The sequence below is a fragment of the Cololabis saira genome, chromosome 11 (assembly GCF_033807715.1).
Source record: "Cololabis saira isolate AMF1-May2022 chromosome 11, fColSai1.1, whole genome shotgun sequence".
NCBI lineage: Eukaryota > Metazoa > Chordata > Actinopteri > Beloniformes > Belonidae > Cololabis > Cololabis saira.
Window position 1 is genome coordinate 27,299,086 of NC_084597.1, and position 61,573 is coordinate 27,360,658.

The 61,573-nt window shown below is 40.4% G+C and overlaps 1 protein-coding gene across 1 annotated transcript; it reads right to left on the reverse strand.

Moving 5' to 3' along the window:
- Positions 1-11,375: 11,375 nt before the first annotated feature.
- Positions 11,376-48,867, reverse strand: sppl3 (signal peptide peptidase 3). The gene is made up of 11 exons (XM_061734264.1): positions 48,395-48,867; positions 28,299-28,376; positions 26,643-26,731; positions 26,368-26,487; positions 26,067-26,145; positions 22,618-22,730; positions 21,845-21,951; positions 20,483-20,646; positions 14,933-15,120; positions 14,662-14,771; positions 11,376-14,297 (listed from the first exon to the last, which is right to left on the reverse strand). The coding sequence occupies exons 1-11, from the start codon at positions 48,418-48,420 to the stop codon at positions 14,226-14,228; spliced, it is 1,146 nt and encodes a 381-aa protein (XP_061590248.1). The 5' UTR covers positions 48,421-48,867; the 3' UTR covers positions 11,376-14,225.
- Positions 48,868-61,573: the final 12,706 nt, after the last annotated feature.

Sequence of the window (61,573 nt, forward strand, 5' to 3'; positions counted from 1 at the left end):
CAAGCAAGATCTTTACACTTACAAAATAGAGCCACAGCAGTACACCTCCACAGCTTCTGTGCAGGTTAGGCAGTGAAGAGAGGCCTTGGTCTCTGTTTCATCAGCCAATGCCCTTTTAATATTGCACTGCTCATCTCAATGTCCAGTAGTGCAACAGAAAAAGGGCAGTGGACAACAACATGGAAACCATCAACCTCCACTGCACTTAGACTGTTCACCTATCCTTCCACAAAAAATGTGGAAAAAAAGATCAGGTAAACTAATGATATTACTAAGAAACGGAAAATGACCTCTTGCACTTTTATTGTGAAACTTTTAAAAGAAGAGAAATACTGAAACCAAGCAAAGATGTGACTTCTTGTAGTTTCTGCAAATAATGTGAGCAAATATGCATATTTGGGAGACAAAAGTTAAAATGTGACAGGTTAACAATATCACTTCTCACAAGTGGAGTTAAATGAGCTTCCTAAATTAAACAACACTGGTTACCCTCACCCTGGGAGAATGGGAATTTCCCAGCATGTGGGCCCATACTATTCTCTCCAGTGAATGACATGCATTCTAATTTTGGTGGAGAAACTGGAGGTTGGAGACAGGGAGGGGGGGGTGCAACATGCTCTCATGGCGTTAAGAGAGACACACCGATATATTTTAATGTGGAACCAACAACATTATTTCAGTACTCTATTCTGCGTCTTAAATCCTAGCAGAGACTAGCAAAAGAAAATATCAGACTTCTGAATCAGGAGGGAAAACTTTACCATAAAAAAAAAAGTTTCTTAACTTCTTTACTGTGACATTACATATTCAAAAACTAAAACAATCTCAGAAATAAGCCCAAACAACTACAACTTTGGCACGATTAATGGGTAGTTACACAACCTACAGAGTCCATAACATGACAGAGAAGAGACACAGGAATCCAGAACAGCATTACGTCTCAGTCTCGATCCACCCATAAATTCCTCCAATACGCCTCAAGGTGTTGTTCTGTTTGTTATTTTCATTTAATTTTATTTACCTGCTATACGTTTCATTCCCACACATCAGTGTGAGCGGCCTATCCGCCTTCTTGAGGGCTGAATGTGCTCCTTGGTAGCTCACAAACCCACACAGTACAATACTGGCGACTTGTTCGATTGCACAACAGCACACACAAACACGCGTACACGCCAGCGCCGTGGAAAATGTCCCCTCACCACCAAGCACCAGCACCAGCTCTCACAGGGCCATCGCAGCTCGGTAGGAGCCGCACGCTGCAAGGGTGCGTTTCTCCGTCCACGGACCGCGTCCTGGTCAAGTTTTTTCCAGATGCGGAGCGCACCGCCGCGCGGATCCACTCAACTCTACTCGCAGTTTTTTTTTTTTTTTTCCTGCGTCGCATACAAGAAGGCGATCTTCGCACCTTTGCAACTTCCAAGTTGTTGGCAATTTACGCAAAATTGGCAACACAAACTCACAGCGGACCGCCGCCACCCTCCCTCCCTCCCTCCCTCCTCCCTGCAGCCTTCTCCACCTCCTCCTCTTCCGAGAGAGGGGATCCTATCTAGCCAAGAGAGAGAGACGATCAGTTATGGGCAAAAGCAGAAAGGGAGAGAGAGGGAGGGAGGGAGAGGGGGAGAGAGAGAGAGCGAAGGCAAAAAAAAAAAAAGTTGTCCATAAAACAAAGAAAAGCAGTCCTCTCCACGGACGCGCACTCCCCGGTGCTGCTCCTCTCGGGGCCGCGGCGTCGATCCCAGACGCGGGGAACGCGCGCAGCGCGGATGCGCTCGGAGCGGCGGCTGGATGATGATGGCTCGGGAGCGGGCTCGCAGTCTCAGTCTGCTGCACGAGCACACGGCCTCGCAGATCCGGACTCCATCTTTGACTACTTGACATTCACAGCCTGCCGGAGCAAATTCCTCGTTTGCATGCCTCCCACTGATTGGCCTCTTCCTGCGCTAGTCTTTGCTGAGTGACGCGCCATTGGTTTGGTTTCGGCGTGGTCCACACTTGCAGCGGCCGCGCCATTGGCCGGGCCGGGGGACGCGTCACAGCACACGACGAATACCTGTTTAATATGTCCCATTCACAAATTTCTCATCATCTCCATGCACTCTATCTGGATTCTAATTACTTTATATACTTGGAAGCGCAAACATTTTGCGCTCTTAATAAAGTGTGTGCGTGGATGGGTCGGGGGGGTGTCGTACTAAGTCAATAAATGATCTCTGGAGTGGGAAGTGAGATAAGATAAGATAAGATAAGATAAGATAAGATAAGATAAGATAAGATAAACCTTTAATAGTCCCACAGAGGGGAAATTTGCAGTTTACAGCAGCAAAGGGGATAGTGCAAAAACAAGAGGCATCAATAGAAAAGTAATAACACAGTAATAATAATAACACAATATAAACAGTAAACTGGTATACAATAATAATAATAATAATAATAATAAGAAAGATAAATAATAAGAAATACTAGTATATAAAAAAGATAACTGACGGATATTTACAGATGGATATTTACATAATTGCACGTTGCAGTGAGTGAAAGATATAGCACATTATTTCCCTTATGTACATTTAGTTGCTCGTTTGTTCAAATATCGTATTTTGCTGCAAGGATCACACAGGTTTGACATCAAATTTCCAATTATGAACACGGTACAGCTAATTATGGACCGATTTCCTTACTAATTCCGATCACAAATTATAATTTTGAAGCAGCAAACGTGAAATGAGTAGTAAAGTACTCCGAACAATCCCTGCGAATAAGTTCAGAAAGGGAGGTGGTGGGGGGGATCGATTGGATGTGATCACACCGTGTGCGGGAGGAGGCCTCGGTCCCTCGCGCATGCAGCTTTTGATTGACGCGCAGAGAAGAGTAGCGGGCTGTGAAATTTGGCATTCCTGGTCAGAGGAGCTGAAATAATGGCATTATCCAGGGGGGAGAGGGCCCACTTTTCAACTCCCCCACACACCCACCCACCCGACTACAGCCCACTCTCAGAAGGGATGTGACTGTGCAGCCAGTCGGCAAAAAAAATGTTTGATGTAAGGCGGGGCGCGATGGATCCGGTGAAGGCTCGGAGCTGCTCTGCTGCCACCCCCTCCCCGACCTCCTCCTCCCCCGGAGCACAGAGCCTCTTTCCGGTGACTCTCCACAAACTGCACTCTGTCCTGTCAAAGTTTATGACACGAGGGTGAAGTTGCACATGAAACGGCTCGTGGAGACGCGTGAGACATAATGTCACTGATCTAATTATATCTCGCCGTCTTACAACTTGCTGCAACGAATAACTCTATTTATAAGCATATTTCTTCCCCAATTCACAAAACAGACAGAAGCTCCGGCGACTGAGTTGCTTCGTGAATTTACACCAACCATTTGGGTTTTTTTGACACACACTGTCCGTGCGTTTGGTTGAGCGTGAAACGCCCAAACGGTGAAAGTGATGCCACATAAAGTGAAAACCTGAGCTGTGCTGTTTGCCCATAATGTATTAGATTATTACAAATGTTTGCCACAATTACAAATAGTTAAAATGATTAATTTGAGGACTGATTTAGCTCAATAATTAGAGATCTGCTTGAACAGTTTAACTGTTACTAATTATGCAGCTAGAAATTGTCCTAATTTTTCCTAAAACCGTAAAGAAAGGATTAAAAAGCATTCCCTGAACTAAAATGACTTTAACCTATTTTTCGATTCACCAAAAACAATTTTTATTTTCTAAATCAACTCAAACTATTATGATATTAGTAATTTATCAATTTAAGGAAAGGTTACTGATATATTTTTTGGATATAAAGCATAATAAACTCCACAAATCTTAATTTGACATATTGTGGTATTTTATTGGTTTTACTTCATGAAAAAAAACTTTAAGAAACATTTAAAGATGCATTCCTCCACAGTTTGTGCTGTTAAACTGATAAACCAATTATTTATGTTAATCAAACGTTCAATAAAAAGAAATACAAATTGTTCTTTTTATAATTTGGCTTTTATTTTCCTTCAATAATTTTCATTGCCTCAAATTTGCATATTTTGTGTTCTTATACGGTGTTTTTCATATATTTAAACACACCAGGCAAATTTCAATTGTGCTGAATTAAGATAAAGAATATTAAACAGCTTGTGGATGAATAAAAATGAACAAACAAGAAAACTGAAAGCTGTTCTGAAATGTGCCTCCCCCCTGGAAAACTACACTTAAAAGATACAATTTAACATGATTACAGCACACACAATTAAGCTTGTTTTAATGTCCCAATCGACCTGGATTAATACACATTCTTTTAAAGAAATTTTACACTTGATAAATAACAGTCATTTTGTGATGTGAAGTGAATTTGTTTGACTGTCGTTGCAAATGTGACTTGAATGGAAACAAGGCTGAACAATCTCAAAACAGAGGTGAACAATAATAAAATTCTTCAAATAAATGAAAGTGAGTACAACTACATTTTTAGGCAATTTAACCTACTTAATTGAAACATGAGGAACTGATGTTGTCTCACTAAATTTGCTAACTTTCTTAGGTGTGACTGTAAAAATGTGTGGAAACATCAAATCTTTTTGTTTAATCTGTTTTCTCATGTTTTGTTCTCAATAGTTACATTTGTAATATTTGTTTTTATGACAACAAATTATTAGAAAGAGAGATGTATTATAATTCATATGCAAAAATGAGGTTAATAAAAAGGAGATAACAAAAGCTGTAAAAAAGCTACAAGAAAATCGAAATATGTGTCAAAGTTCCCCTGTTAAACAGAAAAAAGAGTAGCCAACAGTGCCCAAAATAAAAACAAGAATGGGTTTAATGTTTCGCAAAATGTTTCTCCTGAGCCCGAGGGGAAAGAGCCACAAAGTCCCTCCTGAAAGGCTTGACTCCAAGCTGCTGCCTGTGTGAGGTGTCATGGGGGCTGAGAAAAGCCTTTTAAACATGGGAGTTATTGTTCCCTCTTCTACCCCCAACCTCCCATCCTCCGAAAATGTACCTCCTTTCTTCCTCTGCCCTTTAACCTCTCCCAACCCCCCATCCCTCCATCTCACATCTCTCTCCACATTTCCTCTCGGCAGCTGAAGACCAAACAACCTTGATGGATCGTCATTGATAATTTCCCACCACTACCACCCAAGAAAAAAAAAGAGTTAATGGAGAGACTTTTGGTGAGTGGAGAGAAGGTTTTCTGCTTTTTCATGAAGTAGTAGTAGCAGTATTAGCAACAGACCCCACCTCGAGGACCGTGTTGCCTAGTCTCCTCCAAAGGAGGGTTTCTCACCTCACCTCCCCCTCTACCTCCCTCTTGAAACAGACTCTATGGACTGCATGCATGACATTCCAGCTGTGTGGGTGGCACAGCTTTTTACAGCTTCTCCAACAGTACACAGGCATCCTAAAGCACAACAGCAAAGGAGCCTGCTTCCATCTTCACATGAAGGTCTTCACTCAGGGGCTCGGCTTCGCTCTCAGTTATTTCACCTGAGAAATGTGATGAGAATGTTGAAGGCTTGTTATCTGATGACCTGAAGGTTCATAGGGCAGGATGTGTAAAACAATAAGTTACTGAAGAACACTCTTCCCTCCTTGTTTGTCATTAACTGCAGGGTTATGTTTAGGGTCTTGCAGGGGAAGTGTAGACATAGTCTCAGGATTGATATACCACTTTGATGCTTAAGGACATTTAAAAAATGATAGAGAATGTATTTTAAAAACCTATGACATGTTTCAGAAAGATGGAGTACTTTAATGTGGTGTCTTTGTTTCTGAATATGCAGCAATAACTGTTCCCCATCTCAACATTTCTTTGCATTTCTGATTTCAAAATTTGTTGACAATTTCTCCACAGGTTTTCTACAAGTTAGAGTTAATCCCCCTATAAATAACTCAACAGCTTGTAGATTTGAGTCAATTTCTTTCTTCCAGTTCTCCATTTTAAGCAGAAAGTGATATAATTCCTTGTAGATGAAGTCTCTGAACCTTTATGGTAATTTCTAGGTTTCTTCTTTCCGTTCAATGTTTAGGTTAGGTTATACTTGCATCAAACAATTAAAATCTAAAGAAATATGTCTGATTTTCCAAATACTATTACAATCTAACATCAAGGCACATGTTTTACATGTATATAAAAGATACATAAAAGTCTATATCAAGTTAACATTAAGTCTCAAGCGATTATAGCTTTTTGAAAATATGAACAATGATGAATAATCTGTCAAAGATTTATTAAAGGATATTTCTGTATAGATATTCTAAGAACAAAAATCAAGTAAAACAAGTACTTGCATGAGAAAATATGATATGATAGAAAAGCACTTTATAAATGTAACATATTTTTGTATGTTCTTAAATCTAGATTAATCTGGAGTAATAATGCATTTGTAAAATGTGTACATGTTGATCAATCTGTTTGTGTTACCTGTTTTAAGCTGTAACTAACCTCAGACTTAACATTATGTGTTTTTAGAGTGCTTTCAGAAAAAATCAATTTTAATAAAAGCTGTTTTAAGTTTTAGTGATGGGACAACCTTTTTCTTGTTTAAAGTTTTGTCTTATTTATACTTTCATGAACTTCCAGACACTCCAGAAAACTTCTCTTTGCTTCTAAATGAAATTAGTTTATGTTAAGTTATTGATTTTATATTTACACACCTACAGTAGTTTCAACATTTTTACAAAAAGAAGATTATGGTTATGGTGAAACTAACATTTAACCTGTGTACCATTTTTTCTCGTCTTAGTTCACCTTATTTAAATTAGTTTCTTGTGTGTCTTACTGTGACACATTAAAATCTCTCATGTTTACATCAAATTAGGAACATTTCTCACTCATATAGAAGTAGTAATTTCACGAGTATTATTAGCAGTATATACCGCCACCAGCAGAGCTGCAAAGTCAGTAGCCAAATGAAGAACCAAACAAGCTCCACTTCCTCAAACCTGCACGCTTCCTGTCCACAACACTCTCCATTAAATCCACAACTCATCATCCCCCGAGATCGCACTGCGAGTTTAAGCTCAGAATCTACTGGTGGGAGTCATTGATTTCTAACCACCAGCAACCAGCAACACACCTCATCCATAACTCATGGCTAAGGCTACGTCAAGCTTGTTTTTCCCCCTTCCACTGGGCAAGCGCACGGGCAGGGCCCAAAGGATGTAGAAGAAGGAACCCCCCCCCCCCAAAAACAACCCCATTAACTGAACTTCAGAGGAATTCCTCACTTTACATACAGAATGCACATTGGGTCAAAGGGCAAAGGGCCAGAGGGGAATCTACCCGCGCCCAGGCAGGCAGGCCTTATTTAAACAAGTCAGGAATGCCTGGCTGGTTGGAAGAGAGGAGGAGAAGAAGAAGAAGAAGAAAGGAGAAGGGGGAGGAACCTCTCAGCCATTAAAATGAGCAGGGGCCACCGCTAATAAATACCAGCACTTTTTAAATTACCTGCACTTCATGTGCTACTGAAATTTATTATGAGCTTTTCCTGCTCACATATTCACTACTTAGAGCAGAAATAGGTGCTTGATACCAGAAAAAAAAGAGGTGAAGTGTTAATGTGTGTGCTTATAATGTTTGTGTGAGTTGTGGAAGTGCAGGTAACCTCTAAGACATACACTTGTCCAATTATTCCAAAGTAAACTCTGACAATGGATATGGAATTGATAGTCAGAACCATGTGTGCAAGGTTGTTGCAGCTTTTAATAAAATTCACAATTCACAAATTCACAGGTGCCAGGTTTCTGCATTATCATATGTGGGATAATTAGAAATGTGGGTGTCATAGATTTCGGTACATATGTTTTGATAAGAGGGTCACTATATGATCAATCGCTGTTTCTGCCCCACTTCAACTTTTAAATTCTCTCCAAAATTTTGCAGCTTTTATCCATTGAGATTTTAAACCTAAACTTTATTTGCAGCTATTGGTTAATTGGGGCTGCACTGGCGCCTGCCTTTCTGTAATTTGATGATCAATCAGTCACACGGCCCTTCTGGATACAAAACTGTGCATTCCAGGCAAGGCCCAAGCTCTCAGTTTTAGGACCATCTCGCCAACATTTCTAACAAATGACATGCTACAATCCCCATGTCCTAGTGGAATTCTGTTCACTTCAGGGCATCAAAGCTGCTCGGAATTATCAGTTCTTCTGGCCAATGGGTGCGGAGGGGTGGATCCCTGCTGCCTTGACCTCACTGACCTTCCCCAACCTCCCCCAACCACCCAGTGTCCTGCTCCTCATCCCCCCATCAGCCTCCTCATCCATCCATCCAGAGAGCCAGTCACTCCGTGGGTCAAGCTGTTCATTTGTCTGCCGGTTTCAAGAGTCTTTAAGTAATGAGGAGCACTTAAAGGTGAAATTTTGAGTTAAAAAGAAAAAAATCCTGCGTACAAAGCCACAGTTTGCACCTTGAATTAAAGCATCACCATTAAAGCCTTTATGTGTCAGATGTAGGGTTGCCACCCGTCCCGTAAAATACGGAATTGTCCTTTATTTGAGAAAAAAATGTTGCGTCCCGTATTGAACTAATACGGGACAAGATTTGTACCGTATTTTCCTTAACTTTTACACCATATTCTAGTTGAATTATTGAAATAAATTAACTTTTACACCATATTCTAGTTGAATTATTGAAATAAATTAACTTTTACACCATATTCTAGTTGAATTATTGAAATAAGTTAACTTTTACACCATATTCTAGTTGAATTATTGAAATAAGTTAACTTTTACACCATATTCTAGTTGAATTATTTAAATAAATTAACTTTTACACCATATTCTAGTTGAATTATTGAAATAAGTTAACTTTTACACCATATTCTAGTTGAATTATTGAAATGAATTAACTTTTACACCATATTCTAGTTGAATTATTGAAATAAGTTAACTTTTACACCATATTCTAGTTGAATTATTGAAATAAATTAACTTTTACACCATATTCTTCACCTGTAGGCTATATTACATCTAGATGTGGACATACGTAGCATAGGAGGCTATTTCAGTTGCTATATGGTTGTCTGTCTGTACAGTCATGCAAGTTCAATGCTATTAAAGCACTTTAAACTTCAAATCAAAGCATTTTGTTTTTTCATATAAAATAAACACATTTTTATTCAGTTTAGAAGTTTTGGGGCTTTTTTTTGGCTCCTGTGCTGCTGAAATCAGGGCGTCCCTTATTTCTATTTCTGAAAGGTGGCAACCCTAGTCAGATGTCCCCATGAAACTGGCAAGTCAGAGAGGACGGGGAGCTCAGGGAGATCAATAGTTTTACAGAAATGTCTTCATGCTCGAGACACATGCATGTTCAGAGTGTGAACCTCAACATTCATGGCTCTCATTCCCCATCCCGCAGCAGCCTCTCTAAACTCTTGACTCAGCGTCTGGTGCCATTGAGGCAGCCATTTTCCCATTAAGGCTCATGAGATCTCTCCACAGCGCCCCGCAGGAACCAATTACACCACTTTGATGAGAGCACGCCTTTCATCTCAATTAACTGCTCGATCGAGGATCTGATTACTCATTCTTTATCGTTTTGATTCCTAAACGTTTCATGTCTCGCTGTGAAATAATAGTTGACATTGTCATCATAGTTCGTGTGCGTTTAGGTGTAAGGACACTTCGTTTTTGCTCAATGCCAGATAATATGGAAAATTAGCTCATGACCTCGGTTTAAAAACAGTAAATTGCTTTAAAAACATTGAAAACACCGTGTTTCCACTGAAACTACAGCAGGATTTTAGGTTTGTCGGAGTTCTCTTAGCGTTTGTGGATAATTATACTCTGGTGCCACCTGCTGGACGAAGTTGGTATTTGCACGGACTTCCTGTAATGGCCGCATCAAGAAGGCAGACCACATGGAAACACTATAATACATCCATGGAAACACAGTGAAACGTTTTTCAAATTCACTGCCTGGTGAAAAAAATGACTAAAGTGACTAAAAAAATTAGGTGCCTGAGAGAGTAATAATCTACATTATTTTTTTCTTGCAAAAACTACTCAAACATTGTTCCCAGCCTGTCAAATATTCAGACTCGTCACTTTTTTGTGGATCAGAATCAGAATCATCTTTATTGGTCAGGTTCGAACATTGTCCAACAAGGAATTTGACTTATTATTTCGCTCTTTAGGCAGTAAATAAACAAATGTGGTACTTGTTGACATATATACAAATACACAACTAAGGTGCAGCAGTTTGAGGTAGAGAAAAATAACAGCTCTGAATAAAATAACATAGGCTATATACAATTATACAAAACAAATTAGACCAAAAAGTGAGAGGTGCAGCAGAGTGAGGCAGACATGATTATTGCCGAAAGGTGCTTTTTACAGCATGTAACTGCTATTGTTAGCAGTTATTGCTATGATTATTGCACGTGATTGGTTGGTTTCTCTGAGACTATTAGTTGTGGGAGTTTATCAGAGCAACAGCTTGGGGGAAGAAACTGTTCTTGTGTCTGGAGGTTTTGGCTACAGAGCTCTGTAGCGCCGTCCAGAGGGGAGGAGTTCAGACAGACTGTGTCCTGGGTGTGAGGGATCTGCAGAGATGATACCTGCCCGTTTCCTGGTCCTGGACCGGTACAGGTCCTGGATAGATGGGAGGTTAGTCCCAACTATCCTCTCTGCAGACCTGATTGTCCGTTGCAGTCTGTGCCTGTCTAGTTTGGTGGCCTATCCGAACCAGACAGTGATGGAAGAGCAGAGGACGGACTGGATGATGGCAGAGTAAAATGTGACCAGCAGTTCCTGTGGCAGGTTAAACTTCTTTATGCGGTGCTGATGGTCCTGGTGCTGGATGTGATGCTCCCCAGCCTCACCTGCTGCATCCTGTCGCTCAGGAAGCTGGATGTCATTCAAATTAAAATTTGTGTGTGTTGGGACACCTGTTTACTTAAATCATATTGAATTAGGATAAATGAATTGATTGATTGTTGCGTTTTGTAACCTTTAGGAAAAGGCAGCTCACAGCTACTGAGAATAATAATAATAATAAAAAAAATGCATTCATTTATATGTAAACAGCTTTTTTTCCTGAGCTGGTAATTAACTTGTCAGTTGAAGGAAAGGCATTTTTATTGGACTCTCAAAAGAAAACTAAAATAAAAATAATTTGATATAATCTAATTTTATTTCTGTTCCTCCATTACTTCTTGTTTAAAATAAATAAAAATGTTATTTTTGTTATATTTAATTGGCCGTTTCGTCATCCAGACAAGCTTTTCTGTTAGTTTAAGCAACTACAGGTGTACATATGGACATTTCCCTCATTGTAAGGTACTAGAAATATGTCATATTGCATTTTACAAATCAGTGATACAACTATCCCAAAAAGGAGTAAATGTGTCACCTGGAGTCAACGTAGAAGGAATTGGTACAGAGGTTCATGCTTATAAACCATTTAATAAAATCAAAGAACAAGACGCAGTGTTGATACAGTTAGAGTCATGTTTATTTACAGCAGAATCCTGAATGAGGAGGAAGGGGGGGGGGGGGGGGGGGTTAAGAGAAGACAATGTGTTTTAGATCAAGCGCTTCAGGATTCATGTTTCACTACACAGTTCTTAATTTATTTATTCACCATTTTTCTATACAGAATCCATTCAGCTACAATTTCAATGCACCAACAGAACTTGAGTCCTCTGCTGGAAGGGATAGAAGAAAAAAAACAAATAAACTAAGCCTTAGAAGGGGAAGAAAATACAAAAAAGGGGCTGAAAAAAAAATCATCTGGTCTTTATATTTGTGGGTGTGCTTATATATATATATATATATATATATATATATATATATATATATATATATATATATATATATATATATATATATATATATATATATATATATATATATGTGTGGGCCATGTCCATGAGGGGGGTTTGGAGTTCCTCATCAGGGATTACTTGACTGCAGAGGGCAGGATGGTGGACGTCCCCAACCAGGCAGCATTCAGCTCATATTATTCAACCTTTGTGATTCAGATGGAGAAAGTCAGAGCTGAACAATTGCAGTCTTTCTGACTTGCAGCCGTTGTCTCACCTACTGACACAAGCTTTCAGGTCCAGTACATCTTTGTAGGCCAGCAGGGTTCAAGACTCTAGAAGCCCTGTTAATACAATCTGAGAAATTATACACTGTACACGTAACATGCACGGCCAGGTAGCATTAAAAAACCAGGAGGGGAAAAAAAAATAAAATAAAAAATAAGAGGAGGGAAGGAAAGCTTCATCCATCTCTCTCAGACTTCCTGTTATGTGATCACTGGAGCTTCCGGTATATTATTGAATATTAACTGACAGTAAACCACCCGGTGGGGTTATCTTAAACCTCTGATTTCTGTTTGATCTCTGAAAGACATGACTGCTCCACACCTCTCCTCCATACGCCCAGACTTTAAGATTTGATCAAGCATATACGCTGTCTGCGGCATCCTCACAGAGAACATCAGGTGGACCCAAACATGAAACAAACCACAGCATGTCTTCCTTTTCCCAACTGATCCACATATCCCAGTTTTGAGGTTGAACTCTCACAATGGTCAGGTTTTCATTGACTGAAGTGTAACACTGGTGTTGAAAAAGTTGAGGTCTAAAATGTGTTGCCATTTAAGCTTTCAGAGGCCAGATATTGGCTTTGTTTTTCTGTTCAAAAATCAGGATAATGTATGGTGACTTAAGCAAAATGGAAGACAGTCAAATTAATTAACATTCATTTATTTAGAAGAAAAAAAAAAACCGAACAACCTCTGTTTAGTTTCTAGAGATGTTTGAAGGGCAGACAAACAATTTTGATTCAGCTTGTCACGTGTTTGACACCTTTGAGCAAACATACGCAGTTCAATTCAAACCTGATTATTGTAGTAGTTTTAAACATGGTCATGATTTCAAATTAAAAACAGACTTAAACAGCTGTAAGCTCAAGTGTTCAAGTCTTTCTCCTCCTCTCTCTCTCTCTCTCTCTCTCTCTCTCTCACACACACACACACACACACACACACACGCGCACACACACACACACCCACACACTTTAACACTAGAGCAGGAAACTAACTTTATCATCTACCAGCAACCAACATGGAAGCCCCCCTCAAAAAAAAAAAAAAAAACAAAACAAAAGAAACCCCCCCAAAAAAAACAACCCACCATTGGTCATGTTTGTAGCTCGTGAGCAGAGAACCATTAGAGAACACCCTCTGGATGCTCACCAATAAACACAACTCGCAGTCAGATGGTCACTGAAACCCAGCTGCTGGCTGGCGTCAGTTTCCCACCCTATGCAACATGCTTCCAAACACAAATGCAAACTCAAGATACTGCAAATACATGTGTACACGTATATACAAATAGAATCTAACCCCTGTGACCTTTTTTTCTCCAGGAGGGGGTTAACCATTTATAATGCATCATTTCTGTATATGACAAGAATAAAACTTTTCTAAATAAAATACATAGTTTTCTGTGAGGGTGGGGAATGAGGACAGCAGATGAACAGAGAAGGAGGAGGGTGGGGCCCGCAGGGAGTGTCAGAGGAGGGCTGGAGTGCCAGGGAGCAGCCACCGTCAAGGGATGATGGAACAGAGGGAGGAATCGATGATGAAAGGGGAAAATAACGGATGGAGGGGAAGAATCCTCTCCTGCTCTGTGCCACTGCAACACTCCAGCTCGTCTCCATTTGTATAAATCGTTCCATAGTAATCATGATAATAATGACCACAACAATGCTAAAAAAATATATATAAACCCCATCCATGTCTCACAACCGTAAGTCCACAAAAAGAGGGGAGGTCTAGTCCTTGAGTTCATCCGAGAGAAAGAAATGCAGAAGAAATCAACAAAGAAAAAGAAAGGAAACGAAGAGAGAGAAGAGGCCTGATGTATGTGATGGGCCACGTGAAGGAAGTGGCAAAAAAGTACAGAAGTAGGGAGGGGGAGACAGGGTGGGGAGGTAGAACAAAAAAAAGCACATGCAGGATGTGCTATAATGAAGAGGAAACAAACAGCAAAGAGGAAGTCGAGATGAAACAGGGAGGATGTAGGGACCGAAGATGAGTCGTGGTGGGGGCGTTGTGATCCACACACTAGTGTCCTTCTGAGGGATTTCACAGAAGATTGGTGGAAAGCATGAACAAGTGATGACAACATGGCCTCACTGTGAGTGCGCCCTCTCTCCTTCCCTTAAACCAAGGGAAAAGATCAGCAGTCTTCTCCGTACTGGCAGCTCATCCCTGGGTACATCATACCTCCAGGAAGCGAGAGTTACTGGTCTTTGTATGGAAAGGCTCGGACCACATGCGCCGCAGATCCCCCTGTACGGACCACAATCACGGAATAAGACAGATCTACAAGAGTCCTTTATCAACCCTTCTTTACCTTACATAAAAACAGCTCTCCAACATTCTGCCACCAGGTATCTCAGAAATGATTCAGTATGGGAAAATTGCAAGGCTGTTGGTCTGATTTTTTTAAACTTTCCCTATTATTGTTCATTACATGACACTTTATCAAGATGTGTTATCTATGGATATTGTTTAGCATTTAGCTGCACACACAAAACATAGTTGTTAAACGTTTCTCTAACATTTACTTTTCACTCTGGAAGTGAATTGTAAAATTTGCTCTTTGCAATTCTCTACAAAGACTGACTGATTATGTTGTAACCAATGAGTGTACCTTCAGGTAGGCCATAGTGAGGAGAGGCAGCAGGGTGAAGGGAACCAGGTAAAGAAGAGCAGGCTGAGCAGCGCGATGGATCCTTGAGGCCACAGTTGCAGTCAAGAGACCTGAAGGGAGATAACATGTTCAAAGTCCTTGGAGCAAGAAAAGGAAACCTGGGATCACATTTTGAATAACTATAAAAACCATTGATCCTGGAAACAGTCTACAGAGAAATAAGAAAACCATGATTTTTTAACACCCATCCATTCATTGACTGGTTGCTTACCTACAAAGTATCCAATGAGAGTGCAGTGGAAATAAGAAACGCGCTGCATGCGCCCGGACATGTTAGGTCCTGGGACTTCCCCTGACGCTTGCTTCTTGTAGTTGTCATACCGCAGGACAAAGCATAACAGCAGACCTGGCATCACGATGTCCCCTATTCCCAGCATAGAGAAGTGACTCCCTGTGGAACTACACAAACACAAAGAGCGTGAAAACAAGGGTGAATGTTTAGAAAATCTATATTGGAAACTCAGTGACTAGATTAACGTTGCAGGTCTTGATGGTCAATTCCAAATGATTTCATCATTAGACAAAGTTAGGGAGGAGGAAAAGAAAAACTGCAGCTACTTTCAGTGAATGCAGATGAAAAAGTAGTGTAGTACATAAACCCATTTCCATGAATGGATTGACACAGCTCTACAGCTAGGGCTGTTCGATTAATCGTTTTTAAATCGTAATCGCGATTATGTAATTAGAACGATGTTAAAACGTTAAATTCGTAAAATCGATTTTTCCCTTTTTTTTTTTTTACCTTGTCTGCACACATATTAATGATTGATACCATATTAATGATTGATGGAAATACCTCTCAATACCTGCGATACACACCTCTACCTCCTTCATGGGTTGCATTATTATTTAGCATGCAAAGACCCAGTTTAGTTTAATTAGAAAATGTCTTGTTTTATTTAATTGGAAATATAACTTACTGTATGTTTGCAAGTGCTGATTTGCTGATTTTTTTTTTCAGAGATAAAACTTTATATTTTATTATATTTTTTAAAACTTTTTTTCAACTTATTTTACAGAGTTTTGCACTTTATTCATTCATTTTTGGTTTAATAAGAGCAAAGTTCGCACTTAAAGCCCAATGGGGCAAATGTTCAATAAAAAAACAGCATATTTGAAATCATCTCTTTGCCTTTTGTCAATTCACAAAATAATCGTAATCGAAAATCGGATTTTGAGAGAAAAAAATCGAGATTTTATTTTTGGGCAAAATCGAACAGCCCTATCTACAGCGCTCCAGAGTATGTCCACATTTATGCTAGCATGTTTTCAGTTGGTTCAGCAAAAGTAAATGGCTAAAACAGAAGTCATGAAAGACACAAGATATTGTGAAAGCCATTGCTTTCTGAAGCAGTCTTGGAGGTCGGCAAAGGTTTAGGTGTACAGAGAAGAAAGAGGAGAGTCTGTCCACCGGTTGTGTGTGTGTGTATCTCTTTCACGACGGTCAAGTTTTCAAGGACAAGTGGGGAGCATTAACAGGGAAAATCCTATTTGCCCCCTTTGTTGGTAGATGCAAATACACATGCAATTCATATTAGATATATTTGAATTTATCTGAATTTATTATTTATTAGAATAAGCCCTGAAACTGATAATATCTAAATCCCTGCATTTATATATGGAGAGGGAGGGATTTGGGTCTCTTGAACCCAGCAGCGTAAATGAAGCTATTATGACTAATGCTGGTTGTGCCAATCCACATGTCAGACAAGATTTTATCACCTCAGCTGTGATGTGTGACAAATTCAAATTCAAAAAAACGTCATTAATATTGAAGGGAAACTAACTGATGCAGTAGTTTTCATGATTCAAGTCTCTTCAAAGAGGTTTTATTGCGGTGGGCAGGAAGGATCTCCTGTAGCAGTCTGTGCTGCAGCAGATCTGAAGAAGCCTCTGACTGAAATCACGCTGTTGCTGAATCACTGTGAAGATGCTCAGCTGTTCATGATGTTTTTCAGTTTATGAAGTATCATAATATGTATATGCCGCAGATATTGCAAAAATATGCCATAACACATAGTAATATAATAATAATTTCCTCCATAACCACTGCATAACTTTCTAAAGTGCCAAAGGTCCTCAACTATCTTGAGCCATAGAAAAGCCAAATAAATTCAAGTTCTTATTTCAAAAATCCAAACAAAAAGAAAAAACAAACTTAGAGTTGAGGTGCGGGGTCAGTAATGTTTCCCTTATTAATGAATGCCAAAAAATGTCTCATACTTAAAAAAAAGCATTGCTGTGTAATTTTATTTAAAATAATTAAACCTGCCTCTTCACTAATACACGTGACTGCCATTTACATTGTCACATTTTCTATTCCAACGTCAACTCCCAAACACCCAAAAGCAACGCTACAGCATTAATTATCAGCTTGAACCTCTTTTGTAGCCAACATTTTGATTGCTGCTGTTCCCAACAGGCACCCAGCTCCCATGTAATGGAACGAATGCTAGGATGAAATGCTAAAATATTCTGTAATTTTAAATGACCGCTTAAGCACTACAAAAGGCTTACTGATGCTTACATGGTTACCACAAAACCCCCTGCATATAGCATGCAGAAGTCCACACATGCACATCTGGGTCATTAGCAAGGAATACTGTGACTAACAGACCTGATCTGAGAAATAATATAGATTGTTTTCTGTCATCTCAATATAGCTCCAGAAGGTTCCTCTGTTGCAGCGACAGTTTAAAAAACAAACCACACATAATAAATTAGTTTCACTTGTATAAAATTGTAGCTTTGCAGTTCTATATTTGGATGCACTTATTGGATTGTTTTGGTTCTTTTCTTCCTTTGTCAGTAAAGACTTGTTTCCACTGTTATAAAAAAAGACATTTAGTTCGTAGAGGCTGCAACAGTAGATTTACAACAAAAAGGTCACTGTTAAAACTCGATATTGTACCTGGAAAAAAAAAGTAAAATGGCAAAAATAAACTACTGCTGATTGCAGATAATTAACTTGATTCAGCATCAAACTGTACAAGTTTGTCCAGAGGGATATTTAGTTTCATTAAGAAAACTTGGAAAAATGTGTAGAAAAGTGTAGCTGTGATAGCTTTGATAGCTTCAGTGGGCCTCATTGCTACATGAGACAGGAGAAGCTGCAGCCAGATATGGCATCAAAATGTATTGTTTTAGAGGGGGGAAAAAAAAAAAAAAAACCCTACTGTCATTCACTTGCAATAAAATGAAAAAAACAAACAAACAAAAAAAGTATTTAAGTACATATATAAACACACACGGGTGTTTCAACACACACAAACTTGTAGCAATCGTTAAAAATGGGAAGAGAGACAAAAAAAAGCCTGGAACTCCCCCTTACAGAAATGATGAGACCGCGGAAGTGGGAATAACAGTCACGGCATGACTGAACACAGTAGCAGAAGAAGAAAGGGGAAGACTTTTCGTGCATCTTACATGCATCACGATCAGGCATAGTATGTAGGAAATGTCCAGAGCTGCGGCATCGCTGGCGTCCATATATTTACGTGTTGTTTTCCTCCTTCTATGTCTGCTTTCAATCTGCCGTATTTGTTTACTAATTGTTACAAGTAACCGGAAGATTACCAACGAGAAAGGCTGTGTAGCGCCACCTAGAGTCGCGCAGTCGAACGCACCTCACTCAATAATTTGATACTCTGATTTCTCAGAAACTCCAGTTCAATCCATAGCTTGTCAAAAGTAGGAGACAGAAATGTCTTTTACTGTTGTTAGGAAACCAAAATATTAAGACAAAGTGATATAAAGTAAAAAGCAGTACATGATGCTGATGAATATAATCCTAAAATAAGTGAAGACCCTCTGTCCAATACTTCTATCTCAGTGACTACAGTACTACTACTACTACTACTGTCATTTAGCAGACGCTTTTATCGAAAGGGACTTACATCCGTGAGAACAACACAAGCAAGAAGTCACATAGTTCAGGTCCAGCTGGATCAGTGCTGGTCAGACTGCTGAGTCCAGTTGTACACAGGGGCTGCCATGCTAGTGCTAGAATTTTTTATTTTTATTTCTTTCACCCAACCCAACAGTCCCTTTATACAAGAAAGCTACGTCTAAGAAGACACCATCATGCCATCATCTTTACATAAGTGCATGCAGCTTACTCAGTGCTGAGTCCTGCAAAGAACTGGACAAATCTTACTAATTCTGATGAGCAGAGGAATTTACTAGATGCAGAAGTGCTCCTTAAAGAAAACAGTACTGCTTTAAAATGTGTTAACTTTATAACTGTCTGTATTTCTCCATATAAAATAAATGACAACACATTTACGGATAAGCCATAAAAGCATATGAGGGGAACCTGATTAAACAACTATAAATTGTAATGCTTGGTTATTGATTTATTGAGGAAAATCATCCATGTTTGTGAGAAGTGTGTGTGAACTTCCTTGATTACCATTTTCTTTGAAAGGGAGATTACAGTCAATGGGTAAAAGGTTTTGGGTGAACCTAGGTGTAGTTATGTACAAAAGTATGCAAAGTAGACATGAAGTGAAACCAAAATTATCCATTTATCTATGCAGAGAAACCCCCACAGCTGGCATTTCCCTCATTTCTTCTTTTCTTCCTTTCTTGACATGTTTGGGACATTTTCAAGATTGCAATCTTTGGTATTGTGACACCAGTCAACAACAGGGATCATCATCATACACATACTGTTGTTGGGAACAATGTGTACCGGTACTTCCATATAGGATCAGACAAGGCAGCAGCTTCCCACTAGGTTGTGTGTGTTGAGTGGAGCTCGCTAGCTAGAATATAACCACTGAAAAACAAGAAACTGTGTTTTACTTCTCAGATTTTTTTTTTCTTATTTGACTAACTGTAGACGGTTTCTCACTTCCTTGACATCTACAGTATAGTACTATGTTGCACCAGAGGAGGAACCAACCAAGTTTGAAAGGCTATGTTTATAAGATAGGAGCCATTTTGTTAGATTTCAAAGGGCCAAAGAAAACGAGAAGTCACATCTGAAGGGTGGCATATGAGAATGCAAATGTCTGCACCATCTGTCTGGAAGATTGCAGAATTGAAAAAAAAAAAAAAGTGTAAAAATTGCAGGTTATCTTTCAAAGGATTTACTGCATGTGAACTGAACTGGTCAGTGGACTTGTATGTAGCTCTACAGTTGCTTAATTATGTCATAGTTGGATTCAAAAACCCAATACTGTGTCTATTATATTGACCATAATCGCAAAGATATATTACAGATGGATAAAACAGTTATCTAGGTACCTCATACACCATTTTTGATGTTCTGGAAGCAAAAGAGCCATTTCCACAGTGCACGTTTTGATTTGATCTTCTGAAGGCAGTTTGCAGCCATCCTCACACCTCATTCAGACCCTGGAGTGTTTATTTATTCAATAAGCTCTCAATTTGTTATTATTATGGCTCTGTTAAGACCTTCAAATGCAGATCAGGCCATAACAGAAGTTAAATAATATGAGACAACTCACATACAACTCACACATCCCAGCTGCATGGAAGCAAGGCACTAGAGAAGTGTAACAAATGTGTGAATGGGGCTAAATTGTAGTTCTCCAAGTAACAAATATACAATTTTTAACAAATTTTTTCAAAATAAAGATATTGCCCAAATTGATTTTTTCCCCCCTCATTTCCTTGGTTGGGATATCTTTTAGGATTGTTGTTAAAAATCAGATGATTTGATTAAGTTTCTGGTCAGAAATATCACATCAAGGGGTTCCCAAACCTCCAATCACCAATGTTATGCAAGCATTACCTGGGAAAGACGAGTTTGCCAGGTAAGGAAAGACGGGGAACATCCCGACCCATCCCCGGCCCCAAGTGAAGCTTCCTGGACAAAACATCTATAGGATTTTCAGCAGGCTGGGTGGCAACTTTGACCATCACGTTACTATTGAAGATGTAGGCTGAGAAAAACACCTGAAGGGAGAGAGGAGGCAGTTGTCAGTTGTGTTAACATATATACAGATAAGAAGAACCAAACAAGAATTTTGGTAGAATTATTACTAGTTTTCTCTCATAAAATGTAATAGAAAAACAAGTATTCAAAGAAAGGAAACTGTTATGCGGCAAGTGCTACATTAAATAGGGAAATCACCATGCTACAACTTCTTCACTGTGGAATGTAAGCAAAAAATTCATATTTTCTAAAGTCTTAAAGTTTGTTAGTTACTGACATGAGGTGCATGTAGTAGCTGCAAGTACACTGAAATGTACAAGGGACCGAGAAAAGCTGAGAAGAAAATAATTAGTAGGTCAATTAATTTATACAAGCAACAGTGCAGCCTCCTGCTATACTTTACTCTGAAGTTTCTGCAGAGTTCAGACCCAGTGGATTTATTCTTTCAATGCCCTTTCTTCTTACATGTAATTACTCAAAGTAATGTAGAGTATTTTCCCTCCCTCTCATGTTCAAAAAAACAATTTGAAAGAGCGATATTTTTTTCATGATGGCTCATATTCTAATCTAACAGTTTTAGAATATGAAAACCCCTGAGAAGGGGGGAAAGTGAAGGTTTCAGTAACATTTTTTAAAGAAGGGGGACTCTGGATAGCTCGGTTAGTTGATGGGCGCAGAGAGTATCACCCTTGAGCAAGGGGCACAGGTTTCACTCCTGGCCTATTGCACGTTACTGCGTGCTCCTTCCTAATGCTTGAAAATAATAAACAGATGGGAAAGTTGATTGATCTCTCAAGTAAACGAATTTTGTAAAAAGCTAAAACTCAGTTATCACTTTAGGAGAGAGCTGTTATCATTACAGACCTCACCTTCCCTTCTGTGTTATAGCTGGATCAAGGTCTGTAATTTTGTGCTGGGAGCGTTTCCAGGGATTTTTTCTCAAAAATCGCTCTGCATTGCTGATAATCTCTGCTATGAGCACTAACTACCTAATATCTTTACACTCACTGCAAATCAAAGTAAAATGGATTATTTCCACAGCAGCCACCTGCCTGGTGACGCGAGCGAATAAAGGCTTTCATCATTCTTTTCGTAATGTTTTAACTTACTTATTTATTATCATTATTGGTATTTATTTTCTTTCTTGTTTTTTAAACTACATGTGTGAGTAAAAAGTCTTTCAAAGCAGGTTAAGTTTGGGGTGAGAGTGTTACTTACCCAGAACACATCATAAATGAGAAGACCTGACAGCAGCAGGCAAGACACCTTCAGACTGGGAAGCCGAACGAAGGCTATCATGGCAACACACAAACCCATGGCTAGAGCTGCAGGGAGAGAAAACACATAATAAAACATTTTACCAAGTTTTAGATTAACTTAGCTGAAACAACTGATTTTAAGCTAATTTATTCAGGACACATTCATAATTAAATCATACTTATTAGAATCAAATCAAAACGACTGCAGCAGTTTACATCCCTGTATGTCTTTTTACTTCTGATGATACATTTTTCCCTTTTTTTTGTCCACAAGACAGATTTGTTGCCAGTCTTTCAGGACGTTAAATTTTATGAAGACCTGTCGGCTTAAATGCCAGTTATGTTTTATGGAGTTGCTAACAGAGTAGAACATTTGCCCCCAGTTAGAATTAATGCACTGCAGAAAATGCCTCAAAACAATGCTAATAAAATCTTTATCAAATAAATAAGTCACGTTGAATTCTCTTCTCCACAGAGGGATGACGAGGCTGTACCACAGCCTTGTTAGCAGCTAGTTTACAGACCATCAAACATTAAATGCAATTTCTACAAAGTCACTTTAAATATTGAGAAACCTGTCAGTGCTGATATATTGTTGCATAATTCTTGATACACAACACCATCTTCTGTATGGGTTTCCATGTAACACAACCTGCTGCAAAACTGTTGTCAATGAAACAAGTTTGTGATATGCAAACTATATTTCTTTGAATGAATGATTGAGCAACGTACCGTCCATGAGAAGCCAGTGTCCTGTCAGCACCCAGATGAGCACCAACATAACAGAGAGGGAGAATGACAGGAGCTCGGCCAGAGTGAAACGCCCACAGCAGCCAAATGATATCCTACATTAAAGAAAGTACACAAAGAAGACAGACACTATAATCACACAAAAGTATTCATGAACAAATGTGATAAACAGTTCATCACAGAGAAGTCTGTGTATCTTCAGCAGTGTGCAAAAGAGCAACTACAGTGAGAGGAAATTTAAAGAGGAAGTTGTAGAAAACGTTTTGACTTATATAGTTTGATTCTGTTGCCATCAGACTTTTTTTTTAGGAGTTCTCATTTTGGTTTGTTTTCTATTTACTTAAAACTAATAAGTAGATGTGTCTAAATATTTTAAACTTCTGTCAGGTATTGTATGTGGCTTAATGCATATATGACAGAATGTGGAGTTATTTCTGGACAGAAAGCAAACAAAAGACAGAAACTACTGCATATGCACTTATATTTTATGAAAGGGTATATATAATCCGAAATGTTAAACTAAAGAAAAATCGATGCATCGCAATTATCCCTGCCCTAATTCAATATCGATTAAGCAAAGCCTCTGAATCGATTCACCTCCTGGCCAGTGGGGGCGCTGTGCGCAACATTTTCTTATGATTCGCATTTTGTGGACAGTGGCTGCACGCGACCAAACAACAATAAAATGACGACGATGGCGAGCGGAACTTGGACTCATTTTGAATTCCCATTTAGAGAAGGAACACGAGAAAGGGACAAAAGTAGGGTGGTGTGTAAAGCCCCTTTCACAGAGAGGGCGCAAAACGCAGACCGCCCCCGGCGATCCCATTCATTGTGTATGTGCTACCACGGCACAAGAGCGGACTGCTCTGCGGCCGAGCTCGGCGGGCGCGAGAAGGCACCTGCCTGCGCCCGAATTGGACATTTTTTAAATTTCACAGTGCCGCGCTGTGAGGACATCTCGGTGCGTCCAATAGGAGAGAAGGTGGTGGAGGCTTTCCGACACTCTGCACCGATTCAGTACTGTAGTACAAAAGTTAAAATAAAAACAAAAAAAAAAACACGACAAAACATGACAGTGACATGACAGTTCTGTGTCAACATCATCCGCAGGAACAGCAACACGACAAACCTGCGGATCATGTGTTTTTTGTAATTTTAACTTTTGTACTACAGTACACATGCACAAGTGAGCCATTATGGTGCTGCTAAGTTTAATTGCTCAGTTAATTTCTATGTGTAACATGCCACGTGTTATAGGCATGAAAATAAAAATAATTAAAAATTTCCAACAGGTATTTGTGTATTTCTACGTCTTACTGAATCGATATCGAAGCATTTAAATCAATATCGAATCGAGACCTAAAGAATCTAAATCGAATCGTGAGGTTCTTAACAATACCCAGCCCAAATATTAAAAAAAATATCCCAAGAGCGCAGCAACGACTCATCCAAGAGGTCACAAAATACCCCAGAACAACAAAAACTGCAGGCCTCATTTGCCTCAATTAAGGTCAGCGTTCATGACTCCACCATAAGAAAGAGACAAGGGCAAAAATGGCCTTCATGGCAGAGTTCCAAGACGAAAACCATTGCTGAGCAAAAAGAACATAAAGGCTTGTCTCAGTTTTGCCAGAAAGCATCTTGATGTTCCCTGAGACTTTTGGGAAAATACTCTGGGGACTGATGTATGTTCCATTACATCTGGTGTAAAAGTACCACAGCATTTCAGAAGAGGAACTTCATACTAGAGCCCTGCGCGGGACTGTTTTCTTCATTCCGCTCCCGCCCACTCCCACTGAATTTCTGACCATTACCGCCCGCACCTGCAACGTGCTCCCGCAGTGTTTATATCCACCAATTTATCTCTTCTCCCGTCCCGCAAGAGAAATGTCCTAGACAAATCTATCTGATTTAATGTTAACATGATAATTGTGGGGCTTGATGGATAATTGACAGTTCATAGGCCACCTAACCGAAAGTTAGATGCAAATCCATCATTGTCATCATCACACAAGCTTTTTCGCCTTTCCCGCTGCATCAATTATGCGATTGAGGTTATAGCAACGAGAGTAGGCTGTGAGTGGCTCAAATAATAATAAATAACATAGAATAAACAAAGTTAATGAATAGAACGAATTAATTTAACAAATGAATCGCTTGGCCATTATATTGCTGTGGAGGAAAAGGAATGTTGCTGCCCGACTGAGGTCCCAATCCCTGCGTCTCTCTTCCAAGATGCGCCACAGACACTAAACGCAGTTTCTCCAAATATCTGACTTGCCTCGTCTTTGTTTTGTAAAGACCTTGTTTGAGGTTCTTTTCCACGTCATTGCTTTCCATCTTGTCGGTAGACTACATCCCGATCCCGCAGTGTTTTTTTTTGCCGCCCGCAGGAGAGTTCAAACCGCCCGCTCCCGCAAGATTTGCCCAATCCCAATGCAGCCCTCTACTGCATACCAAAAGTAAAATATGGTGGTGGTAGTGTCATGGTCTGGGGCTGTTTTGCTGCTCCAGGACCTGGAAGACTTGCTGTGGTAAATGGAACCATGAATTCTGCTGTCTACCAAAAAACCCTGAAGGAGAATGTCCGGCCATCTGTTCGTGACCTCAAGCTGAAGCCACTTGGGTTCTGCAGCAGGAGAATGATCCAAAACACACCAGCAAGTCCAACCTCTGAATGGCTGAAGGAAAAACAAAATGAAGACTTTGGAGTGGCCTAGTCAAAGTCCCGACCTGAATCCCATTGAGATGCTGTGGCATGACCTTAAAAAGACAGTTCATGCTCGAAAACTCTCCAATGTGGCTGAATTACAACAATTCTGCAAAGATGAGTGGGCCAAAATTCCTCCACAGCGCTGTAAAAGACTCAATGCCAGTTATTGCGAAGACTTGATTGCAGTTGTTGCTGCTAAAAGTGGCCTTACCAGTTATTAGGTTATTATGGGGCAATCACTTTTTCGCACAGGGCCATGTAGGTTTAGTTTTACCCCCCCCCCCCCCTTACGAATAAAAACCATTTATAAACTGCATTTTGTGTTATCTTTATTTAATATTTAAATGTGTTTGATCTAAAACATTTAAGTGTGACAAACATGCAAAAAAATAAATCAGGAAGGGGGCAAACACTTTTCACACAGCTCTATATATGAGGGTATAAATCTGTTCCTATGTTACTGAACTTTAAATATGATTATCATGCTCCAGGAGAATGGGAGAGAAATGTTTAACAGTTGCTCCACCTCAACAACACAGTAGCTGTTTGTACCAACTTGATAGTCGGATAATATGCAACATTTTACCAATATCAGGGTGTTGCAACATGGATGAAATGGCAATAGTATAGTATTACACTGACTTAAAAAAACTATACGAATATTTGTAAGCTTGGAGCATTTAACAGACTCATAAAATCCACTTGTTCCACTTACTTGTTCTGTGGAGAGCAGGGTCTGGTCAGATACTGGCACATTGGCAACAAGAGGAATGCAAATGCAATTGTAGCAAGAACTAAGGAGAGGAACAAAAGCACAGCAGTGAGACATTCAGTCTAACACACCTCGACTGCTCGCTGCAGTTGTTCCTGTTTGTTAAATGGACAAGCTAATAGCTTTCAGTTCCAATAATCATCGTTATAAAGAGGCCTTTCCCAGTGTGCAACAGCTGAAGGGAAATGTGAAAGCCTCAAGATAAATTTACAATTGTAGTACTGCACTTTAGAATAGCCGTTACCTGCAGTGCAGATGGTGAAGACCACTTGTACCGAGTCAAAGAAGAAGAACATGACTAGTAGAGAGACAGAGGCCCCTATTGGCAGAAACAGAGCCTGTGTCGAGTCTATAGTCTGAATGCCTGAGGGGAGAAAAATTAAAATAAAAAAAATAAGAAGGCATCAACACAACCAAAATAGGAACACAAACTTTAAAGACTTGAGCAAATCCAGAAGAGCTTATCAAACACTGGTAACACCAGGAAAACATTTTGTCTGCATAATTTAAAAAACTTACTGTTGTTTGTGTTGTTATTAAAAGACCCTGGATTTGTTGGGTTACCATCTTTATCCTTCTCCTGGTTCTCACAATCCATGTTTAATGACCTGCAAGTCATTGAAGGGTGGGAGGGAGGGAAATGTAGGCAGGAGTTGGTTAAGTTAAAATAACAATTAACAACCTAAAAAAAACAACAAAAAAACCCCATCTTCCTTTTAAGATGACTTTGTGGAATAATTAATTCAGGTTTTATATAAATAATACATGACTTTTAAAACTACAATGAGTGAACTGAATTGAAATGTGAAACATAAAAGTTCTTTAGTCAAAAACAAAAAAAAAAAAAAATCAAATTTGACTTTAAGAGGCAAAAGAAAGTTACAAACATTTATGACAACTTCCTGTGTAAAAATAGCCCCATGACTAAAGGTGAACAATTATATATCTGACACACACGTCTGTTGACATTTCATGTAAATATTTCTTATAAAGGGTAAGTTTGTATCACAAATCTGGTGCACATTTCTGTCTACTATTTTTATGCATTGTAGGCCCTTAAAATAAACAGCCCACAGGACTACTTTTACATTCATAAACAGACAAAAGGCAGTACAACACCCTGGACAGATTGTCAGTACCTCACAGAGCCACATACAGACAAACGATCACACTCACTCATAAGGTGAATTTAGAAATCAACCATTACTGTGGTATTTTAGCTCAACAAATAATTGTGGCAGGAAACCAGAGTACCAGGAAAAAAAACCCATGCAAGCACAGACATGCAAACTCCACACAGAAAGGCCAAAGCTGTGAGCCTGAAACCTTAACACCAGGTAACAGTGGTGACCACCATGTTGCCCCCATGTTTACACTTAACAGGCAGGATCCTGTTCTATTCAAAAGGTATACTACGATAAATAATAATAATATTGATATAAATAAAAAAATAATAATAATAAACTTTGAAACATTTTACAATCAAACAGCCCTTTAAATACTATTGAAATAAAGCTTGCCAACATTCAGAATAGGGATGCATAATATTAGAAAAACTTGCCGTAAGTGATGTCATTCAAAATTGCAATGATATGATTGCAATATATAAACTAATATATCAGCATTTCCAATTTGCAGATAAAACTAAGCCATCAGTAAAAATCCTATGGAGATGCTAAAAAAAAAAAAAGAAATGTAGTATTCCTATTTCAGCAACATTAAAAAATAAATACATAAATTAAACCAACAACTCAAATAACATCACTCAAGCATCTAAATTGGCTGTTTTAGTGGTACGGTTGCATCTAATTGGCTAAAGATAGGCATAGTACTTTGAAAATAAAAATATTTATTGCATTTTTATATATATTTTTTGCAATATTGATATGGTAAATGGCTTACACTTGTATAGTCCTTCCCAGCTGTACTCCTACAGCTCCAAAATGCTTCACACTGCGGAAATCCACCCATTCACACACCGGTTGTTGGCGGTAATTTATCGATATTGCATTGATTATATTTTATTCATTTATTTATTGTGTGGGGCCTGTTCAAATCCATGTGTTTCAACACTCCAAACTGGAACATCTTTTTTCTTATGTAGTCAGCTCCTCTCAGCTGTCTCTTCAGTATACTTTGTTCCTGACATCTGAATTAACAACTACTGACACTTACCTGAAGCTGCCATATACAATGAGCAGGATGGAGATGAGGAATGTTGACACCTGGCTGGAGTCAACTAGAGAGTATGCCCTATAAACAAAACAGAGACAACAATGTAATTAAAGTTTGGAAAAATGAAAATCACCTTCAAAACAATCTCTCCAGTAACCATCTTACTACCCTAATAACGGTAAGAACATGAACTCTCTAGTTTTCTATTTTCAGCCAAATATAAGACATCATTACCTTGAACATAAGATGGACAGAAGGAAGAGTAGCCTGACCACAGTATACAAGTAATAATTCAAATAGGCTTCAACACTTCAAAGTTTGTCTAAATCTCCTTCAATCGGTTCAGATGCAAATCTTTCACACACCCATACTATGTACCAGACAGACATTTTTACACAAGTTTCCGAGTGTGTTGGTGTCTTTTTAAGACAAATGCCACACCCATTATCTTTCTATATACTAGCTGAAATATCAAAACATGTATTATCACTTCCAAAACACCCATACAAAAATATAAATTGAAAAAAGGGGTCCAGCAAACAAAATTATTTAACTTTTTAAGACAGAAACACAATTATGATTGAGAATAGAAATAGTGTCAGGATGTACTTGACTGAAGACAAATTTATGTCATTAGGGAGTATGAAAGAGGAAACGTGAGTTTCAAAGCTGGTAAAAATGTAGTGCAGGCAGTCTGATCTTTGGAACTACTAATCTGTGCTCATACAAAGGCCTATGTAATGTGCAACTTTAGAGAGTTTGCCATCTCTAGCAGATGCCTGAACTTTGAATACACCCACTTTTGTCATGTAACTGTGTTTTAACAGAAATTATGGAAATGCTGGTGTGCTGCATAGAGATGAACACATCCCGGTCCCCTGAGATCAACATATCTAACAATAAGTACGACCTGCAAAGGAACTATTGAGAAACTACTCAATAGTAGAATTAGAATTGCAAATTTGCTGGATTTACTTAAAAGAACTGGGGAAAAGGTTATTGATTATGAAAAATCAATTAGGTAGATAGGACAGAGATGAAGACACACTAGAAACTGTGCACTCAGGAAAAGGGTTCTGTCTCACAACAATTGTAGTGCTGATTTATTAATTCACATTTAGATTTGATTGGGCATCATGGCATCTCTGTGTGCAAATCGGTCATCCAAAGCAGGTAAATAATTAGGAACGTACCACATTTATTGGCCAGATAAGTTATCGGTTGATATGGGGAACATTTTTACTTTTAATCAATCCAATAAATAAACTGCTGGTTATTTTTCTCAGTGGCAGCATATGACATCACCACTGCTGTTTACAGATCATGTTCAGCAAGGATTCTGAGATGAGGAAAGAAGACGGCATATTTCAACACAACCAGTCTTATATCTCACTCGAAAGAATGTCATGGAAAGGTATCTGTATAAAGTACAAAGTTTTAACAAAAAGGACACATAAACAAATAACTGGTCAACAGACTGTGTATTCTCAATTATGGCGATACTAATCTCAGCTCAAAACTCAAGGCTTTTTCGTTTGTTTTCCTGCCTTTGGAATTATACCCGTCCTCCCCTTGCAACAAAGAAGAAAACCCAGTCATGTACTGATTAACGCAGTGTAGTTTGCAGCATTTCAAGTGGAAATTGTGCGGCTTTACTAATTTGAATCTTAGTCTAAAACTTCATTATTTATCACAAACAATCTTAGTTAGATTTTATTTCAGCTAGGAAATATCTTTTTGCTACATAGCAATGTTTAACTATTTAATAGATATTTAAATGTTGAGATAGAGGAATTGAAATAAAGGAGAGACATAATTAATTTGTTTTAATTTTGGGTGTTTGTTATGTTGTTTAACAGAAATAGAAACAAAAACATATTGGTTGTTCACTACTGCTTCACGAACTGGAACCAGAAATGCGTTGCTACCAAGTAAACCAATCACAGCCCTCTCGGTCTAGGTTGGATCCGCGTCGCCTCGACGCGTAGTTACATTTTTTGGCAGGTGCATGTCAGGCTACGGCGTAAGCTACGGAGAGCCTCCCGCGTAGCCGCGTACCCTACGGCAGAGGTGGCAAATCCGGCTTCAGAAAGTAAAAGTCCTACCATGTATTTGTTCTGCACATTCACTCAACCAGCTGATTCTAATCAGCACAGCTCTTCAGCCAGGTAGATGAGCTAATTAGTGAACTCACCTGGTTTTAGTGAATGGACAGAACAAATATATGGCAGGACTTTTACTTTCTGAAGCCGGATTTGCCACCTCTGCCCTACGGCGTAGGTTTAACGCAGAACCATAATTCGGCCTTCATGAGTAAGTAAAGCATTTCAAACCATTTACAGCTATCCTAACTCCCAGTATTTTAATTTACAAACAATTACCAGCTGGTAGCAATGACAAGATGAAATAACCATGTATGCCAATTAGACAGTATTTTGACAATTTTTTCCCAAGTACTGTAAACGGGTTCATTCTTGACAACCTTTGCACTGCTGAGATGGAATTGCTTTGTAATTAGGTTATTAAATCATTTGACCTGTTAAATGGTATTCCTTTCTAGTCTAACTTATACAATAAAAATGGAAAGTAAAATAGTATTCACTCCCCCTTTTCTATGATGCAATCCTAATGACAGCGAATCCCTAATCCAGGCAGGGAGAGGGTAACATGTAGTTTACTGTGGAAACAGGAGACCAGGACAATGGTGCATCACCCTAACTATTATCAAGATTTGAGAAAAAAGCCAGTCCAGATTTGACAACCTATTCAGACAACTGTGTCTGTTTTTTAGGTTCTAACATAAAAGTGTTGCAGAAGTTTGTCTTCAAGCGTTAATACAATCATTAAGAAAGTGACCTTGTTACTCTGCAGACTGATACCAATTATGTCACTGCTTCACTGTTAGCACAACAAGCAGCTAGAAAGATAGTAGTTTAATCTACCAGAGACCTAATTCATATTCTGGTATTTAACGGGTTCCTCTAAATTCTGTGCACAGAAGCCTGTAGAACATGAGTGAGATAGATGAATGGAACATTTTAAAACAAAATACAATCCTAGACTGTTGAGAGCTGGCTTGCAGCCCAAAGTGCTATAAGCCATCCTTGTTCACCGACAGACTAGGTTTTCAATAACACAATTCTAATACCGTCCTCTATCAAACCAGTTGAATGCATGAATTCACGACTAAGACCTAAGTCAACAAGCAAAACACCTACAAATGATGCCACTTCAAAGTGTGGCTATTTAAGAATAAAGTGATTAACTGAGATCTATCCTGATACACAAAGCTCCACAATGTCTCATAGCCCTTTGTATACATTTGTCATTTGTATTCTCATAATAAAACACTGACCCCCGATAACACCCTCATTAGCAAAATCCTAGTTCTACAATATTACAATTTACTGGATAGAGCTATTTGTATTGATGAAATGCAAAAAAGAAAAGAAAAAAAAGTGTGAGGTGCAACTAATCACTCTATTAGTGATGCACCAGTTGCTTGGCTTTTGACCAGCACTGGCCAATTTTCAGCTTGATCAGGATGACTGTGACCTGCAGATCAGGATAAGATTTTTTTCTTTTTTGTTTTTCAAAACCACAAAGTGGCTCAGATCCTCACATCAGCATATTATAACACTGGTGTGGAAGTTTTTATTAAGTAAAGAACATTTGTGATATCTGTAAAGTTTTGAACAATACTGCACAGTAGAGGCCAGAGGAAGTATTTCAACATTAATAATGGATACAGGTTTCCAGCAGCCACCCTAACAGTTTAGACGACTACTTTATACAACCTATGGTGAATCAGGGGGATTTAATCATTCAGCATTTAAAATTAATTTGCATTCACCATGCATACAGTTATGACAACTTGCCTGTGCTTCTACAAGAAAATGCTTCTGACAATACACAAACATACCAGTCTATCATTCTCACCCATGTACGCTGAGTGTGTCTTCAATTGTAGGGCTGCAAAGAGTCATTGAGTACCTCAAGTAACTCGACTACAAAAAATGATAGAGGAATTTCCTCTGCCTCGTAGCCTTGTTAATTAAAAAATACATTTAAAGCTCACGTTTCGCACGGATTAATTTTTTAATTAAACAATTCTTCGAGGCAGAGGAAATTCCTCAATCATTTTTTGTAATCGAGTTACTTGAGGAATCGTTGCAGCTCTACTGCAAATACAGCACTAACAGCTTGAGAAAGAAGATATCCAAGGGGATATTAGTAGATTAGGTTTTCAATGGTGTTTATTTTGTATGGAAAGGGTTGAGGGTTTAGTTTTTTTTGGTATTTAGGCAATACTTTTATTTTGTGATTTTGTGTTCTGTTCTGTTTTTGTGTTGTTTGTTTTTAACTCATTCCTTAATTAATTACATTATTGCATTTATCTATTTATTCATATTTTATATACAATATATCTTATATTATTCATCGGGATTTTCATATTACAATCAGTAGCATCTTTACAATTTCTCTGAGTATTGTATAACATATTCAGTATATGTATGCATGTGGGTGTGTGTCTAAAGCTGGGCATACACTGTGTGATATTTTAAATCGTTGGATTCAGCCCCATCTCACACTGCACAATTAGATTGCCGAGTTCAAAAGTTCACAGCCCACGATTTATGGTCTCACACTGTACGTCCCGATGCTCTGATGCGACCCGTCTGTTCACACTATACGTTCATAATCCTCACGTCGGACTTCTGTATACCGGAACTGCAACGTGAAAAAGAAGTAGAAGAAGAAGAGGAGGAACCCGGAAGTGAGAGACACCGAAGATGCTCAGAAAAAACAAACGCGCTGCCTTGGCAATTTGTGCCATTCTGTGTGGCGATAAATCAAAAAAGACACAATCAAACACAATCCAAATCCAACCCGATGCGACGATAGAGTGTAGTGTAGTGTCTGTGCCATTGCTTTGTATCTAGTATGTTTATCATCGTCATTTCCAGTTAACTCTGATTCACCAGTCAAGAGCTACCACTCCACCAATCAGATTGGTCATAGAGGCCGGTGGCTATTGGTTGAGTCAGTCGACATCTACGTTTATATACCCATGGACAGCGACAATGAGCAAATGCAGCAAAGCAAAAGTAATAGGAGGAAGAGACAGAAGATGTCGAAGGTGTGAGATAATTTCAAATAAAAAATTATGGGTCCCGGTCCACAGCAAAGCAATTCTGTTCAAACATATTGGTTCAGAATGTGAAGTTGCACAATTTAAAAGGCAGTATTTAAGAATTTTTTTTTATTTTATTTTTGATACTTAAAAAAAAAATAGTGGGAAACAATTCTATTTAATTTTATGTCTTGGGAAATCAGAATCAGAATCAAGTTTATTAGGTCAGCTTAGAAAAACTGTTTTTGACTTCGGATACACCGGCGGTAACACGATGGTATTGTGCGCCTGTTTTCCAAAAGGTAACACTGGGATGGGGGGGGGGATACATCTTCACACTGAGTATATACACAGTATTAAGGAGTGGCAGCTGGTGCTCAAACCCGACGTCCGTGTCAGGGACGTTAATGTTAAGTTTGAAGTGATTTTATTTATTTTTATTGGAAAATTTAACAAACTGTTTACTAGTTTACATAATATGTAAATGAATTACATTTTTCTTAGAAAAGGAAACGAATTGGTTGTTTCTATTAAGTGATGTGTCTTTCTATTGTATATTTATAATTGGACTTTGATTAATTTGATCCAAAAACTTGATTAATCGATGGAATATTCGATAGAATATTCACTTACCAAAATAATTGATAGCTGTAGCCCTACTAGATTGAATTGATCAGTAAGACCTGCACCTCAAATGGAGATGAGCCAAGTTTCACTGACACCAGAGGCTGAATATCTGTGCATTTGGGATTCATAGAAAATATTACAAGATGCTGCCCCCCCCACCCCCCAAAAAAAAGAAAAGTTATGTAATGCTGCCTTGCAAATTCCTGTTTGGAGCCATTAGGTGTCTCAAAACAAAGCAGTGGGACACCAGTTGTTGGATAGAGCTGGCCATTTAGCATTAGCATTATGTTGGCAATAAGGCGTCATTTTAGCCTGGAAAATCCCACCAGTAAAATTGGGACATGCTCATTATTAAAATCTTTGGTTTCCAGAGGTAGCACAAATGTTGCTAAAAATAACAAGAGCACTTGAGGAGGCATCAAATCAAAAAGCACAGGTTTATCAAGTCAAAAGGGAAAGAAGGAGGGACTGCAGCAACAAACCCTTCAGTTTGCTTTTCAGAAATGAGATAAATTTCTCAAAGAAAGTAAGAGAGCTATAGGAATAGCAGGCGAACTGTAGAATGTATCGTCCTAGATGACCAGCCTTTGTCTATTGTCTGCTAAAGTTGTATTTGTGTGCCACGGGACAGTTTCCCTGGTCGGAAATAAACCTGAGAACTGTTCTCTCCAAAACAATACAAGACTGACTGATCATATTTAAAGTCTGATAAAAGAAGCTTTACAGCTTTACAATGGACATATGGGTCTCCAATGAAGTAAAATGACAGAAATAAATGCTTTCTTTTTTTTATACAAATTTGTGGCTGCCCTTTAATTCCTAAAGAATAATTTTAAAAAGGTCCTCACCCATTTAATTGTCAACTATTGTTGACCAAAAGAAAATGTTAACAGTGTGAGGCAGCATCCTCCATATTTCTGCTGAAAATTGCATACTGTGGAAGTCGTGAAAATAGACGAGCCGACAATTTCTCACGGTGCGGACACAGAAGCGTGTGTCCCTTTATTGAATCCACCAGTTAACTGAAACTGAACGTTAAGAAGCTTGCGCTTCCCATCACAGAACTGACTCCAAAAACGTCACCGTACCTAAAAGGAACGTAACACATTAAACACATAGACCAAAACACTAGTAACAACATAAATTATAACCTGAATAAACGTGGTATGGTAATGCTGTGACTAACATCTATATGCAGGTGAATTATGTACACATCACTATGAATGATAAAGGCACTACAATATGCACAATAGCATTATGCGGCCATTGTCACCATATGTCAGTGTTTCTCAATCCTGGTCCTCGTGGGCCCCTGTCCTGTATGTTTTAGATGTTTTCCTGCACCAACACACCTGATTCTAATTAAAGGTCCTCATTAGCTTGTCACCATGGTCTACACAACTCTGTTGATGACACAGGTACTTGTATCACGGTGTGCTGAAGCAGGGTAGCATCTAAAACATTCAGGACAGGGGCCCACGAGGACCAGGATTGAGAAACATTGCCATATGTGTTCTTCAACAGGGTGACGAATCCCCCTCCCACCCCATATCTGCTGAGTTGCATAAGCAATAGGGCACGTTTCCACGAGGCCTGTAGTGATGCGTCGATGATGTCGACTTCAAAATATCGTTGTCATATTTTTGTCGCCGCACAGGTGGGTCACCCAAAACAAACAGTTTGCACTTTGCAGAATGGAGACCGAAATTGCGACCTCCTCACAAAGCCCTGCAAAAGGTTTCCAAAAAACAACTCGCCCTCAGTCATCAAAAGATCAAAAGTATGGGAATACTTTAAATTTAGTCACAAACGCCTTTTGGAATTGGCATACCACACCATCACAGCAGCAATGTTGAAGCATCTAAGTGGATGCACCCTCTTGTCTCTCGTGGACGGGACAATACTATTTGCAAAATAATTGCATAAACAAATGTCACATGATCAAATTATGGTATACATTGGCTCCTACATTTTATGTTTTCTGGTCATAACTCCATTTACCAGCATAAAAAACGTATTTCTTCTTCTCTTTATTCTGTTGCTGCATTCTTCTCATTCATCTCGTTTTATGATGCTCGTCGTTTGCAAAGAGCAAAAAAAATGCGCATTATCGCGACTTTTTGGTAAGGTGTGCTATTTTTTCACTCAAACGGTTCTTGTGTGGCGCTATATTGTAATGAGGCGTGTTTCCACTAGCGGGATTTCCGGGTAGATTTTTTCGGGGCCGGGCCATTTGTGCGCATTTCCATTACCAGGAACAGCCCTGTAATGTGGGCTTCAGGAACCTTTACGGTAGAGATGCACCGATCATAATCTGATTAGTCGACTGATCATTTCAGTGTTCAATGACTAATCAAATCATTATAATCGTTAGTTGCAGCCCTAATAGTACATATAGTAATATATTCTTCATTTGATAATTTTTTTCTTTTTTAAGTTTAATTTAGAGTAGAATAGGATAGCATAGAATTTAAAAAAATGCACTGGATCAGTACTGTGTATTGGCCCAGGTATCAACATTGGGAAGAAAGAAAAATTGTAACAGATCACTTTGAATTTAGTGTTAAGAAGCTAGTAGTAGGGCTGCACCATAAACTGATTAAAAAAAGAAATAATTTCCAATTGAGAATGATTCACTGCACTGGCCTCTAGTCAGGATACAAACAACTATATCAGATATCTGAATAAATTGGGCTGGTATATCGCCAATTGCTAGTGTTCATAGGAGCATTAACATAGCAGATGATAAACAGAAAATGGTTTAACAATCATTTTAAAAAAATCAGCACTGACACATTGGAAGTCAAACTCAAAATACACAAACTCACAGGAAGGACAAGGCTATGACGTAAAGGTGAAGCTTTTGTTGTGCAGAATGGAAGAGAAAAAAATGAATACTTGGACACGGCTAGGATAATGGAAAGGTTTTTGAATGGGCTTGTTTAACGGAGAGTTGTTCACATTTTAAACAGGCATTTTTTTGACAAATGTATTGATAGCAAAGTTGAATATTGTTTCCCAGTTAAAAAAAGAAGAAAAAATAAAAAAAAGAACAAAACCTGTTGAATGAACATAATTATACTGACAGCAAAGATTGCTGTTACACAATAAATACAAAGCAGGTTTGTTGGTTTGTTATTTAACACTAGAACTGCCAAGGCAGTCTCATGGATGGTTAGGGGTTTTATTATGTGAATAACTTTGTCCCCAAAAAAATATCTACTGGTCTGTCACTCCCTGACTTTTCCTAAATGTATGCATTTTATATTTTCTGTGTTTTTTGAACATATTAAAAATAAAATACACACTAGTTCTAAGCAATTATTCCTCAGACTGCCACAGTGGTCCTGTAGTCAGCTCAGAATCTGAGCTGGACCCCAGTGGAAATAAGTAGATTAAATAATTTTGGCCAATACCATTCCTCTCAACAGCACAACCAGCGGCTGCTGAAGCAGATCTGGCTGATGTGCACCTCTTTCGCTGACATCACTACAATACAAATCTTTATAATTATTATTATTATAAAAACACGAAATAAAGTTTCAGTAAACAGAAAATAATAATACTATAAACCCAATAAATGACAAAAACAAGAGGAACTGAAGGTTTTGTCCCTGCACACAGCCTATCATGAAGAGGAAGACAGCGAGGACCGTTACGTCGCCCGGATCGGCGTCACCGGGGCCCCTCCCTGGAGCCAGGCCTGGGGTTGGGGCTCGAAGGCGAGCGCCTGGTGGATGGGTCTTTGCCCGTGGGACCCGGCCGGGTTCAGCCCGAAATGGCAACGTGGGCCCGCCTTCCCGTAGGCCCACCACCCGCAGGAAGGTCCATGAGAAGATGGTGCAATGTGGACTGGGTAGCAGTCGTGGCGGGGTGCCTCGACGACCCAATCCCTGGACCAAAACCCTCACAGTGGGGACATGGAATGTCACCTCGTTGGGGGGGAAGGAGCCGGAGCTTGTGCGTGAGGTTGAGAGATATCGACTAGAGATAGTCGGGCTCACCTCCACACATAGCTTGGGCTCTGGAACCCAGCTCCTTGAAGGGGGCTGGACCCTCCACTACTCTGGAGTTGCCCAGGGTGAGAGGCGGCGGGCTGGTGTGGGCTTGTTTATAGCCCCTCAGCTCAGTCGCCATGTGTTGGAGTTCACCCTGATGAACGAGAGGGTCGCTTCCCTTTCTTGGAGTCCCTGGGAGGAGTACTTGATAGTGCTCCAACTGGGGACTCCATTGTTCTACTGGGGGACTTCAACGCTCACGTGGGCAATGACAGTGATACCTGGAGAGGCGTGATTGGGAGGAACGACCTCCCCGATCTGAACACTGAACATATTTTACATATTTTGAAATGTAATATTTTTCATTTTACAGCATAATCGTGAATAAATAATAATAATAATAATAATAATAATAATAATAATAATAATAATAATAAAAAAACATTAGTGGCAACATCAGTCCCCCAAACCCAAACAGAGATGCGCACAGACAAAATATTAAGGGGGAAAAATGTTAATACAAATGTTTCCACCTCAAGGTTGTTTCTACCTTTTTTTTATTATTATTATTATTATTATTTCTAACAGTCTAGGAGTTATGGTTGTGAGAAGAACTCTGCTAAATGCTTTGCTTGGTGACAACAGGATGGTCATAAAGGGGTATTAACTTGCCTTCATATATCTAGATAAGTACTTTGCCCATTCTTTGTTTGTTTGTTATAGTCTTATGAGCGTCACACAATAAATACAAAATAAATCATATATTTTTGACCGAAGACATCCTTTTCAATGTCTTTTGTTGCTTCGCTTATGCCTTAAAAAAACATCTTCAGCAAATTCTAAAGCCTACTACTTATGTTATATTGAGTGATGTCATTAAAAGAAATATGAACACTATGACTCCTTTAAGGGTTTGTATCACTGGCAAATATTCTTTGGCAATGAATTCTGTCATCAGTTTGTGCCAGCTATGTTGATTATTTGTCAGAGCCCCACTTCTTGCAAATCAAAGTTGAATCTGAGAAACTAGACTAATTATTTCTATAGAAGAAAATAATTATAATGGCTAAACAGGCTACTTAATATGTCCTCATGACTGTTAATGTTTTCACTTCCATGTGTTTATCTAAAATATAACAGCTGAAAAGCTCATGGTTAGTATAATACATATGTATGCATGCATGTATGCATGCATGCATGCATGCATGCATGTATGTATGTATGTATATACATACATACACACACACACACACACACAATGTTGTGCAGCCAGTTTCAAGTTTAGCTGCAGTGTTATAGCACACAGAAAAAAGATTTGTTCTTCCAGGAACCGGTGCGGTTATACCACCTTTACATCATGGCACTGTTAAGCATCTCCAGTTTTGAATCACATTTTGATTAAATATTTCATTGAAGATGCTAACGTCCTAACACTTGGCACACACACACACACACACACACACACACACACACACACACACACACACACACACACACACACACACACACACACACACACACACACACACACACACACACACACACACACACACACACACACACACACACACACACACACACACACACACACACGAGACTAGACAAGAGCAAGTAAGTAAGACACCTGCGGCTGTGGAGGTTATGGTGACATAAAAAAATGACAAGCCAGCTTTCAAATAAAATGTCCTCAAAACTGAAAATTTATAGGTCTTTTACACAAGGCTAAAAGGGGCTTGCTGTGTTTAAATTTATTCAATTCACTGATGCTTTAAAAACTTCTGTTTATTGTCCTTTTTATTTATCAAAATTATTTCCAGATTTTTATGGTGCTTTGTAAATAATGTCTATGTTGGCTAGGCACATTGCATTTGCTTTCACCTCCAGGCAATGATGGTCGGTATATATGCCTCATTCACATCTAGATCTGAGTGGGACATTTGGCAGGCACACCAGCTGATATGCTGCTTAAATGACGTGCAGAATTGACTCTGCAACTGTATTAATTTGGACAGCAAATGTTAAAGTTTACGTCACAGCCTTTTTTACAAAACTTCAGTTTTAGTCGACTAAATGTACCAGATTTAGCATTTCTGAAATCACAATTTGCACTTTAATTAACAAAAACATGTATTAGCTAGTTGAGGAATGATGCTAAAATTGTTTGAACAACAGGTTTGACACAAATTTGAATCACAAAAAGAAATACTTGCTTTTGCACAGGACAAGGGAATCTCAATAAAAAAATAATATAAAACAGGTTCTTTCTACGTTCTGATCTGTTGTCTAATAGTACCGGTACTTGTAGAGTTTCTCAGTTTAGGCTTTGTGCTGTACTATGACTTTTGTCTCAGTTCGTCAATCTCTTCTCTCATCAATGAGAGAAAATGGCGGTGTCTTTTACTTCACAGGTCAGCAAAAATGTTGCCTTCCTGATAACCGAATGCTTTATGTAGCCAAATTACTGTTTGTTCCCTTTCTTCTTTGGATTTTTACAGCAGCCTGCATCTCAACTGTTACATTACAACACTCTTCTCTTTCTTCCAGGCATTGTCTACTTGTCACTTTACAGTTTCATTCATGTGCATGAGAACTGCTCCATCTTCCTGGGGTAGATCAAATGTCTACACATGACCTTCTTAACCCACAAGGAAGTTAGTTCTGATTGGATTTTGTGGCAGGGTGGAGAGGTTGATGGGACACACTCACCTGTGTCCCATCCGCCTGAGTGGCTGCCGCGCCTCCACCCTGCCTGCCTTATAAGGCAGAGCTGAACAGAAGCAAGGGGTTCCGTGGTATGCTGGTGATCGGTGTGTTGCTGTGCTTGGGCACGTGTGGCGGGCTTTGGTGAATAAAAAGGGTTCTGCACTAAACTCTGTGTCCTCTCAATCCTTTCGGTCGGGCCCCCGTGGCACTCACACTGCTACAGATTTCTTACTGTCTCGGCTCACTTTTTCCACATGGTTAAATTAGTTCTAACTGGGTCCCATCTCAGCCAAGTACTACTTGTTTTTGTTAAAAAAATTTCAACAGTTACTTATCCTTGTAGTCCAGCATATGGTATATTTCATTTAACCACTGGGCCATGTTTAATATTAAACTCAGGTTCCTGTTTTTGTTTTTAACATCAGCCAATCTCTACAATCCTAAAATGCACTGGAAACGCACTTCTCTAGTCTCTATGACAAAGAGATTGCAAAATAATCCTTCACATCAGCCATCCTTGTTATGCCACTATTTCTTGCTTGTCCTCATTCATACCAACCAAATAGGGATGGAATAGTGTTGTATCAGCAAGTGCTTATAAACAGCATCATGCTTTTGCAGGAATCAGCGGAATGACACAAGTTGTGTCTAGAGGAGCAAGTCCCATCATGGTGTCTCTGCTTGTCTCACAAAAACCTTGATTTGGGTTTGTGACTGCCTGTGCTGTAGCACAGTGGTCCATCAACTTTGACTCCCGTACTCCACTTCAAAGTTAAAAAATGGGTTTACAAACAGAATTATGTTCTGTAACCGAGCTGCCTTCAATGGGCTACTCTCTGAGGTCTGTCCTCAAACACCTGCATATTTTAAATTACGAATGACAAAACTAAAGTGCAACATCTGTGTCTGGGGTTGCTGAATTTCAATAAATAACCCCCCCCCCCCCCCCCCCCCCAATTGTATTTATTTACAAGGATGGGTTGTACCAGAGTTACCCTTATTTACATCTAATTTACATCTGTAGTCCCCTGGCAGGGTCTACTAAAAACCATACAAATGCCATTTATGCTTACACCCCCCAACCCACCCAGACACAAATGTAGTCAGCACCCTGAGAAAATACAATAGGTTAAATTTAGGATGGCATAAATCAGTGGTTACAGATTTGGGTGGTTGTTACCCAACAGTTTCAGCTGAGATTTAAAATAATGAATGGAGCTGCAGCTCTTTATATTGTCTCTTAGTGCATTCCACCGTGTAGTGGCTTTAAAAGAAAAGGCAGATTTTCCAAAAGCTGTGTGTCAGAAAGGTAAATCACAGTTAAAGATGGAAGCCATTCTGGTGGATCTTACAGAACTAGCATGGTGATAGTAGACAAAATCTAAGAAACATAAATCTTGCAATGATAGTACTGGATCGTTTTGTTTTGTTTTTTTTTTAAATCAAAGATTTTTATGTGTTTAGTAAGGGGTGCAGCGGATCAAAAAGCTCAGATTGGATAGTTTTTTCAGATCAGAGTCATGGATCGGAGCATTTTTCAGATCAGCATAAAAAAAATGAAATAAAAATAACACAAATAAACGTAACATATAAGTTTTGTCTTTTCGTTTATTAACACATTTAAAATATTAAATTGAAATATATAAAATCAACTTGCACAAGGCATATCTTCTTTTTAACATAATTAAGGAAACACCCCACCGGACCTCTATATAGCATAGTGATATGCAGTTGAGCAGTCTTCGTTTTCACTCCTGTCAGTGAAACACCGGGGTGATGTTGCTTCAAAGCTTGGCCATGCTTGACATGTTTCCACTATCATATGGCTTTCTCGGGCCACAGTGCCTACACACAGTCACGGTTTTATCCACCAACCTCTTTTCTTCATCATTATATTTGACAGGGAAGCCAAAATGCTCCCATACAGGGGAATTAAATGACCTGGGGCGTTCTAGCTCCGCTGTTCCTCCACTCGTTTTGACCATGTTGTGTGTAGATTGAACATACACATAACTTTTGTTTTTTTCATGAATCAATCCGCGGATCACATGTGTGCCGAACTGAAGACATTAATCCGACCGGATCACAGATCAATGATGATCTGTTGCACCACTAGCTTTAGCGATTCTAGAGGTCTGATGACAGATTTGCTGGCCTGTCCCCAACAGGTGAAACAGTTGTGTGAGAAAAAGCAGAGCATGCATAAATATTTTGGCCAACTCCATAGGGATAAATGGTCTAATACATCTGATTAGACATATTAGTATTAAGAGAATTTGCCAGGTTGTATTTAGTAGTAGTAGTAGTAGTAAATATTTATTTGATATTTTTACTATATTCTTGATGTGTAATTGGAAGTTAAGACATGAATCTAGAGTGACACCAAGATATTCAAATTCAGTGACTATTTCAATAAATTCATTCTTAATGAAAATGTCTTCAGTTGGAATCTGCCCACAGTTTTACAAAAGAGCATACCTATTGTCTTACTGATATTCAAAGTTAGACAAGATGGATCAAGCCACTCAACTACACTTTGTATGGCATGAGTCAATTTCTCAACTGCAAGCTGAGCAGTTTTTGCATGTATATACATATCTTTATCTGGCATTTTTTTTAAATGCAGATAAAGCAGAACTGGTATGTGAGATGTAACAAAACACATAGCAGATGTCAGTATTTATATTTTTCCAGACACTAGGAGCACAAGGTTACACACAGTAGCTAAAAATCTCAAATGGACAAGAGTTAGCGCAGCTGCTCCATATAATTCAGAAACAGAGGTTCAAATGCAAAAAAATGGCAGTCTATTGCAATAGTCATGAAACACATTTTAGGTATGGATAAAACCTCCCCTATGTTGAATGCAACATTTATCACAATCAAAAAGATCTTGGCTGAGGATTAAGGGACATCCAAATTATAGTAATTAACAATTTGACTTCAGCTCATAACATACCAATATTAGTTACTTCAATGATGTTGAAGTCAGTCAATGTTCGACAAAATACAGCCAGCCAAAAACTGGAAATTAAGTGCTTCAAGATAAACCGTATGTGTCTTTACACCTAAGCATGTAGGCGATAAAGGTGGAAAAACATGAAATAATAACTGAACTACGATATTACTTTTTGTGTCATTCAAAATCCTTCCTGTGTGATTACACCAACTTCTTCATTTGAAACACCTTTACACATTATTCAACTGTTAATTTTCTGTGCCATTTAAGCCATTTGTGATGCATTAAATGGTCAGTCCAGAATATATTTCTGCGTGCCTTTCACATAACAATAACTACACAATCAGCCCTCATTCAAGTTTATTCCTAAAAAAAAAAAAAGCATTTTTGCAAAGGCATTTTTTCCTGTGTGCTTATTTTATATTGACCTGGGGCCTCATTTATAAAGCTCGCTTGCGCATAAAACAGGGCTTGGAAGATGCGCAAGCCAACTTCTACGCAAAGGTGGGATTTAAAAAGAAAAAACTAACCGAAAAATGTGTTTATCTCTACGCCAACCCTGACCCTCGCGCACGAACAGTCTGAAGAAATGGGGAACTGGCGACGCAGGCGGTGAGGTGGTGAAATGAAGCCAGATTCATGTCATACATTTAATGTCATCACATATCAGACTTATAATATAATAGCGCTGATCGTGTCCCTATGTGTTTGAAGTACAGCGCCAGTCAATCGGCCACTTCCAGGTCCATGAGCTTGGTTCGCTCTGGTGCTGCTGCTGCTGCTGCAGCCGCGGTGCAGGACACGCCGGAACCTCCTCGTCACCCACCGCTTCCAACCGTAGAGTGACTGAGGACATAACAAATGAGTGCCGGGCCACTCTACGGAGCCCCTAAAGGGACTCAGATTTTTGTATAATATATATATATATATGAGTTTTACGCGCGCGTGAAACCTTTATGCGCGCGAGTAAGACTAAATTATGGTTCCGTGTTAAAATGACGCGGTGACGCGCACCTACGCCGTAGGCTCTGCGTTGGTGTAACGCGGAACCATAAATCAGTCTTAAAGGTTTCACGTGCGCACGTAAAACTCATTATATATATTAAAAAAAAAATCGGTGTCCCTTTAAGGCCCTGACACACCAAGCCGACTGTCGGCCGTCGATGAGCGTCGGTGCGCGTCTGTCGGTCTAGTTTCCCAGGTGTGTCCTGCACGTCGCCACAGGTCGGCCGGCCTTCGGCAGCTTTTCAGCCGATTGTGTAGGCACTGTGGCCGAGCAAAATTTTTGAAATCGTTTGTTTCATTCATCTCAAGCTCTCGACACATGTTCGGGTAAGCTCTTTCAGCCTGTCGCTGTTGTATCCATGATTTCACCCATGTAGTGCGGTTTCTTCTTATTTTTCGCCTCCGCCTCCTCTTTTCTTCTTCCACAAGCTGAAGGCCGAGGGCTGACAACGCCAGTGCCAATTCTTTATTCTTACGCATTGTGGTAGCTAAAAGTGGTGTGGAAATGTGGTGTGAATATGAAAACTATTTGTTTTGTTTACGGCTTCCCAGAGCTTCCGGTTTTCCCTTGTTTTTGAGTGAATACAGACTACCGCTGGATGTCGTCTTTGCGGTGTGTCCAAGTGCTTCTTTTTGAGCCCGACCCAGGCGACGCGAGGCAACACAGCAGTCGGCCGACAGCGGCCGACGTCGTGTTGGTGTGTCCTCGACTTTAAGGGCTCCGTACCTCTTGGCCTCCACCTTCAAATCACACCACTTCTTTTTTTTTTCTCTGCACTATCTGTCCGTGGCACTCACGGCGTTTAGCGAAGCAACGACGTGCTGCCACTCACTCACTTTATTTTATACTATTTATATACTTTTTCTACTTTTACTGCGACCACCAAATAATGTTGTTTTCCTGGCCTCCACCTCATCCACAACATCTCGATCTCAGTTTCTGTGAAATTTAGTGGCACGGTTGCCTGGCTCGACACGTCTCATTCATTCTGACGCGCAGCAGAAACAGGCTGCAGGAAGACGCTGCGCATGCTCAGCAGGCTCGTTTATATGCAAATACAGTCATGAACTACTTTGCATTGCCCATTAATGGTATGAAGTAGGTGTGTAGAGGGCGGGATTCGGCTTTTGGGTTTACGTGCACTTTTAGTATGAATCCTACACACTCTTTTATAAATGAGGCCGCAGGACCTGAGGAGCTCAAACACTGTGTTTCAGGTATAAAGTCTGAATTCAAATATTTTCATTAGATATATGAACACACAAGTTAATGTGAAGATTAAATGCAAACACAGTCCATCATGGTGGAAATCAATCAAATTGATTTGAACACATCTGGAGGTGTTCTTGCTCGCACTGCAATTGGATCTCAACAAAGTGTAGACAGCATTTGTCCAGTGTTCAAAGCGAACAGTATTCTCATCTTGCTATGTTCATCAAGCCCAGCAGAAGCCACAAGTGGCAGCAGAGAATGGAAATACACCTTCATGAATAATAAGGGCTGTAAAAACAAATATACAAGAAAAATGCTAATGACATCCATCTATGGACAATGATTCACTTAACTTCAACATACACATGTTAAGGCCCTGACACACCAAGCCGACTGTCGGCCGTCGGGCCGTCAATGAGTGTCGGGGCGCGTCGGTGCGCGTCGGTCAGCCTAGTTCCCCCGGTGCGTCCCGCACGTCGCCACAGGTCGGCCGCCCGTCGGCAGCTTTTCAGCCGATTCGACACGTCGAATCGGCGTCGGCCGTCGGTCAAACAGCTCACTGTGATTGGCTGTTCAGGTAGTGACGAAACGGAAGTGACGAAAGCAAAGCTAAGCTAAGAAAGCAAAGCTAAGAAAGCAAAGCTCTTTTCTTCTTCCACAAGCTGAAGGCCGAGGGCTAACAACGCCAGTGCCGATTCTTTATTCTTACGAATTGTGGTAGCGAGAGTGGTGTGGAAATGTGATGTGAATATGAAACCCTATTTGTTTTGTTTACGGCTTCCCAGAGCTTCCGGTTTTCCCTTGTTTTTGAGTGAATACAGACTACCGCTGCCCGCTGGTATATGAGGGAATTACCTCTCACGCATGCGCAGAACGTCCGTGCTAGTTGCCGTTGGGTGTCGTCTTTGCGGTGTGTACAAGTGCTTCTTTTTGAGGCCGACCCAGCCCGACACCGGCGACGCGACACAGCAGTCGGTCGACAGCGGGCGACGTCGGGTTGGTGTGTCCTCGGCTTTAGTGAAAGCTTCAATGTGGCAATTTTCTTAAAAATAACTTCAATTAACTTCTGAAACTGTAGACAGTTCAACAAAAGCTGTGACTGCAAAATGTAGTTTTTAACCACTAATAAACCTTGTTAAGTTTTTTTTTTTTTAAATTAAAAACAAAAAGATGGACTTTTATTTTTTTTGACACCCCACAGCTTACAGTCTTGATTCAAAAAATACTGCTGTGAATAACAGCCATCACATTGATATTGGTAGTTCACATTTATATAATTCCAATTTCCCATTAACCTTGGATCTTTACAATAAATGAAAGAGATGAAATAGCATCATAAGGCCAGACAAATGTTATCGTCAATGATTTCTGTATTAGTGTATTAGAAGTGTCTGAGTAGATGATACCATACATAAGTGATATTAGCAACTGGGCTTCTCTTGTACACAAACCTTCCAGCTTTGTTACTCCTATTAAACAAAACTAAAAGTAAATACAAATAATCAAGTCACTGTGTTTACATACATTCTATAATTAAGGATCCTACCGGTATCTATGATTAATCCTGACTTTAACATGAATTTGGAGATAAGAATAGTTCAGAAAGAAAACCTACTGTGTCGTCCAAGAGCGCTATAATACATTAAATACCCGATCAAGACGGTATGTCTGGCACATTTTGGTTTGAATTCCTCAAACACGACACAATATTGTTACAGTATTTGAAGAATAAAAATAAGCCGTGTCATATTTTTACCAACATTATTCACGGAGGCCTTGAAAATAATGTGTCATTTACGGGGACAGCGCATTTCATAGACTCTTCAACAAACATTCACATTCAACCGGTTTAATGAATACACATTTACATTAAAACCCCTTCTCTCTCAACCTCCTATGGGTCTCAATACAGAAATTATTTATTATTATTTATTTAATGACTGCTAGCTCGCTGAGCAAAACCTTTGTTATTGTGTGCAGCAGCTAAGCGGCTAAAGGGCTGATTTATGGTTCCGCGTTACACCAACGCAAAGCCTACGGCGTATGGCGCGCGTCGAATATGGTACTGCGTCGATTTAACGCAGAAGCAGGCTTAAAGAACTGTGCTCATTGACACTTTGTTACGCAAAACTGTGTTTTATTGTTGCAGAATCAAGTTTTCAAAGCTGTTTGCTATATTATTACGAGGGGGAAAATAACAATAAATTAATTAATTAATTAGAAAGAAAAAAAAAAAAAAAAAAAGCAGCCCAAGCGAAACAGCCGAGCAGCTCCAGCTAACCAACTGAGCGGCAGCAGCAAAAACATTTTTATATATTTCTCTGAATGTGAAACTACTTGCTTCAATGTCTTGCGTGCACTTAAACGTGTAGATGTGAGCCTAGCGGAGCGTGTTTGTGAATGGACCCGGGGACATGTATTTCCCTGGTTTGGCCGGCCTGCTGCAGCACTACTCACCAGGAGGAGTAGCCCTGCTCCGCCATGGCGCTGGTCTGCAGCCCGAACACGGTTCTGCTCCCGCTCAGCCCGGCACCGGCCAGATCAGACTCTGCTTCCCTCGAAAACACCACGTCCTAGCAGCAGGTACCTCTAGGTGACAACATGGTGATGCATTATCCCGGCAGCAGCGGCAGCTAGTGATCACTAGCTCTGCTGGCTCGCAGTTGAAACGGGGGGTGATGGTGGTGATGCTTGGCCGAGACAAAGCAGCCCGAGAGCAGACACACGGCTGCTGCTGGCGTCGGTGGGTTTTGATAATGTCCCTCCAAAGCCGAGGCGGCTCGGTCTCGGTCTTCCAGTGATGCTACTGCCAATGTAAATCCATATCCTGTGGTGTGTCCAGAGTGAATTGGGAGCGTTTGCTCCAAGCCCGCACCGCTCGCTGATGTGGGAGCCGCTCGGCGCTGTTGTCTATGGCGAGTGCGCCGGGAACGCGCAGCGTCGCCCTGCTGTAGGTTTAATGCTGCGTTCCATTTACCTCGGAAGTTGGAACTCGGAACTGGGAATGACGCCACAGCCGAGTTATCAGCGTTCCAGTTAGTGTCCGACCGATCAGCCTTTTTTTCGATTATTTCGATCACCGATTAGGGGGAAATCAAAAAGACCGATAGCCGATATCAGCCGATACGATTATTACCCTTTTTTTTTTACCTTTTTGGGAGAAAACAAATTTCAATACAAGAATTCATTGAAATGAATGGTGAGCAATTTATTGCTTTAACTAGGAAGGACAGCAATATTGACTTCGCACGGCTCACACATCAAAAGTGCAAATTATGGAACATCAAACAAAACAAGCAGCATTTCAGTTATTAAAAATAACATTAAGTGAATTTTCTCTTTACATAAAATAAAAAAGCTGCCTATAAAAATAACAAATTAAGAGGAATAACGGCCTCAATTTTAGAACAGTCAGGCAAAATACTCCCAATTCCCAGACCCAAACCACAGCAAGTGCCTACTTGGAGGTAGTAACAGTAAGCTAACTAGTACACATGACAAACAACCAAACAGTACAGGTTGTGAAAATGGCTACACAGGCTGTTTTTTTAAGTGCAAATATTTACTTAAGTTTACTTAAGTTTGAGCATGTTGAACATTCTTAATACAAAAAGAAAATGCAGTATTTCAGTAAATTTCTTAATTTTTCTTTAAAAAAAAAAAAAAAAAAAATCGAAATTATTTATTTTCGATTTTTTTTGGGGGGGGGGGGGCGATACCAATTATTAATAAAATTATGAATATCGAATACGATAATCGGCCACGGCCGATTATCGGTCGCCCACTAGTTCCAGTTACAAAGTAGGTAAACAAGTTTGTAGTTCGCATATACCACATGAAAAATGTAAATTACACTATAGCAGCATATATATGCCGAACATTACTTGTATATGACTGATTTAGTGTGACCAAAACTAGAATGAAGTGCTACGAATTTTTACAGAGCTCTCTTCTACTGTTTACAACCGGGGCAGCCATCTTGGAATGGTAACTCGGGGGTGGTGAAGACTCTCCCACTTTCCCAGTGGGAAATCCCACTTCGAGGGGCGTTCCAGTTGAAAATTCCGACTGGGAACTGGGAAATCCCCACTTCCGAGGACAAATGGAACGCGGCATAAAGGCTGGGTTTTATGGTTCCGCGTTAAAGCGACGGCGTAGCCTACGTGCGTAGGGGTACGCGGCGACGCACACAGTAGGCTCTGCGTTGGTGTAACGCGGAACCATAAATCAGCCTTGAGCAGCAGGGCGAGCACGGAGACGCTCTCCTGCACTGAAAACCCTTGCAGTGCTTTCAGCTGGCAGCATCGCAACCTTTCTTACGCACCCCCGTTTATAAACCACCTGAGCGATATTTTGAGTGGCTAATGGAGAAAATATTTGATAAATTGAGACTGATGGCATAATAAGCTGTCAAAACGTGAGTTTGACCACGATGATCTTCAGAAGTCTCTCAGAATTAAAGCTATATCTGACTATATGGACATGACGTATGCATGTATGTGTATGTATGTATGTATGTATGTATGTATGTATGTATGTATGTATGTATGTATGTATGTATGTATGTATGTATGTATGTATGTATGTGTATATATATATATATATATATATATATATATACATACATACATACATACATACATACATACATACATACATACACATACATGCATACGTCATGTCCATATATATATATATATATATATATATACATACATATATAACTGTACATATTCACTTCTTGTATGGATCTCCAACTTATTTAATCTAAACATATGTAATGTAATTAAAACATATGTAATGTTATAAACATATATAATGTTCATATACATACATTTAAATAAATAAATATATGTATATAACATACTGTTCAAATAGACAGCCTGTTGATTGTATCCTAATCAGGTCATTTAAATCTGTCCGTCCCCTTGAGTATGAATGCCTCTGGTCAAAACGCTGTTAAAATAGGTTACAGTGCACAAATGCACATTGCAACAAACTCAAGCCACACAGCTAAACATACTCTAAAATCTATAACACATAACTGTCTGTGGGAAAGTCAGTGAGTTAAAACACAGATCTATCACTATGTTTCATTTAGTATTTATTGACTTACTGTTGTTGACAGAACACCCTCACTGTATTCAGGACTTTGAAGAAGATAGTAGTGAGGATGGCAGTAAATGCTATAAATCCCACCGCAAACAACAATTCTCTAACATTATAAAACCAACGCTGGGACCATGTGTAAAATGTAAATGAAAACAGGGATTTACTCTTTTCACCCCATACTGAAATTTCTCATAATTTTTTTTTACATTATGAAATATACAGGGTAAATAAGGCCTTTTACTTTTACTAGTCATTTGTTTCCTCTTCTCCATTTTTAGGCATAGTGCTGGGATCAAATTTGTGATTATATTTGTAGTTAATAATAATAAATAATACTGAACATTTTAATATTTTTGCAGTGCAGTCTGTCGCATGAGGGATTAAAACAATTTACAAACCACAATGAACATGGACCAGAGAAAACAAATGGAGAGTTGTTTTTGAAAAAAGGAAAAAATATAGACAAACCTGTTAAAGCAGCACTATGTAACTTTTCCACCTTAATATAATATTTCCAGAGTCATTGTGATGGTACATCAACTTCCAACAGGTTTAATGACACCTCTGTCATGGTCTGGGGGGGTCTGTATCGCCTTCACTGGCACTATGTAACTTTGAGGTGCATGATAGGAACCCTTCCACACTAAAAAACTAAAAAATTTTACGGCTTTGACTGCTTTACGGCATACGTCACTTCCCCCTCCTGGTATCACGCTCAAGCTGGTATCGCGGCCGAAGCAGCGAAAAAACCAAATTTTTATCGGAGGAGGCGAAAAAAAAAAGCGGGAGATTAACAAGCTAAATGCCCGGACAAAATAAATAAATACATAAAAAAAAATGCCCAGACAAGAATAAACATTGGCCCGGCGTTCACTCGCTGGAGTGAGCTGAAAGATGAGGAGGGATGTCCGACAAGAGAGACAGAATTGTTATGATACAAATGTAAATGTAGAGTTCTATGTTCAATAAGAATCAAAATTAGAATGTTTTCACATACAGGGGATTCGTCTTGGGTTCTAGTATTTTTCCTGAGAACTGTGAAATTGTGCAGGGCTGATCTGCAAAATATAAGGAATGGGCAATCAGTTATTCACAGGTAATAAAGTATTTTTTTATTTTGAACCGCCACCTTACTGTGGTGGAGGGGTTTGTGTGCCCGAGTGATCCTAGTAACTATGTTGTCGGGGGCATTATGCCCCTGGTAGGGTCTCCCATGGCAAACAGGTCCTGGGTGACGGGCCAGACTAAGAGCGGTTCAAGCCTATCATGAAGAGGAAGACAGCGAGGACCGCTACGTCGCCCGGATCGGCGTCACCGGGGCCCCGCCCTGGAGCCAGGCCAGGGGTTGGGGCTCGTAGGCGAGCGCCTGGTGGCTGGGTCTTTGCCCTTGGGACCTGGCCGGGCTCAGCCCGAAATGGCGACGTGGGCCCACTTTCGCGTAGGCCCACCACCCGCAGGAAGGTCCATGAGAGGCTGGTGCATTGTGGACTGGGTAGCAGTCGTGGCGGGGTGCCTCGACGACCCAATCCCTGGACCAAAACCCTCGCAGTGGGGACATGGAATGTCACCTCGCTGGGGGGGAAGGAGCCGGAGCTTGTACGTGAGGTTGAGAGATACCGGCTAGAGATAGTCGGGCTCACCTCCACACATAGCTTGGGCTCTGGAACCCAGCTCCTTGAAGGGGCTGGACCCTCCACTACTCTGGAGTTGCCCAGGGTGAGAGGGGGCGAGCTGGTGTGGGCTTGTTTATAGTCCCTCAGCTCAGTCGCCATGTGTTGGAGTTCACCCCGGTGAACGAGAGGGTCGCTTCCCTGCGCCTTCAGGTTGGGAAAAGGTCTCTCACTGTTGTTTGTGCCTACGGGCCGAACAGCAGTGCGGAGTACCCGGCCTTCTTGGGGTCCCTGGGAGGAGTACTGGATAGTGCTCCAACTGGGGACTCCATTGTTCTACTGGGGGACTTCAACGCTCACGTGGGCAATGACAGTGATACCTGGGGAGGCGTGATTGGGAGGAATGGCCTCCCCGATCTGAACCCGAGCGGTGTTTTGTTGTTGGACTTCTGTGCTAGTCACGGTTTGTCCATAACGAACACCATGTTCAAACATAAGGGTGTCCATCAGTGCACGTGGCACCAGGACACCCTAGGCCGGAGGTCAATGATCGACTTTGTTGTCGTCTCATCTGACATTCGGCTGCATGTCTTGGACACTCGGGTGAAGAGAGGGGCTGAGCTGTCAACTAATCACCACCTGGTGGTGAGTTGGATGCGCTGGCAGAGGAGGAGGTTGGACAGACCGGGCAGACCCAAACGGATTGTGAGGGTCTGTTGGGAATGTCTGGCTGAGCCCTCTGTCAGGGACATCTTCAACTCCCACCTCCGAGAGAACTTCTCTCAGATCCCGGGGGAGGCGGAGAACATTGAGTCCGAGTGGACCATGTTCTCTGCCTCCATTGTCGACGCGTTGTGGTGAAGTTGTGGTCGCAGGGTCTCCGGTGCCTGTCGTGGCGGCAATCCTAGAACCCGGTGGTGGACACCGGAAGTACAGGATGCCGCCTGTGGGACTTCTGACGCAGTAGATGGGTACCGGCAGGCCAAGCGAGCCGCGGCTCGTGCGGTCCTGGAGGCAAAACCTCGGGTCTGGGAGGAGTTCGGGGAGGCCATGGAGGAGGACTTTCGGTCGGCCTCGAGGAAATTCTGGCGGACCGTTTGGCGCCTCAGAAGGGGGAAGCAGTACTCTGCCGGCACCGTTTATAGTGTGGGCGGGGAGCTGTTGACCTCGACTGGGGACATCGTCGGACGGTGGAAGGAATACTTCGAGGATCTCCTCAACCCAACTGACATGCCTTCCACTGAGGAAGCAGAGAGTGGGGACTCTGGGGCGTGCTCGTCCATCACCCAAGCCGAGGTCACTGAGGTGGTTCATAAGTTCCTCAGTGGCAGGGCACCGGGGGTGGATGAGATTCGCCCTGAGTACCTCAAGTCTCTGGATGTCGTAGGGCTGTCTTGGTTGACACGCCTCTGCGACATCGCATGGAGGAAGGGGACAGTACCGCTGGAGTGGCAAACTGGGGTGGTGGTCCCTCTCTTTTAAAAAGGGGGGCTGGAGAATGTGATCCAACTATAGGGGGATCACACTTCTCAGCCTCCCCGGGAAAGTCTAAGCCAGGGTACTGGAGAGGAGATTACGGCCGATAGTTGAACCTCGGATTCAGGAGGAACAATGTGGTTTTCGTCCCGGTCGCGGAACACTGCACCAGCTCTATACCCTCCGCAGGGTGCTCGAGGGTTCATGGGAATTTGCCCAACCAGTCTACATGTGTTTTGTGGATCTGGAGAAGGCATTTGACCGTGTCCCTCGTGCCATTCTGTGGGGGGTGCTGAGTGAGTATGGGGTCCGGGGCCCTCTATTAAGGGCTGTCCGGTCTCTATATGATCGGAGCAGGAGTGGTTCACATTGCCGGCAGTAGGTCAGACTTGTTCCCGGTGCATGTTGGACTCCCGCAGGGCTGCCCTTTGTCACCGGTCCTGTTCATAATTTTTATGGACAGGATTTCTAGGCGCAGCCAGGGGCCGGAGGGGATCCGGTTTGGGAACCACAGGATTTCGTCTCTGCTTTTTGCAGATGACGTTGTCCTGTTGGCTTCATCGGACCGGGACCTTCAGCATGTGCTGGGGCGGTTTGAGGCCGAGTGCGACGCAGCAGGGATGAGAATCAGCCCCTCCAAAACCGAGGCCATGGTTCTCCACCGGGAAAGGGTGGCGTGCCTTCTCCGGGTGGGTAGAGAAGTCCTGCCTCAGGTGGAGGAGTTCAAGTATCTCGGGGTCTTGTTCACGAGTGAGGGAACGATGGAGCGTGAGATTGACAGACGGATCGGTGCAGCGTCCGCAGTTATGCGGTCGATGTACTGGACCGGCGTGGCGAAGAAGGAGCTGAGTTGAAAGGCGAAGCTCTCGATTTACCGGTCAATCTACGCCCCTACCCTCACCTATGGTCATGAACTTTGGGTAGTGACCGAAAGGACAAGATCGCGGATACAAGTGGCTGAGAGTTTCCTCCGCAGGGTGGCTGGACGCTCCCTTAGAGATAGGGTGAGGAGTTCGGTCACCCGGGAGGAGCTCGGAGTCGAGCCGCTACTCCTTCACATTGAGAGGAGTCAGCTGAGGTGGCTTGGGCATCTGTACCGGATACTCCTGGACGCCTCCCTAGGGAGGTGTTCCAGGCATGTCCCACCGGGAGGAGACCCCGGGGAAGACCCAGGACACGCTGGAGAGACTATGTCTCTCGGCTGGCCTGGGAATGCCTCGGACTCCCCCCGAAAGAGCTGGAGGAAGTGTCTGGGGTGAAGGAAGTCTGGGCATCTCTGTTGAGGCTGCTGCCCCCGCGACCCGGGAACGGATAAGCGGCGGACGATGGATGGATGGATGGTATGTTGGACTACTAATTTATCACGAAGTCCCTCCAAAAAAAACGTTTGTAATATGGGGCGCATTATCTCGCTGAAACAGAACAGGGGGGCGGGGATGACTTCACTAATAAAACCAAATTGAAGTTAGTGATTTTCAACATTGTCATATTATATTGTTTAGCCAAAAATAGATACATTACCTTTTCGCTATCCATCCTGCGAACGACTGCTGAAAACAGAAAAGTAGTTTTGAAAGTCCGTCCCGTCTTATTTCATTTACTGTCAAAACAAATGCACGCGAGAGGGACAGGATCTTTCCGGCAGTACGCGCTGGTGCTCATGGGAAATGTAGTGTTCTTTCTGGTAAAGCACTACCGCTTTTGTCCAAAGGAGCCGCCAAACTCAACAAAAAGTTACAAAGTTACATTGTGCTGCTTTAAAGGTAAAGATTACAATATTATCTCCTAGAAACCTGATGTTCCTGTGACTACAGCTGCAAATTTCACTCAGAACTTTAGGGCCCAAGGGACTGTAGCTGCAAGAAGAAAAATGGTGACAAACTGAATAGACATATGATATGAAAGATAATGATATTTAGCAAAAATACTCAACTAAAAACATCCAAGAATGTCCAACAGTAAACATTCATCATATTTCAAAAATAAAAAGCATTCCCTCTCAGACTGACGCAAATAAACTAAACTATGCATTTGTTACTTCAAGATTGGGCTATGGTTATTCTTTGTTATTGGGTTCTCTTAAAAATGCTCTAAAAAAAATTTGGCTCACCCAAAATGCTGCAACCATTGTTCTGGCAAGAACTAGCAGAGAGATTGTAATTCCCCAGTTTTAGCTTCTCATCATTTGCTCCCTGTACAATCCAGAACAGAATTTAAAATTCTCCCCCTCACGTGTAAAGCTCTTAATGATCATGCTCCATCAAATCTTAAAGAGCTCATAGTTCCACATTTTGTTTCTTGAGTTTCTGGAAATAGAATGGGAGGTAGAGCCTTCAATTATCAGGCCCCTCTCCTCTGTAACCAGCCGCAAGTTTCTGTTCAGGAAGTAGATACTTTCTCTACCTTTAAGATTAAGCTTAAAAATACCAAGATGCAAAGGTTTTATTGGGAATGACAGAAATCACTTGATTACAATGATTGTTTCAAAAAGTTGTGCAAGAAAATTTAAAATGAAGGCCTGTTTCCTTTTTTTCTTTCTTTAATGTACATATATATATATATATATATATATATATATATATATATATATATATATATATATATATATATATATATATATACATAAATTATTCTGTTGATCCACAATTCAAAAGCAATATAAGATTTTTGTAAGTCAGTGTTCAGTTAACTATTATTCATTATTGATCTTGTCAGTTTCAATTTATTTTAGTGACCATGACCATTGTGGGCTTTTCTTTTCTAAATGGGAGCGAATCAAGACATTTTTATCACATTTGTATGTGTATATGTTTTTTGGCAAGTGTCAGCTTTAATATATAAGGGGTCCCAGCCTAGAAAAATATCCACTGGAATGAATAACAGTGTTTTTGAAATTCAAATCTGTCCTATTAGGGCTTTGCTGATGCTGGACAAAACTGTCTTTCCAGTGGAAAAAATAGCTCAGCCGGGTTTATTAAAGGGTCAATGGGATTCCCTAAGGCCAAAGAGTGTGGGGATTAACAAAGTCTGCAAAGAGCTGATTTTGTTACAGATTATGCACAATCTGTTCTCAGCAACAGAGTAATTTATTCACAAGACACAGAAATAATTGACTAAGAAAGGGTCTTACCAGTTTAAGGGAAATGGAGATGTTTATTCAACACAAATCAGCTTGTTCCCAGACACATTGTGAAGCAAAACACATGCTGCTTTAAATTTATTAGACAATATAGACTTATGAGTTTATAAACAAAGACTTGTCTTTACTTTTACTACTAAGCTTTTTATATATTCTGCTTCAAATCATCTTATGTTTGTACACCTGTTGGAGGAATACCTTTTCCCAATCAGGAGATGAATTTTCCACCTCAGGGGAAGAGCTTGAAAATTAAATGTCAACTAATCTTCCGACGATCAGTCATGGAGCCGAGAAATAGACATTACGTGATATTGAAGGAGTTCTTTGTAATCACGAGTGCCCCAATTGTCACAGTCACTTCATATGTAACAAATGCTCTAAATTACCATATGAAATATTGTTCACATGATAAAAATGTTAATCACATTGACGTTATCTTGCGAACAGTACTGGCCTTTGTTGAGTTTGTAAATCATAAAAGTCTCTACTGACATTCAAGTCAACAGTTTAGAAAAACAGAAAAAAACAGAGGTGGTATTGTTCCTTGAATGCAAAGGGGATTGGCTCATCACTATGTGAAAAACTATTTATAAATAGTATAAAAAAGTAATTACATTTCCCTAGACAATGGCTCTGAGTTTTTGAACAACTGCTGCCTCCAGGTTTTTAATATTGATGTTTGATCAACTTAACCTTAATCAACTTTTAAACCCATTGCTAGTTACACTAGGAGCAGTGGGCTGCTATTTTTCTGGCACCTTGGGAAGTTTTTGTCAGGGGCCACAGTGGTTTACCTCTAGTGCCAACCCAGGGACTTGAATCTGTGTCCTCAAGGCCCAAGCCCTCCTCTGAAACCACTAAGTTACCACTCCCCAATATCGAGTTGTAGATGAAAAAAACATCTAGAAAAATCTTTTCTGCTTTTTAAGATGGGTGGAGGCAAAGTGGAAAACTGTCCTGTAGTCTGATCAATCTAATCTCTGAAATTCTTTTTTGAAGCAGCATCTTCAAAAGATTGAAGATCAGAGACCCACTGCATCGTTAGTAGCATAGAGTCACCAATGACCTCCTTCTCTCCTCCGACTCCGGCAACCTCAGCATTCTCCTTCTCCTGGACCTCACAGCAGCCTTCGACACCATCAGCCACACCATCCTCCTCTCCCGCCTGGAATCATCTCTCTACATCACCGGATCCGCCCTCTCCTGGTTAAAATCCTATCTCACCAACAGACATCAATTCATCAGCATCAACAACTGCTCCTCCTCCACTGCCCCTCTGTCACAAGGCGTCCCCCAGGGTTCGGTGCTTGGTCCTTTACTCTTCATCCTCTACATGCTCCCCCTTGGCAACATCATCCGCCGCCACCGCCTCCACTTCCACTGCTACGCCGACGACGTCCAACTGTACATCTCCACCAAATCCCTCACCTCTACAACCCACTCTACCCTGACCAACTGCCTCGCCGAAATCAAGTCATGGATGCACTCGAACTTCCTCCAACTCAACTACAACAAATCGGACATGCTCATCATCGGCCCAAAATCCCTCACCAAAACCGCTCACAACTTCACCCTCACCATGGACAACTCCATTCTGTCTCCCTCCACTCACATCCGCAACCTCGGAGTTATCCTGGACAGTAACCTCTCCTTCCAACACCATGTCAACCACATCACAAGGACTGCTTTCTTCCACCTGAAAAATATTGCCCGTCTCCGTCCATCACTCTCCTTCTCTACCGCTGAAACCTTGATCCACGCCTTCATCACCTCAAGACTCGACTACTGCAATAGCATCCTCTACGGTTCAACTTCCAAGGTCCTCAATAAACTCCAATATATTCAAAACTCTGCCGCCCGCCTGCTCACCCACACCCGCTCCAGAGACCACATCACCCCAGTCCTCCAGAAGCTCCACTGGCTCCCCATCCCTCAACGGATCCACTTCAAAATCCTTCTCCTCACCCACAAAGCCCTCCACAACCAGGCCCCCTGCTACCTCACCGACCTGCTCCACCGCTACACTCCCTCCCGCAGCCTCCGCTCCTCTGACGCCAACCTCCTGTCCCTTCCAGTCAGAACCAAGCACCGGACCTGGGGCGACAGGGCCTTCTCCATCGCTGCACCCACCCTCTGGAACTCCCTCCCCAAAAACATCCGTGACTGTACAGACCTCCCAGCATTCAAATCCCATCTCAAGACTCACCTTTACAGAACTGCTTTTAATGTGTGATTAATGTCCTGTCTCATGTTGTGTCCTTTTGTACTGTCCTGTGTAATTGTAATTTGTATTTTGTGTTTTGTTTTAATGTAAAGCGTCTTTGAGTGCCCAGAAAAGCGCTATATAAATAAAATGTATTATTATTATTATTATTATTAGAGTTCAAGAGCCAACTTCTATGACGATATCAGGGTGCATAAGTGCATAGGACTTTAAATAACCTCCCCGTCCGTGAGGGTTCCATTGAGTCTGATAGAGGTTTCCCCCCCTTTTTTTTTTTTGAAACATCAGCTTTGAACTGAATTGTTGTAATCCACCTTTTTCAGAGAGGGTTTTGCTTATTTTAGCAATACAAATTGCACCATACATGCATGAAATACAACACTTCTGTGGGGAAGGAGCCTGGGTGCAAAATGAGTCTGCGTGGATACAAAACTAGTCTGCCTGCAGTCCAGATCTGTCAACTTCTGACACATAAACATTATGATAAAAGAGAAAACCCTGAGCAGTTGAGCTGCCAAAATCTTAAATGCAAAAATCCTAAATCTTTCAACAAATCCACTTCCACTTGTCCTCGGTAGCTAACCATTTACACACAAAAAGTCAAAAAGAAGCAATAACACAGTGGTAAACTTGACAATGTCCCAAAGTGTTATAACTTGCTGGCATTGAATTCAAAATGAGTGTATATTTTTGTCTTCTTTTGATTTAATATAAAGTAGAGATGACTGGCAAATCCCTGTAATCTTTGTATTAAATGTGCATTTCATACTGAGTGAACTGTGGCTACAATAAAAATAAAAGATAAAATGTTAAATGACACATAAACTATTACAGGAACAAAATATCAGTCACCTGTTTTTAAAGAAGGGGATTTGTTGAGCGACCCATCCATCCATCCATCCATCCATCCATCCATCCATCCATCCATCCATCCATCCATCCATCCATCCATCCATCCATCAATCTTCTCTCCATGAAAATTATATAGCACTAAAACTCAATTTTATATTGCTGTTGTAAAAATACACTAACATCCTTATTGCAAAAATGTAAATATTCCATACAATTTTCTCAGCTTAATTTTAATGAACCAAATCATAAAGTCTTGATTAAAAATAAAATTTAGATATGAATTAAGATAATTCACTCTAACTCGTAAAACTAAGATTTTTAGATGTATGTTTCAAAATGAAAAGTTCCTTAAAAACATATTTTTATAGTATATAGATTTTACCACTAGATGTCAGTATTTCCTTATTAAACGAAGCTAAAGGAGAAAGGGTCAATCAAGACGACTCTGTACTGTATATTTTCATTTGAGAATCTGAATTCTCACCAATTTCTTCAATGGTGTATTCATCATTTGATGCTATGAATGTATATTTTCTTTATTCTTGATTCTTGATTTACTCACCTGATTATGCTTGTACACTGATTTAATTGGGGGTCAGAGAGTACATTGCCAGGACTGTTGTGAATCAGCAGACCACTCCAACCAATAGGCCATATGGTTGTGAGAAAGGAAAACCTTTAAATACAGTTTATCTTGCTCCTGTAGAGTTGTCTGCTTTGTGAATGAATGGTAATCTTTATACATAGAACTTCACCTGGGTTATGTGTCCAAACTCTGGGGCAAGTAAAAGGCAAACATTAGGTGGATTGTATAAGCCATCTAATCAAACCTGAAGAACCTGAAACATGAAGATTTGGTAAAATTATTGTATTGTAGCAAAGAGCCATGTACTCTGGTTTTGATGCTTTGACTTTGTCGTTATTGTTTTATCTCATTAATTTTCCTTTTATATACCACATACTATTTTGCTACGGGGCTCCAACTCAGGCAGGTTTTATCCCTGGGCATGCATCAGAAAAGTGGATCAGTAATGACAAAGAGCGTACGTGCACTTAGGGACACTCCTGATGATAGCGGATATGACTGTCACATCTCTGCTGCAAATGGTTTTCATTCTATTTTCTCACAGGAAGCTAAGTTCACAAGAAATGTTTTTAAAAATGTTTTCTATTTTTTTTCTATTTGTATTTTTTTATATAAAAAAAAAATCAATTTGAGAAAA

What these genes read in the sequence shown, in the direction of transcription:
- sppl3 (XM_061734264.1), bottom strand. Translation starts at nt 48,420, where the DNA reads ATGGCGGAGCAGGGCTACTCCTCCTG. An exon ending in ATTGTATATGGCAGCTTCAG is followed by an intron (nt 26,732 to 28,298) that starts GTAAGTGTCAGT and finishes AATGACTTGCAG; the next exon opens with GTCATTAAACATGGATTGTG. An exon ending in CCCTGCTCTCCACAGAACAA is followed by an intron (nt 22,731 to 26,066) that starts GTAAGTGGAACA and finishes TCTTTAATGTAG; the next exon opens with GATATCATTTGGCTGCTGTG.